Source organism: Dasypus novemcinctus, chromosome 30, assembly GCF_030445035.2.
Source record: "Dasypus novemcinctus isolate mDasNov1 chromosome 30, mDasNov1.1.hap2, whole genome shotgun sequence".
Taxonomy (NCBI): domain Eukaryota; kingdom Metazoa; phylum Chordata; class Mammalia; order Cingulata; family Dasypodidae; genus Dasypus; species Dasypus novemcinctus.
In genome coordinates, this window is record NC_080702.1 from 28681799 (window position 1) to 28753887 (window position 72089).

Consider the following 72089-nt stretch of genomic DNA (forward strand, 5'->3'; position numbering starts at 1 on the left):
ATCACATGAAATGTTACATTAAAAAATATAAGAGGTTCCCAATATACCTCACTCCCCATACCTTGTATTATTTTTTAATATGTTTCAAGAAAATTGATAAGTAAAAGAAAGTGAAAGAATGGAAGAAATCATACCATGCAAGTAATAATGAAAATAGAGCTGGGGTAGCTATAGTAATAACAGATAAAATAGACTTTATGTCAAAACTGTTACAAAGCAAAGATGGTCATTATATATTTAAAGGAGTCAGTTCAACAAGAAGATGTAACAATTATATTATATATGCATCTAAAAACATAGCTCCAAAATATATGAAGCAAATACTGACAGATTCGAAGGAAGAAATAGATGGCTCTATATTAATAGCAGGAGACTTTTAATACACTATTTTCAATAATGAATAGAATATCTAGACAGAAGAAATACAAGATGCCTTGAAAGATACTCTAAACCAACTAGATTTAATAGACATATATAGAACACTTTACCCAATAAAAACAGAATACACTTTCTTCTCAACTTTGATCATTCTCCAGGGTAGATCATATCTTTAGGTCACAGAAACATTGAAATCCTACAATATATCTACTCTAACCACAATGTAATGAATCTAGAAATCAATAACAGGAAGAGAAATGGGAAAATGGGAAAATTCACAAGTATGTGGAAATTTAAAATGTGCTCAAACAACCAATATATTAAAAAGGGTCTCATGGGAAGCAGACTCGGCCCAATGGATAGGGCGTCTGCCTACCACATGGGAGGTCTGCGGTTCAAATCCCGGGCCTCCTTGACCCGTGTGGAGCTGGCCCGTGTGCAGTGCTGATGTGTGCAAGGAGTCCCGTGCCACGCAGGGGTGTCCCCCGCGTGGGGGAGCCCCACGTGCAAGGAGTGCGCTCTGTAAGAAGAGCTGCCTAGCACATAAAAGAAAGTGCAGCCTGCCAAACAATGGCGCCACACACACGGAGGGCTGACCTCAACAAGATGATACACACACAAAAAACACAGATTCCTGGTGCCACTGATAAGGATAGAAGCAGTCACAGAAGAACACACAGCGAATGGACACAGATAGCAGACAACTAGGGTGGGGGGAGAGAAATAAATTTTTAAAAAATAAATCTTTTTTTAAAAAAAGGGACTCATAAGAGAAATTAGGAAATATTTTAAAACAAATGAAAATGAAAATACAACATACCAAAACTTACGGGATTCAGCAAAGGTAGTGCTCAGAGGGAAATTTATAACTCTAATTGCTTACATTAAAAAGGAAAAAAGATTTCAAACCAGAGACCAAATATCAGGACTGGAAAGAAAAAAAAAACTACAAAAGCAGAACAAACAATCCAAAGTGAGTAGAAGGAAGAAAATAACAAAGATTAGAGTGAAGAAAAATGAAATAGAGAATAATAAAATTATAAAAAGACAACAGAGTACTATGTCATTTTGCCTGGTAATAACATCCCCTTTTGAGTGACCACCCCAACTAGCCCTGGGCATAATCTCAACCAGCAAGGCATACAAACTCCATTACTTAAAAAAAAAAAACAGTAGAGCAAATTTTTTAAAATTTGGTTCTTTGAAAAAAATAAAATAAAATTGACAAAGTTTTAGCTAGACTGACAAAGGAAAAAGAGAAAGGGCACAAACAACTAATATCAAAAATGAAAAGGGGGACATTATTACTGAGTCATTAAAATAAAAAGGACTACAAGATAATACTACAAACAACTCGTGCCAACAAATTAGAAACTGTATTAGTCAGCCAAAGAGGTGCTGATGCAAAGTACCAGCTGTATTTTCATTATTACTTGCATGGTATGATTTTTCCCATTCTTTCACTTTCTTTTATTTGTCAATTTTATTGAAACATATTGAAAAATAATACAGGGTGTGGAGAGTGGGGTATATGGAAACCTCTTATATTTTTTAATGTAACATGTAAAGGGTATTTATTTGGGATAAAAGCTTACAGTAACTAGGCCCTAAAGAGTCCAACTCAAGCTTACCTCCTCACCCAAGTCTGTTGCCACATGCTGAAGCAAGATGGTGGGCGATATTTGAGAAGGTTCAGCTTTCTTTTCTCCTCTAAGGCTCCATGCACCCAGCTTCTTCCGATCTCAGCTGTAGGCTGGCATAGGGCTCATCTGCTCTGTTCTCTTCAGCTGCAAATTATCAGGTGAATGGCTCATTTCTCTTCCTGGGGATGCAGAATCAAAGCTCTCTCCCCTTCCATGTCTATGGAGGTGTCTTCCTCTGTGTATTTCTTCTCCTGTGTTCTCCTTGAGTGAGTGTCCATTTATACAGTCCACCAAAGGGGTGGGGACTCAACCCTGAGTTGCCCTAATGATATCAAATCAAAGCCCTAATCTTGATTTAATCAAGCAAGTGTAAAACCTTTGCATTTAATACAATCAAAGGGTATCACACCCAGAGGAACAGACCAATTTACAAACATAATATCTCATTTTGGAATAAATATCAAAATACCACAATTAACCAAAATGAAATGGGAGAAATAGAAACTAACCTATACTGACAAATAGAAAATCTCAACAAACCAATAACTGAAAGAGATTGATTCATTAATCAAAAACCTTCCAATAAAGAAATGCTAAGATCAGATGACTTCATAAGGGACTTCTAAGAAAAATTCCAAGAAGAATTAACACCAATCCTGCTCAAAGTCTTTCAAAAAATTGAAGAGAAGAGAACATTCCCTAATTCATTCTACGAGGCCAATATCACCCTCACACCAAAGCTAGATAAAGATACCATAAGCAAAGAAAATTACAGACCAATTCTTTTATGAATATGGATGTAAAATTCCTCAACAAAATACTAACAAACATCACATTATCAGAATAAAAGGGAAAGAAACATGACCTCTCAATTGATACAGAAAAGGCATTTGACAAAATCCAGCACCCCTTCTTGATAAAAAAAATATTCCTAGAAAACTAGAAATAGAAGGAACATGATAAAGATGGTAAAGGTCATATATGAAAAACCCACAGCTAAGATCATACTCAAAGGTGAAAGACTGAGAGCTTTTCCTCTATGATCAGGAACAAGACAAGGATGCCCACTGTCATCACTGTTATTCATCATTGAACTGGAAGTGCTAGACAGAGTACTTAGGATTAAAAGTATCCATACTGGAAAGGAAGGAGTAAAACTTACCCTATTTTCTTTTTGGAATAATGAAAAAGTTCAAAAATTGACTGAGGTGTATAATCACAATTCTAATTATACTAAAAGCCATCGATTGTACACATTGGATGGACATGGATATATTGCAGTGAAACTGCTTTTATTTTAAAAACTTATTACAAAGTCACAGAACTCAAAGCAACATGGTAATGACACAAGACAGCCATAAAGACCAAAGGAGTAGCATTGAGAGTTCAAAAAACAACCATATTTATGACCAACTGATATTTTTAATAAGGCCAATAACAAGAGTTTATTAAGAAACAAGAAAAAGGAAAAGTACACACCTGAGACATAGGTGCAGGCATGCTACAGGGTGAGATGTGCATGTAAGACCCTGGGTTGGCCTTTCCTCCTCCCCCTTCCTTATGCTTGGGAGGGACCCCAGTTTGTTGTTCTGATTTGTCACTTTTCTATCCTCACCTGTTAGCTTTCACGGGACTAATGGTGAGGTCTTTCTGTTTGGAGTTATCTGGGGCTTCTTTTGTGCCTAGGAACTTCAAACAAGACCTCATGACCAGAGTCTCAGTGGGCTTTTTGGCTGTAAACATTATGGCTTTGTTCTCAAGTAGCAGCCTACCTTCAGGGGGTTTCCAGGTGGCATCTTGTGGCTATGTTCTGGCCAGAGGGATCTCAGCTGTTACAGCCTTATTCTGCCTTTTCCCTATACTAACCTGCCTCAACTCTCCCCTCAGAGAGTTTACACCCTTATTCTTAAGGAGGAGCTGAGGGGTGATGGTCATTCTTCTGTAGCTGCTTCCTGCTGGTCAGGGGCAGGAGCCCCTGCCTGATGGGGTGTGAAACTCTCTGGCTCGTCTATTGAGGTTGAAGGAAGGTGAGTCTGGCACTGCGGTTGGAACTGGATAAAATTCCCATGTAATTAATACCTTGTTCTGGAAGGCGTTGATTTGAGGTCAGTGAAGTCTCTGGGAAAATGTGTTTCTCTCATGACCTGCTGCTTTGGGGATCCTTGATACTAAAGGTGAGAGGTTCCCAACTCCCCAGTCCTCAGAGATAAGAGGATTCTGGTGGCCACTGGACCAAAAGAGTGGACATCCAACTCCAAGGGTCAAAGATTCCACCAGGCAGCAGTTTCCTCAAAGGGCATGGGTGCTGCAATCAGCTCGCAATAGGTTGGCTTGAAGGGAAGGCAATGCAGAACTTTATGAAATAAAGGACAGAGAGAGACACAAGAGAGGAGATAAAGATGGGACCAGGGGACTCACAGCTTTTGAAACTGAGAGCCTCAACTCTAGTTTCCACATCATATTTATTAGGAACTCCAAAGCAGCTGTTCCTCATCAGCACGGCAATGTTTACAATAATTGGGGACAGGTGCAACAAATAGGGAATGGGTAAGCCAGTTTCCCACAACACATGGGGTCCTCTGGGCTCTTGCCCAGATTGGGCAAATTGGAGTCCACACCTTCTCACCATTATCCAATTTTTAACAGATGAACCCCAAATCTTATTTATGAGCTCCTAGGTATGAGCAGACTGACAAGATTAAAGTAAGCACAGGTTAGAAGAAAGAATTTACACACTTACTTAGCATGGGGAAAGACCTGACTTTAGAATCACCTTCAAGCAATTTGCCCAGTGACCATCCATGGCAGAAACCTTGACTGGAAGCCTTCAGCATCAATCCTCAAAGAAAATCCCTGGGCAGGTGATAGGCATGGAGGTGAGGGATTCAGGGAAACCCTGTGGCCAATGAGACATGAATCCTGACTGCTCTGGGGCTGCATCCCCATTAGCTACCTCTCACAAAGGATAATGTCCTATGGGCTTTTCCCCTGGAAGGACTGGAGTGTTGCAATGGGATTGGCAAGGAACTAGGAGGCCATTCTCCAGGAAGTTTTTAATCATGGGCCAGAGATCTTTAATAGTTTCCTCTGTGAGAGAATACTGCTTAATTGAGGGCTTATAAAGAGGTTACCTATCCTATAGGGGAGAGGTTTAGTAAATGCTTAGATCTTGATTCCCCACTCACTCTCTTTATTAGGCACCACTGAAGCTAGAGAGGTCTGAAGTGGCAGGTCAGGACCACGTAAGTGGCTCCCATGTTAATCAAGAAATTAATGCTCTTATCTGCCACATCAAGGATCACCCCAGGCTTCTCCCATTTGTTGGTTTGTATTGTTGACTAGGGAGCCATGCCTAGCCTCAGAACCCTTCTGTCCTCCTCTGGGGCAAGGTCCTGGTGGGTCCTGGGGGTGAGGCAGCCATGTTCCCCGTGGCCCACCTCTCCACCCTTGAAGCAGCTTCCTGTTGACATGAAGCCTATAATCAGATGCCCTGAGGTGACAAGGTGTCTTTAATGGCAGCAGCCAAAAGGTGAACCTGTTTCCAGGCCCTTTGCCTGCCTCTCCTTATTTTGGCAGCTTGGTCTTGATTGTTGAAAACTGTTGGGGAATGTTACTCATATCTTTGTCTCCTGGCTGGCTCACCAAATATGTTAGCAGAACACTCTGGGTTCTGGGTTTCTAGGTTCTTGGCTCCACCTCAAGAAAGAATTCTGAGATGTGCCAGTTTAATAAGAGTTTATTAAGAAATGAGTAAAAGGAAAAGTACACACCCAAGCCATAGATGCAGGCATGTTACAGAGTGAAACACACCATGACCAACTGATTTTTGACAAGGGGACAAAGGCCACTCAAAAGGGAAAGAACAGACTCTTCATCAAATGGTGCTGATAAAACTAGATCTCCATTGGCAAAAGATTGAATGTGGATCCCTACCTCACACCATATACAAAAATCAACTCCAAATGGATTAACTATCTAAATATAAGAACCAGAATTAATTGAACTCCTAGAAGAAAATGTAGGGAAACATTTCCAATAATTTGTGTTAGGCAACAGTTTCTTAGACTTTACACCCAAAAGACAAGCAACAAAAGAAAAAATAGATAAAATGGATCTCATCAAAATTTAAAACTTGTTCATGAAAGGATTTTATCATGAAAGTAAAAAGACAACCTACACAATAGGAGGAATTATTTGGAAACCACATATCCTGTAAGGGCTTAATATTCTGAATATATAAGGAAATTCTACAATGCAACAAAAAAGACAACTCAATGAAAAAAAAGACCTGAATAGACATTTTTCCAAAGAACTTATACAAGTGGGCAAAAGACATGTGAAAAGATGTACAAAATCATTAGCCTTTAAGGAAACATGAATCAAAACCACAATGAGATACCATTTCACACCCACCAGAATGACTACTATTGAAAAAAAAAAAAAACAGAAAATTACAAGTGTAGGTGGGACTGTAAAATGGTACAACCACTGTAGAAGACAGTTTGGCAGTTCCTCAAAAAGTATATAATTACCATACGACCTAGCAATCCCATTTCTAGGTATATACCCAAAAGAATTGAAAGCAGGAACATGAACAAATATTTGTACACCAGAGGTTCATAATGGCATTATTCACAATTGCCAAAAGATGGAGGCAATCCTAATATCCACCAACAGATGAATGGATAAACAAAATGTGGTATATACATACAATGGGATATTTTTTGCTGTGAAAGGAACAAAGGTCTCATACACGTGACAATGTGAATGAACCTTGAAGACGTCCTGTTCAATGAAATAAGCCATACACAAAACAACAAATATTGTATTATCTCACTGATAGGAAACAATTAGAATAAGAAAATTCACAGTGTCAGAAACTAGACTATATGGCGGCAGATTTGGCTCAGTGGTTAGGGCATCCATCTACCACATGGGAGGTCCGCAGTTCAAACCCCGGGCCTCCTGACCCGAGTGGAGCTGGCCCATGCGCAGTGCTGATGTGCGCAAGGAGTGCCCTGCCATGCAGGGGTGTCCCTGCGTAGGGGAGCCCCACGCACAAGGAGTGCGCCCCGTAAGGAGAGCCACCCAGCGCAAAAGGAAGTGCAGCCTGCCCAGGAATGGCGCCGCGCACACGGAGAGATGACACAACAAGATGGCACAACAAAAAGAAATACAGATTCCCATGCCACTGACAACAACAGAAGCAGACAAAGAAGACGCAACAGATAGACACAGAGAACAGTCAACCAGGGAGGGTGGGGGAAGGGGAGAGAAATAAATAAATAAATAAATCTTAAAAAAAAAAAGAGAGAGAGAAAGAAACTAGAATATAGATTTCCAGGGGCTGGAGTAGGGGTAGGGAATGGGGAGTAGGATAGTTTGAAGTTCTTTCATAAATCTCAAAAAGAGAAGGATTAGGTTTTGAAGTGATCCATTCCCATGGTATGAGATACTTTTTTTCGGAGGTACCAGGGTTTGAACTCAATACCTCATACATGGGAAGCAGGTGATCAAACCACTGAGCTACACGCACGCCCCTGTGAGACACTTTGGATTGGACTACATCAGTGAAGCATGACTCAGTCTCTGCCCTCTTCCTGGGTCTGATATAAATGGAGACCCAGAAAGAGACAGGCCCTCCGAAAAAGGAAGCATTCACATTTGATCCAGCCACGTGAGAGAAAGGAATCCAGGTTCACTGGAGCTCAAGGAGAGAAGCCCCAAGAAGCTCAAGGAGCCAAGACCCAGGGAGCTGAGTTCAAGAAGAAGGTAGAGAGAAACCAGCAGTTCCGCCATCATGCCTAGTTGCCATGTGGCAGGATGCTAGTATCACCAGTAGTTGACTTAGATTATAATCTCTGATGCTTCCTTGATCTGGACATTTCACATCAGAACTCTAAGCTTTTGCCTCAAATAAATACCCTTTATAAAAGCCAACCAATTTCTGATGCTTTACATCAGCAGCTCTTTGCAAAACCAAGAAAGGGAGTTAAACAGTGGATAGACACAGAGAGCAGACAACGGGGGAGCGGGGGGGGAGGGGAGAGAAATAAATAAAAAAATAATAATAAATCTTTTTAAAAAAGAAAGAAAGGGAGTTAATGCTTAAATTGTACAGAGTCTATTTTGGTTGGTCATAAAGTTTTGGATGATGGTGATAGCACAACATTGTGAATGTAATTAACAGCACAGAATTATCTATTTGTGGTTAAATAAGGAAATTTCAGGTTGTATATATGTTACTAGAATAAAAATTTTTTCAAAATCCATTGAACTGTACAACATAATCGGTGAACCCTAAGATAAACCATAGGCTGTAGTCAACGGTACAATTATTAAAAAGTGCTTTCATCAATCATAAGCACACTAATGCAAAGTATTAATAATAGGGTGGTATATGGGAACCCTGAATTTTATGCATGATTTTTCTGTAAACCCACAACTTCTCTAAAAGAAAAAAAAGGACAAAGTGCTGAATACATTTCTACAAGGAAGATATACAAATGGCCAATAAATATATGAAAAGATGCTAGACATCATTAGTCATCAGGGAAATGCAAATCAAAACCAAGTGAGGGCGCGGCAGACTTGGCCCAGTGCTTAGGGCATCCGTCTACCACATAGGAGGTTCGCGGTTCAAACCCCGGGCCTCCTTGACCCGTGTGGAGCTGGCCCATGCGCGGAGCTGATGCGTGCAGGGAGTGCCCTGCCACGCAGGGGTGTTCCCTATGTAGGGGAGCCCCACGCTCAGGGGGTGCGCCCCATAAGGAGAGCCGCCCAGCGCCAAAGAAAGTGCAGCCTGCCCAGGAATGGTGCCGCCCACACGGAGAGCTGACGCAGCAAGATGACGCAACAAAAAGAGACACAGATTCCCGTGCTGCTGACAACAACAGAAGTGGACAAAAGAAGACGCAGCAAATAGACACAGAGAACAGACAACCAGGGTCGGGGGGGGAAGGGGAGAGAAATAAATAAATAAATAAATAAATAAATAAATCTTTAAAAAAAAAAATGAGGGGAAGCGGATTTGGCTCAATGAATAGAGTTTCTGCCTACCACATGGGAGGTCCAGGATTCAAACCCAGGGTCTCCTGACCCATGTGGTGATCTGGCCCACTTAGTGCTGATGTGCGCAAAGGAGTGTCTTGCCATGCAGGGTTGTCCCCTGCATAGGAGAACCCCACACAAAGGAGTGCACCCAGCAAAGAGGGCCGCCCAGCGCAAAAAAAAAGTGCAGCCTGCCCAGGAGTGGTGCCACACACACAGAGAGCTGACAAAGCAAGATGATGCAACAAAAAGAGACACAGATTCCCAGTGCCGCTGACAAGAATACAAGCAGACACAGAAAAAATACACAGCAAATGGACACAGAAAGCAGACAACTGGGGGGGTGGGGGTGGGGAATAAACAAATAAATAAGTACTCTATTTTTAAAAAGTGAGATACCACTTCACACACATGAGGATGACTAGAATCAAAAAATCAGATAATAGGGAAGCAGATGTGGCTCAAGCAATTGGGCTCCCATCCACCATAAAGGAGGTCCAGGGTTCGATACCCAGGGCCTCCTGATGCAGGCAAGCTGGCCCATGTGGCAAGCTGGCCCATGCAGTGTGCTGGCCTGCACAGAGTGCTGGCCCATCTGGAGAACTGGCACAGCAAGACGACACAATAAATAAAGACACAGAGGAGAGACAATAAGTGATGCAGCAGATCAGGGAGCTGAGATGGCTCAAGAGAATGATCGCCTCTCTCCCATTCTGGAAGGTCCCAGGATCGGTTCCTGGAGCTGCCTAATGAGAAGACAAGCAGACACAGAAGAACACACAGCGAATGGACACAGAGAGCAGACAATGGCGGGGGGGGGGGGGAGGGAATAAATAAAATAAATAAATCTTTTTTTTTAAGTCGGATAATAATGTGTTGGTGAAGATATGGAGTAATTGGAACCCACGTACATTGGTGGGAATGCAAAATGGTGCAGCAGCTTTGGAAAACAGTCTGGCAGTACTTCCAACAATAAACACAGACTTACTCTGTGGCCTAACAATTCCAAGTCTAAGCATATATACCCAAGAGAAATGAAAACATACGTCCACATAAAAACTTGTACATGAATGTTGGTACATGCATGCATTCTTCATAATACCCAAAAGGTGGAAAAAAGCAAAAGTTTATCAATAAATGAATGGATAAACAAAATATGATATATCCATACACTAGAACGTTATTCAACCATAAAAAGAAATGAAATACTGATCCATGCTGCAACATGGATGTCCCCTGAAAACCTTATGCTAAGTGAAAGAACCTCGGCACAAAGATGTCGTATTTTATTATCACATTGATATTAAATTTCAGAACAGGGAAATCTATACGGGAAGAAGAAAGGTTCCTGGTTTCTTAGGGCTGGGAACAAGGGTGATGGTAAATGTGGGGGAGTAAAGAGGTGACTGCTAAAGGACACAGGGTTTTTTTTAAGGTGAGGAAATGTTCTAAAATGTGAAGGTTGCACATATCTGTGAATATACAATATAAAAACTATGCTTTAATATTGTACAATGTTAAAATTACAATGAATTGTACACTTTAAATGAATGAGTTTATGATATGTGAATTATACCCCAATAAAACTAAATAAGGAGAGAGAGAAAGAGACAAAGAGGGAAGGCAAGGCGGGGGGGGTGGGTAGGAAGGACAGAAACTAAGGAAGGCAAAGAGATAGGAGGAGGAGAAAGAAATGCATTGGGAGTTTTGCTTTGTTTTGTGTGCTTTCTTTTAAGATTTATTTATTTATTTCTCTCCCTTTGCCCGCCCCAGTTGTCTGTTCTCTGTGTCTATTTGCTGCGTCTTCTTTGTCTGCTTCTGTTGTTGTCAGCGGCACGGGAATCTGTGTTTCTTTTTGTTGCGTCATCTTGCTGTGTCAGCTCTCCGTGTGTGCGGCGCCATTCCTGGGCAGGCTGAACTTTCTTTCGCGCTGGGCGGTTCTCCTTATGGAGTGCACTCCTCGTGCGTGGGGCTCCCCTACATGGGGGACACCCCTGCGTGGCAGGGCACTCCTTGTGCGCATCAGCACTGCGCATGGGCCAGCTCCACACGGGGTCAAGGAGGCCCGGGGTTTGAACCACAGACCTCCCATGTGGTAGACGGACGCCCTAACCACTGGGCCAAGTCCACTTCCCGCATTGGGAGTTTTAACCTAATCTATTAAGAGTTTCAAATTTGTATAACCTTTTAACATTATATCTTATATCCTTGAAAATATTCAATTGTCCTTTATATTAAAAACCATAGCCTTTTATACTTCAAACTTCTCTAGGGACACACTTTAAAAACCTGATCTAAAATAATTGTGTAAAATGTACCCATGAGAACTTTAATAACCTAGCTCATATTTTTGGTTGGTCTGAGAAGAGTTCTTGCACCAGGTTCAGCCTGCAGGGTTTACTCTCTCCTGGAGACCAAGAGTTTCCTGATCTAAAGTACCAGGTGGGAAGCAATGTGGTTCAACTAGTTGGGTGCCCACCTACCACATGATTTGGTTCCCAATGCCTTCTGGAGAATGTGAGCCAACAAGGAGCAGACAGACAAGAGAGCCATCTGGGGGGGGTACAAATTTTTAAAAAATAATAATAAAGTACCAGGTGTGTGACTGTCAAAGGTCCAACATGGAAATGGCATCAAAGGAGACTTCTGAGAGGATGGCATTGAAGTAGGCTGGTGGGGCTCAACTTTCTTACCAAAACAATGGGGCAAGGGGAAAAAGCTGTCCAAGGGAACTGCTTTGGGGCTCTGCAGACTAGGAAAGTGTTGTGCATCCTCCAGGAGGGAGAAGGGTAGAGACTAAGAGGCTGAAACAGGGCAGCGGACTTGGCCCAGTGGTTAGGGCATCCGATTCAAACCCCGGGCCTCCTTGACCCGTGTGGAGCTGGCCCATGCGCGGTGCTGATGCGTGCAAGGAGTGCCCTGCCACGCAGGGGTGTCCCCCGCATAGGGGAGCCCCACGTGCAAGGAGTGCGCCCCGTAAGGAGAGCCGCCCAGTGCAAGAGAAAGCGCAGCCTGCCCAGGAATGGCACCGCACACACGGAGAGCTGACACAACAAGATGATGCAACAGAAAGAGACACAGATTCCCATGCCGCTGACAACAACAGAAGCAGACAAAGAAGACGCAGCAAATAGACACAGAGAACAGACAACCAGGGTGGGGGAGGGGAGGGGAGAGAAATAAATTAAATAAAAAAAAAAAAGAGGCTGAAACAAAAACCTTGAGTTACTCACCTTCATGGCTGGGCCAGCACCCAGACCCCATCTTCGAGGCAAATAGCTTCAGTAAAACCTGGGGCTCACTGTGGTCAACTGAGAAGGGAGTGGAAGTCATCCTCCCTGGGAAGATAAAGGATGTGGCAGAGGGCAGAGAGCATTCCGCTCCCAGCAGCCCCTTACCTGACAGCACAGGCATCGGGGAGCCCCAGGTTTTGGGGTCCCACTGTCTGGGCTGCTCCAGGTTTGGCTGACCTTGGCTGCCAGCTGCTTTCAAGCTCACACCTGCAATCTCCCCACAAAGAGGCCCAGCGGACTCTTCTCCCCCTTAGCCAGCACCCCCAAACTGATGCTCTGCCTGCCACCCTTCTCTGGGGGTCCAGGGACCATACTCATGGCCGGCCTTGGCTCTGACCCTCCCTGCACTTCCAGGACCGGGATGTGGGGGGACTCACTGGACCCTGCCCCGAGAGAAGGTCCCTGGGTGCCATCTGCAGCCGGGACTCTGCCTGCCACACAGCGCCTTGCGCCCAGGCCCTGGGGCCCCAGCTCAGTCTCTCTTTGCACTTTGGCACTGAGGAGCAGCAGAGGGCCTGGGCCAAACGGGAGAACGAGAAGGCCGAGCGGGAGAGGCCGGCGCAGGACCTGGAGCTGGCCATCGCCCTCGACAGGGCGCGCGTGCCCGCCACCTAGGCGCGGGGGGCCACGCCGAGCCCTGGGGGCGCCCACCAGGAAAGGAGACCCCAGTCTGCACACGCACAGCCCTCCTCACACAGGGATGGAGTCCAGCCACCATCGTGTGGGAGACTCACTGCCCAGAGCCCCAGGCCCCATGGGGCGCAGGAAATGCCACTTACCCACCTCATGCCACCCTCACCCCTTTGCCCACAGTGTCTCATGGAGAGAAATGGGGACGGCGTGGAAAAGCCAAGCTCGCCCCGAGGCCGCTGCGCATCGCCAGCCCCCTCGTCCAGCCACAGCGTCCCCCCACGTCAGGCGGGCGTGCTGGTGCCCCATTCCTCGTGCGGCAAGGAGATAGGTGCCAGCCTCGGACCTTTCTCCTTGCACTCCAAACCCGGCCCATGAAAACGCGCCCCTCCCCTGCCAGTGAGCCCCCACCCCGTGATGTATGTGTTCGTTGTCTAAAATGTAAGTTTGAATGATGAATATGAAATATTTTATTATGAAGCCCGAGGATCCTTGGTTACGTGTTTAACCATTGTCCAGTCGGGGAGAACCCCCTCGTGGTCTCCCTCAGGTCGAAAGGATGGGGGTAGCACATCTCGTGTGGCCAGAGCCCAGCGCCTGGCAGGCTGCCTCTCCCAGGCCTGGGTGTCTCCAGTCGTGAGTGGGGCAGTCGTGTGCCCTCCCCCAGGGGATGTCGTGGCCACCTGGATGTGTGAAGGAGTGCAGGGATCTGCCCCCATGCGAGCCTGCACTGTGTGTCCATCCACTCCCAAGAATGCCTGGGGAAGGACTGACCATCTCCTGTCTTTGGTGTGCCCCTCCACCCAAGGACTGGGGAAACCGAGTCCCGAAGTCCCAAATCAAGCCACAGCCTTCCTTGGGAGCATCAGGACTAACGGGCACTGGGTCGCTGTTGTGGAAGCGGGACCCACGCTCAGGACAGGACTGCTCTCTGGCTTCACGTGCCAGTCACGTCCTGAGAGGCAAGGATGGTTCAAAGACACATCTCAGGAGCAAGCTTTTCTCCTTTGTTTTAAAAAGTTTTGTTTTTCTTTTTTTTTTTTAAGATTTATTTTTATTTATTTCTCTCGCCTTCCCCCCTGTTGTCTGCTCTGTGTCCATTTGCTGGGTGTTCTGCTTCTGCTTGCATTGTCAGGTGGCACTGGGAAACTGCTTCTCTTTTTGTTGCATCATCTTGCTGCATCAGCTCTCTGTGTGTGCGGCGCCACTCCTGGGTAGGCTGCACATTTTTTCACACGGGCCGGCTCTCCTTGCGGGGCGCACTCCTTGCATGGGGGGGCACCCCTCTGTGGCACGGCACTCCTTGTACATGGCAGCACTGCCCATGGGCCAGCTCACCACACGGATCAGGAGGCCCTGGGTATAGGAACCCTGGACCCTCCATATGGTAGACGGACGCTCTATCAGTTGAGCCACGTCCGATTCTTTTTTTTTTAATCAAACATTTCTCCCCACCCCATCCCCCAAGAAGAAAAATCCCACAGAACTGCAGCGCAAACACCGGGGCCCTCACCAATGTTATAAAGTACAAAGCAACTCCTGAAATGTCTTGGATTTCCCCCAAGTTCAGGGGGCCGTAGAAATGCCTACTAGCGTTCATTGTCTCTACCCGTTTGGCTTTAGAGCCCTTAAGCGTTTATTTTGCATTTCATGCTGCCACGGACATCGTTGTGCAAATATCTGTTCATGTCTGGGGCAGATTGAAATTATTTTATGAATCCCAAGAAGAAACTAATCCTGTGGGTGTGAGAACCTTTTGCCTGGGCTGCATTAGGGAGGTGGGACTCAGCCCTCTTGCTGCGTCTGATAAAACCTGAGACACAGGAAAAGGGAGCCGCCATGTTTGATCCTGCCATGTGACAGAAAGGACTTAAGTTTCACCCACAGCTGAGATGCAAGGAGAGAAGCCCCCAAGAGGCTCAAAGAGCTGAGGGCCAGAGAAAGATGAGCCACATCCCTGATAGCTTGCAGCTGAACTCAGGTAGAAAGCAGAGCAGCCGAGACTGATATATAGGAGGCCCAGAAAGAGAAATCCCATGGCCTGGTTGCACTCAACTGAGCTGGGGGAGGAGGAGGAAAAAGGCAAAGATCTTAGCAAAGATCTGCAACCATCTTGCTTCAACATGTGGCAGCTGGGAAGCGGACTTGGCCCAATGGATAGGGCATCCGCCTACCACATGGGAGATATGCAGTTCAAACCCTGGGCCTCCTTGAACCATCTGGAGCTGGGCGCTGATGTGTGCAGAGAGTGCCCTGCCACGCGGGGGTGTCCCCCACATAGGGGAGCCCCATGTGCAAGGAGTGTGCCCCGTAAGGAGAGCCGCCCAGCGCGAAAGAAAGTGCAGCCTGCCCAGGAGTGGCGCCGCACACACGGAGAGCTGACACAACAAGATGATGCAACAAAAACAAACACAGATTCCCGGTGCTGCTGATAAGGATAGAAGCAGTCACAGAAGAACACACAGTGAATGGACACAGAGAGTAGACAACTGCGGGGGGGGGGAAGGAGGGGAGAGAAATAAATAAATCTTGAAAATAAAAAAAAAAACATGCGGCGGCTGACTTTGGTGAGAAAGTATCCCTGCTGATGCCTTCATTTGGACATTTCATGGCCTTGGCACTGTCTCAGTTTTTACCCACAAATAATCCCCTTTATTAAAACCAAACCGGGAAACGGACTTTGGCCCAGTGGTTAGGGCGTCCGTCTACCACATGGGAGGTCCGCGGTTCAAACCCCGGGCCTCCCTGACCCGTGCGGAGCTGGCCATGCGCAGTGCTGATGCGCGCAAGGAGTGCCGTGCCACGCAGGGGTGTCCCCCGCGTGGGGGAGCCCCACGCGCAAGGAGTGCGCCGGTGAGGAAAGCCGCCCAGCGTGAAAGAAAGTGCAGCCTGCCCAGGAATGGCGCCGCCCACACTTCCCGTGCCGCTGACGACAACAGAAGCGGACAAAGAAACAAGACGCAGCAAATAGACACAGAAAACAGACAACCGGGGGAGGGGAGGGGAATTAAATAAATAAAAATAAATCTTTAAAAAAAAAAAAAAAAAAAAAAAACCAAACCATTTCTGGTACTTTGCATTAGCAGCCCTTTGCAAAATAAAACAGCATCCTTGCTTTCCATTCCTCTGAATATTTCCCTAGTAGTGGGTTTGCCAGATCATATGACAGTTCTATGTTTAGTTTCCTGAAAAACAGCCAAACTGTCTTCCAGAGAGGCTGCACCAATTTACACTCCCACCAACAGTAGAGGAGTGTTCCTATTTCTCCACACTCTCTCCAGCACTATAGTTTTTTTAAACAATGGTCATTGTGTATGGTGTGAGAGGATATTTCATTGAAGTTTTGATCTGCCTTTCCCTAATAGTTAATTATGTTGCGCATCTTTTCACGTGTCTTTTGCCCATTTGTATTTCCACTTTGGGAAAATGTCTATTCAAGTTTTTTTAGCCCATTTTTTTAATTAATATTTTTTGTCTTTATTTTTTAATATTACATTCAAAAAATATGAGGTCCCCATATACCCCCCATCCCCCTCATTCCCCTCTCCTCCCATAACAACAATCTCCTCCATCATCATGAGACATTCACTGCATTTGGTGAATACATCTCTGAGCACCGCTGCACCTCATGGTCAATGGTCCACATCATAGCCCACACTCTCCCACAGTCCACCCAGTGGGCCATGGGAGGACATACAATGATCGGTAACTGTCCCTGCAGCACCACCCAGGACAACTCCAAGTCCCGAAAACGCCCCCACATCTCATCTCTTCCTCCCACTTCCTACCCCCAGCAGCCACCATGGCCACTTTCTCCACACCAATGCCACAATTTCTTCGATTACTAATCACAATAGTTCATGAATAGACAACTCAGGAAATGTCATCAGAGTACTTCAGGCAGGGTGCATCTCTCTTACAAAATAGGGGAGAAGGTGTAGAAGTCATCTAAGGGAGCCCCTTTGAGGACCTGCAGACCAGGAGAGTGCTGCACACGTTGTCTAGGAGGGACTGGGCACTGACAGACCAAGAGGCCAAAGGTAAAACCGTGACTTGATGCCCCAGAGAAAGCTGCCCATCCACCACCCCTGAGCTGAACAGGTAAAACCTGCAGTTGAGTGGCCAATGGAGAGGAGAAAGGACATATTCCTCCATGGGAAGAGGGACAGGGAAGCAGAGGGTTGAGTGTGGATTTTCTTTGGCAAATGTGACACCATAGCTCACTGATTCAGAAGAACTAGTTACTGGATATTGGATTCATCTCTGTGGAAGGGTTTGCTGAGGAGTATCACCTGGCTAGATGGAAAATGAAGGAAGACAAGGCTTGTCTTTCCCGTTTCCTTCCCAGGTATGGTAGATCTGGAATATGCCCCATTAGCAGCTCCCTGACACTGTTTTGATTACTTAAATAGGACAATCTTAAAGTTTGAGAAAAATTTAAACTAAAAATCAAAGAAGAGCTGTGAAATAAAACCACTAGGCCAGAGAGAGAAATTCATCAACAGAGCAAAATTGCCAACATATCCTGATGCCTAGATATCAACACAAGATAACAAGCCATACTAAGAAACAGGAAGATATGGTTCAGCCAAAGGAACAAACCAAAACTCCAGACAAAACATAGAATTTAAGATGACTAATCAAAGATGTTCAAACAAAACGTCTTAATCAATTCCAGGAGAAGAAGGAATAGGAAGAATAAATATTATTAAGATATCCTACCAAAACTGATCTACACATTCAATGCAATCCCAACAAAAATCAACACAGCATTCTTTAATGAACTAGATAAACTAGCTATGATATTTATTTGGAAAGGAAAGAGGCCCAAAATAGCCAAAGACATATTGAAAAAGAAAAATGAAATTGGAGGGAAACGGACGTGGCCCAGTGGTTAGGGCATCCGTCTACCACATGGGAGGTCCGCAGTTCAAACCCCGGGCCTCCTTGACCCGTGTGGGGCTGGCCCATGCGCAATGCTGATGCGCGCAAGGAGTGCCCTGCCACGCAGGGGTGTCCCCCGTGTAGGGGAGCCCCACGCGCAAGGAGTGCGCCCCGTAAGGAGAGCCGCCCAGCGCGAAAGAAAGTGCAGCTTGCCCAGGAATGGCGCCGCCCACACTTCCCGTGCCACTGACGACAACAGAAGTGGACAAAGAAACAAGACACAGAAAATAGACACAGAGAACAGACAACTGGGGGAGGGGGGGGGGGCATTAAATAAACAAATAAATCTTAAAAAAAAGAAAAGAAAAATGAAATTGGAGGAATCACACTACCTGACTCAAAGCATACTACAAAGCTACAGTAGTGAAAACAGCTTGGTATTGGCACAAGGATAGACACACTGACCAATGGAACCAAATTGAGAGTTCTGATATAGATCCTCATATATATAGTCATATAATATTCGATAAAGCCACCAAACCCTCTCAACTCGGAGAGAATGGCCTCTTCAACAAATGGTGCCTGGAGACCTGGATATCCATATATAAAAGAATGAAAGAGTATTACCAACTCACACCTTATACAAAAATCAACTCAAGATGGATCAAAGACCTAAATATAAGAGCCAAGACCATAAAGACTTTGGAAAGCAATGTAGGGAACCATCTATAGGACCTTGTAATAGGAAATGGCTTCATGAACTTCACACCAAAAACACGAGCAGCAAAAGAACAAATAGAAAAATGGAACTTCCTCAAAATTAAAGCCTTCTGCACCTCAAAGGAGTTTGTCAAGAAAGTGAAAAGAGAGCCTACCCAATGGGAGAAAATATTTGGTAATCATATATCTGATAGGAAACTTATATCCTGCATATATAAAGAATACCTATATCTTGAAAATAAAAAGACAAACAATCCATTTTAAAAATGGGAAAAAGAGAGCGGCGTGTCCTTGGATTTAGAGCGCGGGACGTCTGGCTTTGGAGTAGACTCCTGTGTAGTGCGCGACGAGAGAGCGAATTCAAAATGGGTGATGTTGAGAAGGGCAAGAAGATTTTTGTTCAGAAATGTGCCCAGTGCCACACCGTGGAAAAGGGAGGCAAGCACAAGACTGGGCCAAATCTGCATGGTCTCTTTGGGCGGAAGACAGGTCAGGCCCCTGGATTCTCTTACACAGATGCCAACAAGAACAAAGGCATCACCTGGGGAGAGGAGACACTGATGGAGTATTTAGAAAATCCCAAGAAGTACATCCCTGGAACAAAAATGATCTTTGCTGGCATTAAGAAGAAGGCAGAAAGGGCAGACTTGATAGCTTATCTCAAAAAAGCTACTAATGAGTAATAGTTGGGTACTGCGTTATTTATTGCAAAACAAAAATGTCTTATGACTTTTGTACATGTAACATATTTAAATTGATCTCATACACCAGAATTCAGATCATGAATGGCCGATAGGATATTTTTGTTGGACAGTCTGAGTTAAATAATATTGGCTTATAGTTAAATGTGTATGATCAAGCTTTTTGAATTTGGATAGTAATTCTGGTCCAGCAAGTGCTATCACTGTTTCCCCCTTCTAAAGTTATAATTGGACTCAAAGCTAGGTTGCATTTGTAGTGTTCAACTTTTCACAAAGATAAGTGAATGCCAACTCACAACTTAAAATAGGAGATTGGTTTTATATTTAGATTTATATAATGGTTTTATGAATATATTTAAATACTAAGGGAAATCCCTTCACTGTCTCATAGAGCAAGACTCACCTGTGTTTCAGTTGGTGTTCATCAGCCTGTTTAAAGGCAGGTGCTGAAAATAAGGTAGCTATGTCCACTTTTATCTTTTTGGTCTTTACTGTGTCAATCTAATTAAAATTCCCTGTATCTGAAAAAAAAAAAAAATGGGAAAAAGATTTAAACAGACACTTCTCCAAAGAAGAAATACAAGTGGCTAAAAAGCACATGAAAAAATGCTCCAAATCTCTAGCTTTTAGAGAAATGCAAAGCAAAACTACAATGAGATACCATCTTACTCCCGTAAGATTGGCAGCTATGAAAAAAATAGAAGACTACAAATGCTGCAGAGGATGTGGAGGAATGGTAACACTCATCCACTGCTGGTGGGAATGCAGAAGGATCCAGCAATTCTAGAGGACAGATTGGCGGTTTCTCACAAAACTAGCTATAGATTTGCCATATGACCCAGCAATTCCACTGCTGGGTATATACCCAGCAGAACTGAAAACAAGGAAACAAACCAATATATGCATACCAATGTTCGTAGCAGTATTGTTCACTATTGCCAAAAGTTGGAATCAACCCAAATGCTCATCAACAGATGAATCGATAAATAAAATGTGGTATATACATACAATGAAATACTACTCAGCTATAAGAATGAATATACTACAAACACACATGATAACATGGATGAATCTTGAGAACCTCATGTTGAGTGAAGCAACCCAGGCACTGAAGAACAAATACTACATGACCTCAATGATATGAAATAAGTAAACCAAGCTGCCTCAGAGAGCTAGAGAGTGGATGATAAACTTACAGGAAATTGAAGGGTAGTGGAAGGTTGCGAGCTGACACCTACCTGGGTGAAATCTATGATAAGCTGGAGGTAAGTATTTGTACAGGGAAGGGATAAAATGGGGGCATAGGGATACCTCTGGGTGGGGCTTACAGGCTTGCGAGGGGCTAGGGATGGGAGGATGGGTAATATGGCCCAAGAAATTTGGGGGAGTGTGGGGGAACCTATGAACATAGAAGATTGTCAGGTATGTGTTTGAGAGTATAATGTTGAGAAAACTTTTTCAAAAATATAATAAGGAAGGTTACCAGTTTAAGATGCTTAAAGGGGAGAATCTGACACAGGATAGGCTTCTAGGGAGTGTGTGAGTGCTTATTTTGTGATAGTGGGTTATATCATTGGATGGGGACCCATACAATGACAGTGAAGGTATCCCCACATCCTGGGGAGGACTGATGTTCTCAAATGGAGGGAATTGTGTCTCTCAAGAGAAATGGTGGCTCCCAATGCATTAGGGCAGTCGAGCATGTCAAGCCCTCAACATTGTTGCAAGTATCTCTGAATATGGCCCTTCAAGCAATGAAGATTGATTGTCACTGTGGGCCCTGAGGGGAGGGGAAAGAAGTATTGAATAGATGGAATCAATGTAACTGTGGGGCAATGGAAGTATACCACAAGATTATGCAAGGATGGATATAGGACATGTTAAATTACACCAAAAATGTATAGGGGCCTATAGCCTAAAATGTAAATCATAATGTAAAACATAAGATAGCTAAAAATTTAGAAAATTGTATAGTCTAAAATGTAAACCATAATGTAAATCCAAGTGTAATCTTGTTTGAAAGATCTTGTCTCAATATCTGTATATATCAGTTGCAGTAAAGATTATTGTTAGGGAAGGGACAAAGTATTTTATGTTGGATATGTGGGAGTACCATATATTGTATACATGAATCACTGTGATCTAAAACTTTTGTGAAGACAAGCTAATAATTAGAAAAAAGAAAAGAAAAAGAGAGAATGTAGACACTGAGGAAGACATGGAAGAAGTTGCCTTGCCAATGTGCACACAGGGCAACACTTATTGCAGTGATGGAAGGCAAAATATCAAAAACAAAGCTTTTTAATTTTTTAATTTTTTGATACCCCAATTTATTTTTACTTTAATTTTTCTAAATTAGTATGTATTCTATACCTAACCTTTAAACCCATCACTATATTCCATTTTACTATTAATGGAAACTGGCAATATATTAGGCTTCATTTTCAAAGAAGTTTTGGATCACAGAGAGGTTCAACAATGGCAGGGGAGGAATACTGGTGTGGGATGTTATTGATGTGGGCACATGGTTTGGAGGGAGTTCTTCAGGTCATATATACAGGGTACATAAAAATGTTTGGATATTTTCATAGTGGTTACAGTTAAAAATGACAACTGAGGGAGTGCTGAGTTCCTAGCCAGGGGAGCTCTATTGCATTCCTTAATGGAACAGCAACAATCCCCCAAGTGCAATGGCAAAGACCAAAAAAGGATGGTCCAACAATGAGCCCTTGATACTAATGACTATGCTCGTGAGCCTGTGCACCTGAAAGAAGAACAAGGCCTAGACCTGCAGGGAGCCTAAGAGTTACCTCCTGAGAGCCTCCATGTTGCTCAAATGTGGCCAGTCTTGAAGCCAAATTCAGCATGTAAATACATTGCCTTCCCCCCAGCATAGGGCATGACTCCTGGTGATGAGCCTCCCTGGCACCAAGGGATTACTACCAAGTACAAGTTGATGATGTAACTAGAAAATGACCTTGAATAAAAGAGTCAACTCAGACCAGCAGAATATCTCAGCCTACGTGTAATATCAAGAGTTAAAAATGGGGAAACTGGACTTGGCCCAGTGGTTAGGGTGTCCATCTACCACATGGGAGGCCCACGGTTCAAACCCCGGGCCTCCTTGACCCGTGTGGAGCTGGCCCATGCGCAGTGCTGATGCACGCAAGGAGTGCCCTGCCACACAGGGGTGTCCCCCATGTAGGGGAGCCCCACGCACAAGGAGTGCGCCCCATAAGGAGAGCCGCCCAGCACGAAAGAAAGTGCAGCCTGCCCACGAATGGCGCCGCCCACACTTCCCGCGCCGCTGACGACAACAGAAGCGGACAAAGAAACAAAACGCAGCAAATAGACACAGAGAACAGACAACCGGGGGAGGGGGGAAATTAAATAAATAAATAAATCTTTAAAAATAAAAAGAGTTAAAAATGCTTTTTGGCCTTGAATAAAAGGGGGAAATGGAAAAGGACAAATGAGTTTATATGGTTGTGAGTCTTCAAAAAAGAGCTGAGAGGTCATCAGAGGGGTGGCCCTTACGTACACCTCAGCAGAGTCCCAGAGACAGCTAAAGTAGATACAACCTCAGGTATTGGTTCTTCTGAGGGATACAGAGACCCACAAGTTCTATGGTTATGAGAGGTGGAATTCAGTGCCTTGTCAGTTGGCCCTACTTTGAAGTTTGTGTTCCTGAGTGTGATGGAGTTGAACTCAGATGTGATTTTTGTTCACAAGCCTCTCCTGTTACTTTTACTGGACCTGTGGTTGGTGCAGGGGTTTAGTGTATACTCAGGGGACCTGAATCTCTGGACTGTCCATGTCCATGATAGCCAGGCCCTGGGCCTCAACAGACTTGCAACCCTCTGGTTTATTGGACTTACCCCAGCCAGCTAACAGGGAGATGAAGAAGGTCAACCACCACACCAGGGAGCCAAGAGTGCCTACAACTGCAAGCAGGAGAATTGCATCCAGCATCCATGTGGAATCTAAGCCCCCTCTCGATATAGATGCGGAGTGGACATAACCATTCCAGGGTCCACAGGATAGAGGAATAGAGTATGGATTAGAGTGCATTTACTGATATTCTATTCATGAACTATTGTGATTAGTAATCGAAGAAAATGTATCATTGATGTGGAGAAAGTGGCCATGGTGGCTGCTGAGGGTAGGGGGTGGGAAGAAGAGATGTGATGTGGGGGCACTTTCAGGACTTGGAGTTGTCCTGGGTGGTACTGAAGAGACAGTCACTGGACAATGTATGTCCTCCCATGGCCCACTGGGTGGACTGGGGGAGAGTGTAAACTACAATGTGGACCATTGACCATGTGGTGCAGCAGTGCTCAGAGATGTATTCTCCAAGTGCAATGAATGTCACATGATGATGTAGGAGGTTGTTGTTATGGGATGAGTGGGGTGAGGGTAGTGGGGGTATATGGAGATCTCATATTTTTTTAATGTAACATTTTTTAAAAAGACCAAAAAAAACTGAGATAGTATGGTACCAAGAGTCCAGATCTACAAAAGATATTAAAGGGTGTGTTACAGTTTGAAAGGAAAAGACAAGAGCAAGAGCCCAAGAGAAGAGTGTAGAAATGAAGAATGTAAGTAAGAGAAACTAAAAGGGTTAAAAGACACACAGTAGTAAGATATTACAATAGAAAGCCAAGGGATAAAGTAAATGAAGTAACACCTTTACAGTAGTGACACTGAATGTTAATGGATTTAACACCCCAATTAAAAGATACAGACTGATAGAATGAATAAAAGAAACACAAGTCATCTATTTGTTCTCTACAAGAGACTCTCCTTAGGCACAAGGACACAATCAGTCTGAAAGTGAAAAAAATAAAGGAAAAAATATTCCACAAAAATAATAATCAAAAAAGAGTTGGAGTAGTGGTAGTAATATTAAGTAGATTTTAAATGCAAATCTGTTATGAAATGTAGAAGGTTACTATATATTAATAAAAGGGACAACTCACCAAGAAGAAATAGCAATAATAAATATGTATGCACCTAACTTTGATGCCCCAAAATACATGAGAAACCACTGGCAAAATGGATGGGAGAAACAGACGTCTCTACAATAATAGTAGGAGACATCAATACACCACACTAAGCATTAGATAGAATATCTGGACAGAGGAGAATTAAGGAAACTGAAAACTTGATTAATATGATAAATGAAATAGACCTAATAGATGTTTATAGCAGATTACACCTCAAAACAACAGGCTCACATTCTTCTCAAGTGCTCATGGATCTTTCTCCAAGATAGACCATATGCTGGGATATAAGTCAGATCTCAATTTTAAAAATCGAAATTAGGGAAGAGGATTTGGCCCAACGGATAGGGTGTCTGCCTATCACATGCAAGGTTCAAGGTTCAAACCCAGGGCCTCCTGACCCATGTGATGAGCTGGCCCATGTGCAGCGCTGATGTGAGCAAGGAGGGCTGTGCCATGCGGGGGAGTCCCCTGTGGAGGGGAGCCCCACACTCAAGGAGTATGCCCCATAAGGAGAACCGCAATAAAAGTGCAGCCTGCCCAGGAGTGGCGCTGCACACATGGAGAGCTGATGCAGCAAGATAACGCAACAAAAAGAGACACAGATTCCGGGTGCTACTGACAAGAATACAGGCGGACACAGAAGAACACACAGCAAATGGACACAGAGCAAACAACTGGGGGGCGGGGAAGGGGAGAGAAATTAATTAAATAAATAAATAAGTAATTTTTAATTGAAATTATACAAAACAGTTTGATCATAATGGAATAAAGTTGGAAATTAATAAAAGGTAGAAAAAGGGAAATTCACAAATATACTGAGATTAAACAATACACTCTTAAATAATCAGTGGGTCAAAGAAGAAATTGCAAGAGAAATCATAAAATATCTCAAGAAATATAAAAAGAGAGCACAACAAATCCTAACTTATGGGATAAGCAAAGATAGGGCTGCAAGGGAAATTAATAGCCCTTGGTGCTTATATTTTTTTTAAAAAGGAGAAAGAGCTAAAATGAAAGACCTAACTGTATTCCTACAGGAACTAGAAAAAGAACTGTAAACCAATCCCAAAGCAAGTAGAAGGAAAGAGGGAAGCAGATGTGGCTCAAGCAATTGGGCTCCCATCTACCATATGGGAGGCTCTGGGTTTGATTCCCTGGGCCTCCTGGTGAAGGCAAAAGCTGGCCCGCACCAGAGGGTTGGCAGCTTGTGCATGGAGAGCTGGTGGCCCACATTGCAGAGAGCTGGCATGGCAAGATGATCCAGCAAAGGGAGACACAGAGGGGAGACAGTGAGAGATGCAGCAGACCAGGGAGATGAGGTGGCTCTCCAACACCATAGGTCCCAGGATTGGTAAAAGACAAGCAGACCCAGAAAGAACACACAGCAAATGGACACAGAGAGCAGACAGTGAGCACAAACAACAAAGGGGGTGGGGGGAGAAAGTAAAGAAGGAAAGAAATAATAAAGATTAGGACAGAAATGTAATAGAATTTAAAAATAGAGAAAATCAACAGAACTAAAAGCTGGTTGTTTGAGAAGATCAACAAAATTGATAAACCCTTAGCTAGAATAACAAGGAAAAAAATAGAGAAGATGCACATAAATAAAATCAGAAAAGAGAAAGAAGACATTACCACTGACCCAGCAGAAATAAAAGAGATCATAAGAGGACACTATGAACAACTGTATGCCAGCAAACTAGAAAACATTGATGAAATGGACAAATTCCTGGAAACACATGAAAAAAATCACACTGATCCTAGAATAAATAGAAGACCTCAACAAACCAACCCAAGTAAAGAAATTGAAACACTCATCAAAAACCTTCCAAGGGAGTGGCTGTAGCTCAGTGGTTGAGCACCTGCTTTCCATGTACAAAGTCCTGGGCTCAATCCTCAGTACCTCCTTAGAAAAAAGAAGAAGAAGAAGAAGAAGAAAAAAAAAAACCTTCCCAAAATGAAAAATCCAGGACCAGATAACTTCACAAGGTGGCTGCTACTAATCATTCAAAGATGAGCTAACATCAACTTGCTCAAACTCTTCCAAAAAATTGAACAGAAAGGAATGCTACCTAACTCATTCTATGAAGAAAACATCACCCTAATACCAAAACTAAGTAAATATGAGAAAAGTAAATTACAGACCAATTTCTCTGATGAATATAGACACAGAAATCCTCAACAAATTCCTTATCACCAAACCCAAAAACAAGTTTTAAAAATTATACATCATGACCAAATGTATAAACTATTTGGTATGCAAGGGTGGTTTCAACATAAGAAAATCAATTATTGTAATACACTACAATCATAAATTGAAGAAAAATCATATAATCATCTGGATTGATGCAGAAAAGTCATTTGACAAAATACAGCAGCCTTTCTTGATAAAAACATGTCAAAAGGTAGGAGTGGAAGGAAGATTTATCAATATAATAAAAGGCTTATTATGAAAAACCTACAGTTAACATTGTACTCAATTGTGAAAGACTGACACTTTCCCACTGAGATTCAGGAACAAGACAAGGATATCCACTCTCTCCACAGTTATTCAATATTGCGCTAGAAGTTCTAGCCAGAGCACTTAGGAAAGAAAAAGAAATAAAGGGCACCCAAATAGGAAAGAAAGATGCTATTCGCTGATGATATCCCATACTTAGAAAATCCCAAAAAATCCACAACAAAACTATAACTTATAGAGGAGTTCAGCCAAGTGGCAGGATAAAAGATTAATAGGCAAAAATCAATAGCATTTCTATACAGTACTAATGAGCAATCTAAGGAGGAAGTTAGAAAAAAATTACACTTAAAATAGCAACTAAAAGAAATAAATATTTAGGAATACACTTAACCAAGGACATAAAGGGCCCATATTCAGGAAACTGTATAACTATAAAGCATTGCTAAAAGGAACCAAAGATGATCTAAATAAATTGAGGGATAGTCCATGTTAATAGGTGGAAAACTAAATATCATTAAGATGTCAATTCTACCCAAACTAATCTACAGACTTAATGCAATCCTGACAAAAATTTCAATATCCTTCTTTGTAGAATTAGAAAAGCCAATTATCAAATTTATTTGGAAGGACAGTGTCCTTGAATATTAAAAAAAAAAAAAAAAAAAATCTTTAGAAAGAAGAACGAAGTTGGAAGACTCTCAATTCCTGACTTTAAATTATATTATCTAGCTACAATGGTAAAAATAAATAAATAAATAAATAAACAAACAAACAAGCCTGGTACTGGCATAAAGATAGTTTGACCAATGGACTCAAATCAAGAGCAACAAAAGAAAAAATAGATAAATGGGATTGCCTTAAAATTAAACAATTTTGTGTTTCAAACCAACTCTCATTGGGGAGCAGATGTAGCTCATGGTTGTGTGCCTGCTTCCCATGTACAAGGTCCTGGGTTCCATCCCCAGTACCTCCTGAAAGAAAAAGAAAAAATAGCTACAAGTGCTGGAGAGGATGCAGAGAAATAAAAACATTACTTCCTTGTTGGTGGGAATGTAAAATGGTACAGCCTTTGTGGATAGTTTGGTGGTTCCTCGGAAAGCTAACTATAGAACTACCATATGATCCAGCAATCCTGCTACTAGGAATACATTCAGAAGAACTGAAAGTTAGGATGCAAACAGACATTTGCACACTGTGGGGACATTATTCACAATTTCTAAAAGGTGGAAGCTACCCATGTGTCTATCAACTAATGAATGGCTAAACAAAATGTGGTGTATACACACAGTAGAATACTATTTAGCTCTAAGAAATAAAGTCCAGATGCCTGTGACAACATGGATGAAACTTGAGGAGATTATGTTGAGGGAAATAGGCCAGACACAAAAGGACAAATATTGTATGGTCTTAACTAATATGGACTAAATATGGTGAGTAAACTCCTGGAGTTAAACAATAGAGCATAGGTTACTATAATAGGAGATAGAATGTGGGTTGAGAAGGAGCTGATGCTAAACGCATGTAGAATATTTAATAAGGTGGAATGTGAATGTGTGGAAATGGATAGGCTTGATGGTAACATTCTAGTGAGTTATCACTAACTGCCAATTTATAAATGTGAATGTGGAAGAAAAGGGTAGTCTAGGGAGGTTAATGTTAACTGAAAAACAGCTAGAGGAAAATCTAGGGACAGCGTAACAGTGATTTTGGTGGTGGATAAATAGTGGCTAACAGGACAAATACAAGAATGTTCCTCTATTACACGGTGTTAAGAATATGAAGATACATGGGGAAAATACAACTAATGTAATGTATGAACTATAGTTAACAGTACTATGGTGGCAAAAAAGGTGTATCAATGCTGAGGGTCAATAATGAGGGGTTATAAAGAGATAGGGAATTTTTTTCCTTTTGGAGTAATGAAAACGTTCCGAAATAGACTGCGCTGATGGCAGCACAACTCCGTGATGAAACTGAGAGCCCCCAGGTATCCACTTTGGACGCATTGTACAAGGGAGGGGGCCATTTAACGCAGTGAATTCCGTGGTGAATGACGGACTGTGCTTAACAGGAAAAAGATGAGAACGTTCTCTGGACAAACGTATCGCTCCATCTGGAAACTGAGCCTGGAATTCCCGGCTCAGCCATGACGCACTACGCCGAAAAGAACGCCGGGGAGTACAGACCCCGCCACCGGAAACCTGGAACCGGATCCGCTAAAATGCAAATAACCCGGGGCCGGAAGCCCCGCCTACTCAGTTACGTGCCCTCCCTGTCACTCAGGCCTGAGGAGCTGTCCAATCAGCGGCTCCGCAAGACTTGAGGACGTCACTAGCCGCCGCGCGTCGGTCGCTGCAGGGTCTCCTCGGACCCTTAGGGCCGCAGGGGCCGCTGGGCTCTGTCGCCTGCTCGGTTTCGGGCTCTGTCGCCTGCGCGGGCCGCGGGGCCGTCGGGGGGGACGCCCCGGGGGCCTCCGGAAGCGGAAATGGTGAGTGCGCGGAGCCGGGGGTCCCGGGCCTCGGGGGAGGAGGGCGCGGGTGGGAACCGGGCGGGATTGGCTGGGGGCGCGGGTCGGGGTCTGGGGACTCCAGCCCCCTCGGCCCGCGGGGTGGTGCCGGGGCGGCAGCCGAACCCCGGGAGTCCTGCCCGGCCCCTGGGCGCCGCCACCTCGCCCCCCGGCCCCGAGCCCTTCCTGGGCGGCTCTGCGCCCTCCGCTCAGTGTCCCGGGGAACCGGGTTGAGGCCGGGGCTCCTCAGGGGCGGGTCCCCCCACGGCCTGCGGGGTCCGCTGCTGGGAGGTGCCCCCAGGGCCTTCCCACCACCGCCACCACCCAGCCGTTCCGCACAGAGCCCGGCAGGGGCGTGGGGTGGGGTCCCCAGCCACCCTTTTCCGCTGGCCCAGGTCTTCCTGATGGGTAGGAAATAGGTTCTCAAGTCCACGGCCTTGTCCCCCTGGTCTGGCTCTTCCCAGGGCTGATATTATATCCCTAAAATTTCCAGGTGCCTTCCCGCGTTCCCAAACGCCAGCTTCTCCAGGTGACATCATCTTTATCGTTTCCGTCCCCCATGTATTTCCAACAGTTGCAATATATTCCTTTTTTAAAAAATAGAGCCATGCCTGAATCCTTTTAAGATTTATTTTTTTGTTCGTAAATATTTTACATGAGATAAAGTAGAGAATAACAACTTGAGGCCTTGCTGTATAAACTCCTTGGGTCTCCCCTCCCAGTTATCTTCCCTGAGTGTAGTTATCCCATGGGACCTGTTTGGATGGAGGTTCCTCTTTGGAAACTTCACTGGGTCGTCATTTCTTTCAAAGTTTCCAGTTCAGCACTGTCCTTCCCTGTGCTGGTGGCCTTGCAAAGATTTATTCACTGAAGCCACGGTTTTTCAGTAATTATAAAATAGATTTGCTTAATAGACTTTGAAAAGTAAGATATAATATCTCCAAAGTATCAAGAAAGAAGAATTGGAAAAAAGGGGGGGAAAAAAGACATTCCAGTATTTTGTCCCATTTGTTAAATTTTTTTCTTAACTTTTTTTTCTTCCCCAGCACTTATGTAAAGTCCTCAGATCTGTTCTTATCTTTTTGGTTGATAACAAATGGAATTCAAGGGATTCACCTTGAGAAGCGTGCCTGGGAAAAGAATCTCAGAGAAGGAAAAACTCTGTTCCGTTATGCGTGCGGGCAGAAAAATGAACACAATTCACCCCCAAAAAATTTTTTTGGTAGATAAATTAGTGAAGTACAAATGTTCACCAAAACATCAATTCCTCTCCTTTGCAGGATGGAGAATTTCTATCGGTGGATAATTCTGTTCTATTTCTGTTATCCAAACTTTGTAAATTGTTACATTCTATGAGATTACTAGACTTGCAACACCTTGAAGTTTTGACTGTACTTAGTTGCCTAAGAAACTCTTTATTGCCATGAAATAATAAACCTGTCATCCTTGTTTTCAAAAAGAATAGTTATTTGTGGGTTTTCTTGTTGCGCTAAATAAAAAGGGGGGGGTGGCTTACAGTTTTCTTCACTCTCTTTATACAAAACAGTGGGTGAGTGATTTTGCTGGATTCTTCAGACACAGAATTTGTCTCATTTAGAATATTAATGACAGTCCAAAAGAAGTGAAAGGAGGAAAGGCTCTGTGGCCAGTGACTCCAAGCCTGCTCTCCCACCTCGTCCCAAGAGAAGCCTGGGCGCTGGAAATCACATGCAGATGGAGTTGGGGGTGGGTGATGCCCTTTCTTTTTTTTTTTTTTTTTTTTTTTACTCTATCAATGAGGTTGGTCTTTTCAGTCCCAGGAACTGAACCCAGGACCTAGTATATGGGAGGCAGGCCCTCAACCACCGAGCTGCATCCACTCCCCAGGTGATGCCCTTTCTGAGGTTGGCGTTGTGGTTTCCTTGGGGGTTGTTTCTAGACAGTTTAATTTTGCATCCACACTGTTGGTACATTTGGAATGTAATTTGTGCATGTTGAGGAAGTCTTTGGCGGTCCGACTCAGAGTAAGACTTGTTTGTGTGTGTCTCCTCGTTTATGAAATTGGAAGTTCGTTTAGGTCAGAGTCTTAAATTGAATCCAGCTGGGCTTTTCCTCACCGTGGGACTTGAAAGCCTGGAGAAGGGAGCATTTTCACACTGCGGGGGAGTGGAGGGCACGGAGCTCCCGGAGTGAATTCCTGGGCCTCCCAGGTCCCCTCCTTTCCATTCCCAGAAACTGACCCACCCTAGAGTCAGGGGGGACATCTGGGCCCCAGGTTTGGGAATGTGTTAAACCTTCTGGTTGTGGGTTTTCCTGGTGAACTGTGGGTGACACAAGCCGCCTCGCCGAGCTAGTTCATATGTTGTTGACTTTCCTTTTGCTCTCTCTCTGATATTGATGCCATATTATTCTGATTTACCTAATCATTTGGTAGTTTTATACCCTTATTTGAGCGTGTAAGATTTTTATTTTCTTGGATCAAAATCTATATAGATTGCGAGGTTTGAGGTAAGGCAAGCAAATTCTGGAACCAAGCAGAGTAATTGTTCCTTTTCGGCAAGAGAACCTTGAGATATGAGACAGTTATATTTAAATTCTCGAGTACATTTTTCATTTTTTAGATCAGTTTTTGTATGTGGGGGCCCCTAGACAATTTTTGTGTTTAAACAAATCTACTAATCCTAAGGCAATTTATTTAGTGCCTATTTTAACTGATAAGAGGAAAACTACTAAATTTATGTAATCCTTGAAAATTCTAATCCATTTAACAGTAAGTCCAAAGCCCTAGTGCATTAAGTAGGCTACTTTATTCCTGATAATACTGCAAACTATGATGAACTGTCATTTGAGTTACAAAGTTTCATTTTCACGGTTTCATGAACATTAGTGTTTAAAGGATTAAATCTTTAGGAAAACATTCTAAATTAAAGTTTAATTAATTTAAAAATAAAAATAAACTATTAAAAAGTAAAATATTGTTTATGTAAATTTTTTAAAGCGTTTATCCGAAGTTTTAAAAAATACGCAAGACTAAAAAGTCTTACTGCCAGTTGACTCGCTGCCACCATATCCTGTTCCATTCCACTGCTCTTGTTCCAATCACCCCTGAATAACCAGTTTTAAGAATTTCTTGTGTATCCTATCAGTGTCTCCTTATGTTAAAACATCTCTGAATGCATAGTTTTCCTTCCCATCTTTGTTATAGAAAAGGAAAGCTAGTGTACACATTGCAATGCACTTGACTTATTTGTTTTGATGAATCCTGCAGATCCATTTATATCAATACCTGTACCATTGATTTTTATAAAAGTGCCTATTATGAATTTATGTAACCAATTCTTTTTAAATAGACAGTTGGCCTGTTTTCAATCTTTTTCTCCCAAAACTGTGGATTTAAACTGAGATTTTCACATTAGAAGTCAAAGCAAATGTCTACAATTCTTGTTCTTTTCCAAACTTAATCAGTGCTTGAAATGTATTCACAAAAGAATGTATAAAATGTTTTATGATAAGTTTTAATAGTAATAACAATGTAAACATCTTTGGGATCACATCAAGATTTATAAATGGACCTTGGGCAATTCTTAGAATCTCCCTGAGCTCGTCTCCATCTTACCCCCTCTGTTCTGACTTTTTGGTGGTTCTTCATACCTTTACCATCTGTTTTCCACTAAGCAGTAGTCTCTTTAGTTTTGCCTTTGTCGAACTTTCAATAAATGAATATTAAAGTTTTTTTAATTCTCTTGTGAAAAATACCATGACTGTCGTTCTTGTTTTGGTCTCCATGTGTAAATTCATAGTAAATAAATTTTCTGCACATTGGTGGAAAATTTCTGAGCTGTTTGTAGATTATGACCAAGTTGAAATGTACAGAAAATGACAATGAAGTATATAGATTAGAGTATATCCCAGAATCCACACGTAACTATTTCTTTGTTCCCTAATGATCATCAATTCTTGGTGTTTACTATTTGCTGATTACCAATGAGATTGGTCTTTTTCCAAATGTGATCTTTTATTTTTTGTGAAGTATATATTATTTCCCCATTTTTAATCATTTGTTAATTTTTACTCTGCCCACTAATCTTTTGGTATTTGTATGTAATGCAGATGTTTTTCTCCCATTTAGTGGTTTATCTTTTTACTCACTTAATTTTTTTTTTTTAAGATTTATTTTTTTATTTATTTAATCCCCCTCCCCTCCCCCGGTTGTCTGTTTTCTGTGTCTTTTTTTGCTGTGTCTTGTTTCTTTGTCCACTTCTGTTGTCATCAGCGGCACAGGAAGTGTGGGCGGCGCCATTCCTCGGCAGGCTGCTTCCTCCTTCGCGCTGGGCGGCTCTCCTTACGGGTGCACTCCTTGCGCGTGGGGCTCCCCTACGCGGGGGACACCCCTGTGTAGCACGGCACTCCTTGCGCGCATCAGCACTGCGCACGGGCCAGCTCCACACGGGTCAAGGAGGCCCCGGGGTTTGAACCGCGGACCTCCCATGTGGTAGACGGACGCCCTGACCACTGGGCCAAAGTCCGTTTCCCTCACTTAATTTTAATCTACTTGATATGTCAATCTCTTCCTTTATGGTTTACTTTTTTTCTTATAAGAGAAAATTCTCCCTACTTTTATGTCATAAAAACATTTCCCATTAACTTCTGAAAGCATTTGTTTTGTCTTTCACATTTAAAGCAACAATAAATTGTTTGTTATTGTTCATTGAATAGACAGGAACACAGTGCATCTTTACTGTTTGGGTAACAATATATCCCACCTCGTATATTAAAGTCAAAGTCATTTCTGCCACTGCACTGCAGTGCTTGCTGTGCTGTTATTAATCAAATTTCCATCTACAAAGGAGCTCATTCAAGATTCTTCTACTTTCCATTAGGTCTATTTGCTCGTCACTCTGCCACTACTATACTGTCAGAAATACTTTAGTTTTATCATATTTAATATGTTTTAGGCAAGCCCTCACCTTGTAGAACAAATATGTAAACATGTAAATATAGTAATATATAGTTATATAAGTTATCCAAATATGTATAAATATATTTTGTTTGTAAAGAAGCTTAGATTACATAAATTTACACACAAAATATAGGGGATTCCCAAAAATCTCACCCCTCCCCCTCCCACACTTTCCCACATTATACTTTACATGGGATAAACTATAGTCCTTGGTTAGTACAATGCTTCAATATGCGTTCGTCATTTGTTACAAATGTACCACACTAATGAAAGATGTTGTTCATGTATATATATTTTTAACAAATTCAGGTATCAAATTTCCTGTGTTATGTGAAATAATTGTTTTACTCTTCGCCTGTCTCTTCCCTGCAAGAAATCACAATCACATGAACACAAATACACTCATATGTACCTTCTTATTCCCTCAATAGGTCAAATATTCCCATGGGACTTGTATTTTTTTTCTTTTTTTATTAGAGAAGTTGCATAATTACAAAATTGTCATGCGGAAAATACAAAGTTCCCATATACCCACCCCCGTTTTTTAACATTTTATATTAGTATGGTAACTTTGTTACAATGGATAAGCAAATGTTATTATAATTATACTATTAACTATAGCCCATAGTTTACATTAGGATTCACTGTTTGTGTTCAACAGTCCTTTGTTTTTAATTTTTGTTCTCCCAACATATATACCACCTAAAGTTTCCCCCTTTTAATCTATTCAAATATACAAAATGAGTGGTGTTAATTACTTTCACAATGTTGTGCTTCTGTCACCACCATCCATTACCAGAATTTATCCATCACCCCAAACAGAAACTCCGTACCAATTAACTCCCCACTCCCTACCAACACCCCGGCCCCTGTATTCTAGTTTTTCACTCTGAATTTGCTTGTTCTGTTTCATACCCACGAGATCATAAACTATGTGTCCTTTTTGTGTCTGGCTTATTTCGCTCAACATGGTGTCTTCAGTGCTCGTCCATGTTATCACATGGAGGAGGACTTCATTCCTTTTTATAGCAAATTAGTTTTCCACAGACCTCTTGAGTTCTCAGGTTTGGCAAAGTAAAAGCTCCTAGAAGAAGTGAAAGCTCCTAGGCCCTCAATATGTGTGCGTTCACTAAAACCTTGACCCTTTGCTTCATATAGTAATGAATAATGTGCTGGTTAATAAGAAGATAGGAAAGCGTTTTTACACTTGTATGGGCTGTTTTAGGACCCGGTGACCTTTGAGGATGTGGCTGTGGACTTCACTCCGGAAGAGTGGGCTCTGCTGGATTCTTCTCAGAGGCACCTCTACAGAGAGGTGATGCTGGAGACCTTCAGGAACCTGGCCTCAGTAGGTAAGGATGACATCATTCCTTCACTAAGTCATTCGGAGAACAGGTGTTTCTTTAATAGCACTGTTAAAAGCTTTGAAATGTAGAAAGGGAATACACTGCTAAATAAGCATGGTCACAGCCCTCACAGACCTAGCATCTAATCATTTTTCCATGACAGTGAAACTCTTATCTATTAAATGGGGCTTGCTTTTTGTCTTGGTTAACATACTTGAAACTCTTTTAGTGTCAACAGTATAGGTAAAGACTTCATGAGTCATCTTGAGGCATTTAGGAGCTTCCTGTTTGACCCTTGCGATTGTTCTTCTGGTTTTATTAAATTGTTTAACGTTTTTACCTCCAGTGTCAGTTTACTGAAAAAGTTTTTTTAACAGCTAAACCCTTTCTTATCTTTCTTTGCTTGAGGTGCCTTCTTTTTTTTTTCCAACTCTTTTTTTTTTTTTAGTTAAAATTAGTAGATCACAACGAACGCTACATTAAAAAACATGAGGTTCCCATATAACCCGCTCCCCACCCTCCAACCCCATCATTTTTGTAAATTGTATTTTTTTTTAAAAAACGTGTACATCTCAAAAAATGTTACATTAAAAAATATAACAGGTCCCCATATACTCCCCACCCCGCTCCTCCCACACCAACAACCTCCCCCATCATTGTGGCACACTCATCGTACTCAGTGAACATATTTTAGAGCACTGCTGCACCACATGGATAATAGTTTACCCTGTAGTTCACACTCTCCCCCAGTACATTCAGGGGGTTATGGCAGGATATATGAAGTCCAGCATCTGACCCTGCAATATCATTTAGGACAACTCCAAGTCCCAAAAATGCCCCCACATCACATCTCTTCTTCCCTCTCCCTGCCCTCAGCAACTACCATGGCCACTTTCCTCACCTCAGTGCTGCTATTCTGTTACTAGTCACAATAATTTTATACTAGAATATCAGTCCACTCTAATCCATATTTTATCCCTCCATTCTGTGACCCCTGGGGTGGTGATGTTCACTCTATGTCTAGATCAAGAAGGGGCTTAGATTCCACACAGATGATGGGTAAATTTCTTCTGCTTACAGTTGTAGGCACTCTTTTTTTTTTCTCTCTCTCTCTCTCTATTTTTTTTTAAATGTTAAATTCAAAATATATAAGAGGTCCCCATATACCTCCCACCCCCTCACCCCACTCCTCCCACATCAACAACCTCTTTCATTATCGTGGGACATTCATGGCATTTGGTGAATAAATTTTGGAGCACTGCTGCAGCACATGGATAATGGTTTACATTGTAGTTTACACTCTCCCCCAGTCCACCCAGTGAGCCATGGCAGGACAGACAGTGTCCAGCATCTGTCCCTGCAGTACCACCCAGGACAACTCCAAGTCCTGAAAAGGCCCCCACATCATATCTCTTCTTCCCTCTCCCTACCCTCAGCAGCTACCGTGGCCACATTTTCCACATCAGTGCTACAATTTCTTCCATTACTAATCACAATAGTTCCATAGTAGAATATCAGTAAGTCCACTCTAATCCATACTCTCTTCCTCCATCCTATGGACCCTGGGATGGTTATGTCCACTCCACCTCTATATCAAGAGGGGGCTTAGATTCCACATGGATGATGGATGCAGTTCTCCTGCTTTCAGTTGTAGGCACTCTTGGTTCCCTGGTGTGGTAGTTGACCTTCTTCACCTCCCTGTTAGCTGGCTGGGGTAAGTCCAATAAACCAGAGAGTTAGAATTTGCAAGTCTGCTGAGGCTCAGGGCTTGGCTGTCACATGGACAGTCCAGAGATTCAGGTCTCCTGAGTATACGCCAACCCCAGTGCCAAACACAAGTCCGGTAAAAGTAACAGAAGAGGCATGTGTAGAAAGGTTACATCTGAGTCCAACTCCATCACACTCAGGAACACAAACTGCAAAGTAGGGCCAATTGACATGGCCCTGAATTCCAGAGCCACCTGCCATGACCATAGAACTGTGGGTCTCTGTAGCCCCCAGAAGAACCAGTACCTGGGGTTGTATCTACTTTGGCTGTCTCTGGGACCCTGCTGAGGCATGCATAAGCACAACCCCTCTGATGACCTCCTGACTCTTTTTTTGGAGACTCAGAGCCATATAAACTCATTTGTCCTTTCCATTTCCCCTTTTATTCAAGGTCAAAAAGCAGTTTTAACATGTGATATTACATGTAGTCTGAGATATTCTGCTGGTCTGAGTCGACCCTTTTATTCAAGGTCTTTTTCTAGTTACGTCATCAACTGGTGCTTGGTAGTAATCCCTCAGTGACAGGGAGGCTCACTCAAGGAGCCATGTCCCACACTGGGGGGAAGGTAATGCATTTACGTGCTGAGGTTGGCTTAGAGAGTGGCCACATTTGAGCAACCTGGAGGCTCTCAGGAGGTAACTCTTAGGCACCCTGCAACTCTAGGCCAAGTTCATATTTCATGTGCACAGGCTAATGAGCATAGTCATCAGTATCAAGGGCTCGTTGTTGGATCATCCTTCTATATTGGTCTTTGCCATTGCACTTGGGGGATTGTTGCTGTTCCATTAGGGAATGTGATAGAGCTCCCCTGGCTAGGAACTCAGCACTCCTTCAGTTGTCGTTTTTAACTGTAACTACTATGAAAATATCCAAACATTTTTATGTACCCTGTATCCATGCCCTGGAGAACTCCTTCCCAACCATGTGCCCCCCATCAATAACACCCCACACCAGTGTTCCTCCCCTGCCATAGTTGAACCTCTCTGTGGTCCAAAACTTATTCAGCAATGAAGCCTAATATAATGCCAAATATAATCAATAGGAAATTGAAATATAGTGATGGGTTTAAAGTTTAGAAATAGAATACATACTAATTTAGAAATGCTAAAATAAAGTAAAAATATGTTGATATATTTAAAAAATGAAAAATATTATACAGCTTTGCTTGTAACATTTTGCCTTTCATCACTGTAATAGGTGTTGCCCTGTATGTACAATGGCAAGGCAAATTCTTTCATTTCTTCCTCAGTGTCTACATCATTCCTTTTTTTTTTTTCCTAATTTTTATCTTCAAAGAGTTTTAGATCACAGTAATTCAAACATACAATATAGGGGACTCCCATATATCCAACATCAAACCCTTTTTCCCTTTCCCCAGCAATGGTCTTTTTACATGCTCATGTTATATTTGCTACAGCTGATGTACAGATTTTGAAACATAGCTATCAAACATGGTTTGATTTTGGTTTACATTGTGGTTTATATTTTAGATTGTACACATTTTTAAATTTTCAGTTTCCTTATGTTTTACATTATGGTTTACATTTTAGCTTATAGACTTGTGTACAGTTTTGGTGTAAGTTAACATGTCCTATATCCATCATTACATGACCTTGTGGAGCACTTCCATTGCCCCCCAGTTGCCCTGCTTCCATCTGTTCTATACCTCTCTCCCCCTTCCCTCAGGGCTCACAGTGACAATAAATCTTCACTACTTAAGGGACCAGATTTTCAGATACTTGCAACAATGCTGAGGGCTTGACATGCTAGACTGCCCTAACCGAGTGGGAACCCTGATTCTCTCTCGAGAGACAGTTCCCTCTGTTTGAGAACATCAGGTCTCTCCAGGATGTGGGTATACCTTCACTCTCATTGTATAGGTCTCCACCTAATGATATAACACACTGTGACAAAATGAGCACCCACACTCCCTAGAAGCCTGCCCCTGTACCAGGTGCCCCCCACTTTAAGCACCTTAAACACGTAATCCTTCCTTACTATATTTTCTAAAGAGTTTTCTCAACATTATAGTTTCAGCCATATACCTGACAGTCTACCATATTCAACTGTTCTCCCCAGCCCTCCCCTCAATTCCTTGGGCCATCTGACCCATCCTCCCAACCCTAGCCCCTTGCAAGCCGGCAAAGCCCCACCCAAAGGTATCCCTATGCCCCCATCTTATCCCCTCCCTGTACAAATACTTACCTCCAGCTTATCATAGACTTCACCCATGTAGGCATCAGCTCACAGCCTTCCTCTCCCCCCAGATTCCTTTAAGCCTATCTTCCAGTCTCTAGCTCTCTGAGACAGCTTGGTTTGCTTGTTTCATATCAGAGAGGTCATGTAGTGTTTGTCTTTCAATGCCTGGCTTCCTTCACTCAACATAAGGTCCTCAAGATTCATCCATGTTATCACATGTGTTTGTACTGTATTCCTTCTTATAGCTGAGTAGTATTCCATTGTATGTATATACCACATTTTATTTATCCATTCATCTGTTGTTGGGCATTTGGGTTGATTCCAACTTTTGGCAATAGTGAACAATGCTGCTATGAACGTTGGTGTGCATATATTGGTTTGTGACCCTATGTTCAGTTCTTCTGGGTATATACCCAGCAGTGGAATTGCTGGGTCATATGGAAAATATATAGCTAACTTTTTAAGAAACCGCCAAACTGTCATCCAGAATGGCTGGATCCTTCTGCATTCCCACCAGCAGTGGATGAGTGTTCCCATTCCTCCACATCCTCTCCAGCACTTGTAGTCTTCTGTTTTTTTGATAGCTGCCAGTCTTAGGAGTAGTAAGATGGTATCTCATTGTAGTTTTGACTTTCATTTCCCTAATAGCTAGTGATTTTGAGCATTTTTTCATGTGCTTTTTAGCCATTTGTATTTCTTCTTTGGAAAAGCATCTGTTCAAATCTTTTTCCCATTTTTTAAATGGGTTGTTTTGCTTTTTATTTTTGAGATATAGGAGTTCTTTTTATATGCAGGATATAAGTCTCCTATTAGATACATGGTTACCAAATATTTTCTCCCATTGGGTAGGCTCTCTTTCCACTTTCTTGACAAACTCCTTTGAGGTGCAAAAGGCTTTAATTTTGAGGAAGTCCCATTTATCTATTTGTTCTTTTGCTGTTCGTGCTTTGGGTGTGAGTTCATAAAGCCATTTCCTATTACAAAGTCCTATAGATGCTTCCCTACATTGCTTTCCAAGGTCTTTCTGGTCTTGGCTCTTACATTTAGGTCCTTGATCCATCTTGATTTGATTTTCGTATAAGGCGTGGGATGGTAATCCTCTTTCCTTCTTTTGCATATGGATATCCAATTCTCTAGCAGGTGCCTTCTTCTTTATAAGAAGTATTTGTTATTTTCGTTTCAGATGATGAGACTCAATTGCAAGCCAATAGGTCATTTTCTCAGGAGGATATATTTGTGAAAAACATATGCAAAGAAGAGAAAATAACAAGGTTCACAAAAGATGATTCCAGGGTCTACATTTTAGGAAAAAATATGGAAATCCATAGAATTGAAGATCAACACAGACACCAGGGGGGAAATCTGAGGTGAGTACCACTGACAAGAGAAAGGAATATCCCAAGACAGAATCATAGTATGTCATGAAATTAAAACAAAACCAAAAAAAGCAACAAGAAAAGAAAGCACAGGGGAGCAGATGTGGCTTAAGCAGTTGAGCATCTGCCTCCCACATGGGAGGTCCTGGGTTCAACTCCAGTGCCTTCTGGAGAAAAAGAAAAAGCAACAACCAAAACAAATGAGAAAACCAATTCAGGGAAGCTGATGTGGCTCAGTGATTGAGCACTGGCTTCCCACATGAGGTCCTGGGTTCAATCTTTGGTACTTCATTAAAAACACACACACAAAAAAAGCTTTAACTCTGTTCATTCTCAGAGAATTTTCACCAAAAATATTTTCTTAAATGTGACATAAGTGCTCAGTGTTTGAAACCTAATTCAGTTGGCGATATCAAGAAACTCCATATGTAAGAAACATTGTTTCAGTAATACCTGTGGTTGAGCCCCCTTCCAGAGCATTCACTTACTCCACTTTCAAAACCAAGATAGGGCACAATATCTTTGCTTTTATTGAAAATGGTAAATATGTAATTCTAATACATACAGTAAGTTTTCGGGTTTGTTTTTTTTTTAAGTTTTATTTTTTTATTTATTTCTCTCCCCTTCCCCACCCCACCCCCAATTGTCTGCTTTCTGTGTCCTTTTGCTATGTGTTCTTCTGCGTCCGCTTGTCAGCAGCACTGGAATTCTGTGTCTCTCTTTTATTGCATCACCTTGCTGCATCAGCTCTCCCTGTATGTGGTGCCACTCCTGGGCAGGCTGTACTTTATTTGCACGGAGCGGCTCTCCTTACAGGGTGTTCTCCTTGGGCATGGGGCTCCCTGCGTGTCACAGCACTCCTTGCGAACATCAGCACTGCATGTGGGCCAGTGAGCCAGGATGCCCTGGGTTTGAACTCTGGACCTCCCATGTGGTAGGCGGACGCTCTATCAGTTGAGCCAAATCCGCTTCCCATATAAGTAAGTATTAAATCACTAATAAACATTAATAATATGCTTCTCATTTTTAACAGAAATCATATGGTAGAGGGACTCTGCGAAAGTAATGAAGATATTCATTATGAAGAACGCTTCAACCAGATCCCAAATCTCAATATGTCCAAAAGTCCTCCTGGAATACAACCATATGGATGTAGCGAATATGGAAAAGTCTTCATGGATCATTCATCCCTTCTGGGACCTATCAGAACTCACACTGAACACAATCCATATGACTATCAGGAAAGTGGAAGCAAACCCTATGAATATAAAAAATATGGGGAAATCTTCACTTATCCCCAATTTTTTCAAAGATCTGAAAGAAATCACACCGAAGAGAAAACTTATGAATGTAAGGAATGTGGTAAATACTTCATTTGGCCCTCAAGATATCAGCGGCACATGATAAGACACACCGGAGAGAAACCCTATAAGTGTAAACAGTGTGGTAAAGCCTTCAGCTGTCCCACTTCTGTTCCAAGACATGAAAAGACACACACTGGAGAGAAACCTTACGAATGTAAACAGTGTGGGAAAGCCTTCAGTTATCCTCAGTCTTTTCGATTCCATGAAAGAACTCACACTGGAAAGAAACCCTATGAATGCAAGTATTGTGGGAAAGCCTTCAGTTGGCTTCAGTCCTTTCAAGGGCATGTGAGAATGCACACTGGAGAAAAATACGAGTGTAAACAATGTGGAAAAGTGCTTAATTGTCCCATTTCCTTTCGAAGACATGAAAGCACTCACACTGCAGAGAAACTCTATAAATGTGAAAAATGTGGGAAAGCATTCTGTTCTTCCAAATCCTTCGAATGTCATGTGAGAACTCACACTGGAGAGAAACCCTATGAATGTAAACATTGTGGAAAAGCCTTTGTTTGGCGGTCATCCTTACAAAAACATGTGAGAATGCACACTGGGTAGAAATCCTGTATGTATGAAAAATGTGGGACAGCTTTGAGTTAAATCCTTTCAAAGTCATGTGAGAATTCACAACTGGAAAGAAACCCTATAGATTTAACTTATGTGAGAAAGCCTAATGCAAATTAATTGACGTATATAGTCCGGAACATAACAGCACAATGAGCGAAGTCATATATAACAGTTATAAATTTGACGCTGTCTTTATCAGTATCTCATTGTTTAAGTGAACTTCGAGACTGTCCTGTTCTTTCTCAAATAAATATTGAGGTAATAATTCAGAAAGTACTCTCTCAACAATGGTGCTTAAGTTTTAGTATTCTTTAATAAGGGGCCTTTGAAAAATGACACTTTGGTAATGGGATTTTCTTACAGACCTTGTGTGGCAGGTAATAAATGTCAATTTTCCCTTATATACAACATATATTCCTTCTTTCTTACTGAGAAAGCTTTATTTTTTGGCCAGAAAAGTCTTTTTGCTTCTTAGTAAATATTGTCAGAAACTTTAAGTATGCGAAGTTCCATCTTTGCCATTGCTCTTTGTCCTTGCACCTCATTTTGGAAAAGAGACTTTGAGTTAAGAAGTGAGCCGTGTGATATGACTCTAACATCTAGCATTGGAGATGGCTCTGCTGGATTATATTACGTCAGCGTATGAAATGTTGGAAACTACATTCCTCAGACTGCATTCCTTTTATGATTCCATGGTAGAATTCACCAGTAGTGTAACCTGCAGGAGATTCGTGAGGTACAAGTGAAGAAGCATTTTTTGAAGTTTTTGGAGCTACCACACAAGAAACAAACATATAGGTGCTTGGCAGACACCAGCTGCCAGCTCATTTTCCTCCTCCTTTGCCTTGCCAATCAAGAGCATCCTCAAAACTAATACCAGCTGGTTGACTGCTGTCTTCTCAGAGGGGTAGTCTTCTGCTGACCTCTCCACAAACTCTGCCGCAAACATCTGCCAGCAGTTCGGTGTTGCTGATGCTCGGACCCCCGTTCTCTAGACTGTATTTATATAACGTGGGGTCTTTGTAATACCCACCTCGTTCTATTAAAACTGCAAGCGGCTACGACAGCTGCAGCGCTGCAGCCAGTAACCCTCAGAGGAGGTCATATCTCCTCCAGCGGAGTGACTGCTCCCCTCAGTCCTAGGTGAGAATAAGCACTTTCCTCCTATCAGGCATACTGTGGGCATGTTTAATCACAGCTCAATGTCTGCTGTCAGTATTTCCTCACTGATTACGTTTAATTATGGATGTTTAAAAACTGCATTTTCTTGTCAAAAGTATCTGTACGTGTTTCTTAGAAATAGCCTCTTAACTGTGTTATCAAATAAGTTGTATACCACCAAATATCATCGTCTTTATTTTTCATTTACTTGGAGATCATGTTAAAATATCCCATTGCAATTACAGATTGTTGGATCAACTTGGTATTTTTGCCAGTTTAATCATTATACGTTGTGAGTGACTAATGCCAGGCGCCTACAAGTTCAGGCCTTTTTCTTTTGGGCAAGTAGTATTGTGTATTCTTACATAGTTAGATATGTATTTTTTTATTCTTATGGAGCTTTGTCATGAAAATAATTTTTTATTCATTCACAAGAGCAGAGTCATAAATCATGGTTTTCTCTGTGCCCTCTTGCCAAAGACCATCAGGAACACACCAGGAGTCACAGAGAGGGGGTGGGTATTGAATTGTAGCAATAAGAATCACTGCAGAGTGCCTCCTGGTACTGGCTCCACCAGAGACCTGCTTTTGGTCCAGGTAAACTGAGTCTCTGTACCCAGCTCCGCTCTGTTTCTAGCTGCAGGACAGTGCATTGCCTGTGATTGCAATACCCCAATGACTCTTAAGAAAAGTTTTTTCCATTTGTTCACCATTTTTCTTGTTAGGAGAGTGATGTCTTTTCAGGTCTTTACATATCAGAGTGGAAACTGGAACGTTGGTTACTATGTATTGGGCAGTTTTAAATGTTCTTTATCTAAAGTAACTCAACATAAAAACTCAAGTTAATCCTTAGCAAACTCCGTAACACTCTTGTCTCACTCGAGAGGTAACAGAGGACTATATATTAGGGGAATTGCCACAGATCACAAAGATAAGGGCACAGAAGAAAAGTAAGTGAAATAGAAAATGCATAGAGTGTGGTATATGTATTTTCTCTGGAGGTTGGGGGACTCAGCAAGTGAGAAGATTATTATTTCACTTTAACTTCTGCCATACACTATGTCCTAATTAAGCTTTGTTTCAGGAACTGCTAGGAGTATTGGCAAATAGTGGGAGGCGATACACACACAGTCCTCCATCTGTGGCTTTAACAGAGTAATGCTTCCCTATAACAAGGTGTACTCCTGGTTTATCTTCATTTTCCCCAAGATGAAAAGCTCAAGGGTATATGATATGTGTTTATGAGTTTGGACATGAATATGTGAAACTCGAGGCTTGTGCTTGCTTTGGGCCTCAGGGTGTGGGTTTTGTCTTTATAGTCTATGAAAGATCAAAAATTGCACCCTATGTTGTACATTGTCATCTTGCTATTTCTACAGATTGACTGACAGTTTGTACCACAGAAAACCATAGATTTGCCCCTAATACGAGAAGAGTCACAGTCAACGGCACAATAGTCCTGTAGTGTACTTTCTCCTGTGAAGAGAGTGATAGCAAGTAAACCCACTGTGGTCTCCAGTTAGAAGTAAAGAGTGTTGTGAATGGTGAGAGGGAATTATCCAAGGAATAGTTGAAATGAGCTGCGGGCGTTGGGTATCAATTTGATTAACATCCCTGTTTAGTAGAAAAGAATCTGTACTTGACATTCTCACACAATAATGTTAATGCCTTTTTATAAGGCTCAGGAAGGAAGTCTGTTTTCTCTTTCATAGGTCTGACATCTTTGTGCTTAGACTTCCAACAAATGTTAGGGAACAGAAAATAAAATAGATTTCTGTTTATTCAAAGAACAAATGAGGTCCGATCTTTGTTTTTCAGTATTAATATATAATTATATATCGCAGCAGAGATTGCGTTTGACAATCACCTCCCTCATTGATTTCTTCCTCCCTGTAGTCCCATTGTACAAATGAAGAAAATAACCACAGAGAGCACAGGTTCCAGCCGTAGCTCATACAACTTAGGCTTACAGTAGAATCTTGCCATTTTGAAGGCCAGTATGTGTCATGATCTGTAATGGGCACTGTGAAAATTCTAAAACCTCAAAAACGTTGCAAGGTACGTTGTAATTACACAGGTTCACAAAAATGTTATAAAACTTTACAAGTAGGATTCAGAAGCCCACAGTTGATTTTTCTTGACCCATCAGGGCTCTCTTGGAACTAATTCCATTTATATGTCATTCTGTTAGAGGCAAAAACATGGCTCTAAAGCAGCAGTGGCTGCCAAAGTTAAGAGTGGGGTAAGGGTTTAACTTCAAATGGCAATGCAAGAGTGTTTTTTGTGGGGGTAATAGGCTTTTCTGTGTCTTGATTATGGTATGCAATTCTGATTTTGTGAGAATTCCTAGAACTGTACGCTATGATGAATGAAGGTTCCTATTTGTAAATAAAAAATAAAAGGTAGTAGAAAACAAAAGAATCCCTGTTAAGGACTAAGAAGAAGCTAAAACTCACCTGAAAGTTGGTTTTTCTTGACCCATCAGGCTTTCTTGGAACAAATTCTTAAAATAGGAAACACCCTCCAGGGGCACACCTACCCTCACCTCGGTCACATAACCTGAGAAAGTATAGGGGGCACCTGGAATGTGTCCCTGTATCTACTCCAGGTTACTGAGGTCAAAGATCTTAGAATGCTGTGGTTCTCAAACAAAAAAGTTCATCCCCCAGAAGTCCAAAGGGAAACCATCTAGGGGAATCCTAATCCTCGTGTTTCTGAATCCTCTTTGTCCAGGACCTGTCGTGGCTCTACAATTCCCATTCCAAACCCAACAGCCTTCTTGCTGCAAAACTGCATTAGGGAACTTCATATGAACTGCTTCTAGGGCTATTTCTCTGGTAATTCCACATGAGAGAGTTGAGAAACGGGGGCGCCGTGAGCCATACTCAACCACGGCAAGGAGCGATCCCCCCCGCCCCCCATGAACATCGACTCAGCATCCGATTGCCAGGTATCTGCCATCGGTCACAATCTCGAGCCGTCTATGACATTACAGTGAGAACATCCCACCCACTGGGGTGCAGCTCGCGCCCTCACGCTTGGGTCCCACCATCGCCCGCCTCTGCTGCTCCCCAACACGGAGGCCTGAGGGTGCGATCCGCACAGGTGCCGTCCACTCCCGGGGCCAAACTATCACCAGCAACCCCAGCTTCCCGCCAGCTCCTGGCAGGGCCTATGGAGCTCTCCCCGCTGCACTCTTTTCTTTTTTTAAGATTGGCTGATTGATTTCTCCCCCCTCCCTCCTTTGTCTGCTCTCTGCTCCATTCGCTGTGTGTCCTTCTGTATTCTCATTAGGCGGCTCCAGGAATCAATCCTGGAAATTTCCAGAGTGGGAGAGGTGATCATAGTCTTGTGCCACCTCAGCTCAATGATCTGCGTCTCTTATTCTCTCTCCTCTGGGTCTCTTTTTGTTGTGTCCTCTTCCTGCTGTACTAGCTATCCACGTGGGCCAGCACTCCTGTGTGGGACAGCTCACCATACGGGCCAGACATGGAACCCTGGACCTCCCCTATGGTAGACGGGACTCCAATTGCTTGAGCCACATCCGCTTGCCTATTCTAGTCAACCTGTGTGTGTGGAGTGGTATCTCACTTGGTTTTGATTTGCATTTCCCTGATGACTAATGATGTCTACCATCTTTTCATATATTATTGGCCATTTGTATATCTTCCTTGCAGGAATGCGTATTCAGCACTTTGCCCTTTTTTTTTCTTTTAGAGAAGTGGGTTTACAAATAAATCATGCATGAAATGCAGGGTTCCCATATACCACCCTATTATTAATACTTTGCATTGGTGTGCTTATGATTGATGAAAGCACTTTTTTTTTACAGATTTATTTATTTCTCTCCCCTTTCCCCCCCCCACCCCGGTCGTCTGTTCTCTGTGTCTTATTTGCTGCGTCTTCTTTGTCCGCTTCTGTTGTTGTCAGCGGCATGGGAATCTGTTTCTTTTTGTTGCGTCATCTTGTGTCAGCTCTCTGTGTGTGCGGTGCCATTCCTGGGCAAGCTGCACTTTCTTTCGCACTGGGTGGCTCTCCTTACAGGGCGCACTCCTTGCGTGTGGGGCTCCCCTACGCGGGGGACACCCCTGCGTGGCAGGGCACTCCTTGCGTGCATCAGCACTGCGCATGGGCAGCTCCACACGGGTCAAGGAGGCCCGGGGTTTGAACCGTGGACCTCCCATGTGGTAGACGGACGCCCTAACCACTGGGCCAAGTCCGCCACTGAAAGCACATTTTAATAATTGTACTATTGACTAACAGCCCATGGTTTATCTTAGGGTTCACTGTGTTGTACAGTTCCACGGATTTTGAAAAATTTTTTATTCTAGTAACATATGTACAACCTAAAATTTCCTCATTTAATCACATTCAAATAACCCTGGACCTCCTATATGGTAGACGGGAGCCCAATGGGTTGAGCCACATCCGCTTCCCTATATTCTACTCTTCATTTCCTCTAGATACGAAACAGCCCCCTCAGGTCCTTAAGAAACACAGTTTACAGTAAGCACAGCCTAGAGCTGTTTTACCGCCCCTCAAGTTGCTCCCAGCATGCAATGCCCTCACGTTCTCTAAAGAAGCTGCGCCTCGGTGCGAGAGTGCGCAGGCGCAGGCGTGCCGGCGGCAGCGGCTTCTTCCTCTGGCCTGGCTGTTGATGTGACGCGTCGGCCCTTGGTTCTCCCTTGGGTTTTTGGCAGGATCGGGCACCTCACTGTCATTTCGGCGGTTTTGCTTCTTACTTTGATGCTCGACTGGGAGCTCAGGGAGGGCAAGAAAGGGGCCCGTCTGCTCGGCCGGCCGCCTTACCTCGGGCGTGATCCCCTCCTGTGTCCAGGGTCCACGCTCAGTTACATCAAAGGCTTTCGCCGTCCGCAACTTCTTGAGTGCATCCGCCACCTGGGCACGGTGGAGACCTCGGAAGTTCTAACCTTCTGCCTAGCTGGGATTAGGGGTCAACCGGAAGCTGCATGGTGGAGCTAGGCCTCCTGGGAGAAAGTGGGAACAGCTTCCGCTGAAGGAGGAAGTCTCCGCTGGGCACGCCTGCTACATCATATGTGTAATTGGAGTCCCAAAAGGAGAGGAGATAGAGAATAGGGAAGAAACTATATTTAAAGGGATACTAGATAAGAGTTTTCCTTATGTAACTCTAAAATGGATTTTTTTAAAAAGAAAGAAAAATCTACACCTAGAATTCTTACCAATCAACTTTTACTAGGTTATTCTGTTGTTGCAAACAGCTGGAAAATCCTAGTTGCGTACCCCTCAAAGTTAATTTCATGTTAATGTTACTATTGTTTTCAGATTGCCTTCTGGCTTGTATGGTTTCTGTTAAAGAGTTAGTGGTCAGTCTGATTGTTGGCACTTTGAGGATATTTTCCATTTTCTGGCTTCATTTAAGGTTTTACCCTTTTGGGTAGTTTTCTTTATTTCAGTATGGCGTGTGTGGCGTATTGTATTATGGCCTCGTGTTCAATGCATCTGGCTTTGCCTGAAGTTGCATTGGCCAAGGAAATGAAAAAAATGACACATGGCACTTCCAGAACCATTGTATGTTTCTGCCATTGCTCATTTCCCTCTGCCAGTTGACCAGTGTGTCCCAGACAGTGGTGCTCCTTCAGCCTGTGTCCTGGAATGAAGAGAATGGAATAGAGCTACAGCCAATCTGAAGACTACATGAAACATCAACAAGAAATAAAGATGAATGAAAATACTATCTGGAAAGTGGACTTGGCCCAATGGATAGGGCATCCGCCTACCACATGGGAGGTCCACGGTTCAAACCCCAGGCCTCCTTGACCCATGTGGAGCTGGCCCATGCACAGTGCTGATGCGCGCAAGGAGTGCCAAGCCACGGAGAGGGGTCCCCCGCATAGGAGAGCCCCATGCACAAGGAGTGCGCCCCGTAAGGAGAGCCACCCAGTGCGAAAGAAAGTGCAGCCTGCCCAAGAATGGTGCCGCACACACAGAGAGCTGACACAATGAGATGATGCAACGAGAAGAAACACAGATTCCCAGTGCCACTGATAAGGATAGAAGTGGTCACAGAAGAACACACAGCAAATGGACACAGAGAGCAGACAACTGGGGGGGGGGAGTGGAGAGAAAAAATAAAAAATCTTTTTTAAAGAAAGATACTATCTGACCCTTTTGCATTAAGAGAAATTGTCACCAACAGGTTCTCATGAAAGAAAGAAGGAAAATGATGCAAGATAGAAGCAGAGAGATACAGGACAAAGAAAAAGTAGTTGACTAAACAGATCTGTGTAAAGCAGTAATATTTTTCAAGGATATAGCTCAATGACCATGGAAGAGTGTTTGAAAGGAAGAATCCTTTCTGAAATTGGAATGTGAGAAAAGGATGAAGGTGGAAAGCAAGTTTAAAAAGAAAAACTGAACTAAAATCAAACGTGGAATATGCAAAGACATATTATAAAAGTGTTTCATGAAGTAAGGAGTATGATTAGCTCACATCTGCACATGCAAATTAAAATACCCTGTCAAGGTGTTTGGACATAACATTTTCATTTCTCGTGGGTAGATACCTAGGAGTGGAACTGCTGGGTCTTATGGAAAGTGTATATTGTAGGGTGGCACCGTGTGGGAACGCGGCGACAGCAAGGGTCGGCTCGTCTCCAGGTGCCGGGGCGAGTCGGACCCGGTGGCGGGAACGGGTGTTAAGGCCCTCCGCTTGGGGTTCGGGCGTACTGCCCGCCCCTCTGCCCAGCTGCACCCGCTTTCCCCTCGGTGGCCTAACTCCGCCTCTCCCCCGAGGGCCACCGCCGCGCCATGACAGCCCCGCCTCGCTGCCGCCGAGAACCCTGGCTACCCCGTCTTCTCCCCGCAACCAGTGATGCACCCCTGCACGAACCTATCAGCTGTCTGCTGCCCCCCGGCCACGCCCCATGCCCCTCCCCCATCTTCGCCCTATATTAACCGCTGTACTTCCTGAATAAATCAGACTTGCGCACAGATCCTGGTCTCCTCGGTAGTCTTCTTCCTACCGTGCGTCCTCCACACCTTGCCGGCCCCGGAGCGCCTTCTCGGAAGGCCCCTCCGTGTGTTGCAGCCCTCCGCCCGAGCCCACACCGCCCCTGCAGCGGCCCTCCAGGCGAGCCCACACTGCGACAGTATATTTAATTTTTAAAGAAATCACCAGCCTGTTTTTCATACTGGCTGTACTATTTGCATTCCCACCAGCATTATGTGAGTGTTCTAGTTGCTTCATATCATCTGCAGCATGTGGTATGGCAGGTTTTTTGGCTATTCTAGTATAGTGGTAGTTTATGGTGGTTTTAATTTGTATTTTCCATAATGACCAATGGTGTCATATACCTGCTGATCATTCATATACTTTCTTTTGGGAAATATCTGTTCCAATCTTTTGCCCATTTTTAAAATTGTATTTTTGTCTATTGAGTTTTAAGAATTCTTTATGTATCTTGATTTAAGTCCTTTGTCATAAATATGCTTTGCAGATATTTTCAAAAAATACCCTGTCAGTATAATTCACCACATGGGGGGGCAGCTGTGGCTTAATCAGTTGGGCTCCCGTCTACCAAATGGGGGGCCCAGGGTTCGTGTCCCGGGGCCTCCTTGTGAAGGCAGGCTTGCCCGCACGCTGCGGAGAGCCGCCCAGCCCACAAGCACCATGGAAAGCCGACTCAGCAAGGTGACACAGCAAAAAAAAGGGAGACAAGCAGAAAACACAGAAGAGTGCACAGCAAATGGACACAGAGAGCAGAGAGCAAGCAAGCTGCAAGGGGGGAGGAGAAATAAATAAATACAGACACAGAAGAACATAGAGCAAACAAAAAAATGGACAGAGAGCACACAGCATGCAAAAAGCCACAAGGGGGGGATAATAAATAAATAGATAGATAAATAATTTTTTTTAAGTGTACATGTCCTGGGTCCGTGAAGTTATGACTGGTGCCTGAAGGGCAATCTCATAGAAGTTTGCCCTTAACCTCTGGCCTAATTGAGGTAGAGTCAAAATTAAGATACTGCAGTATTTGCAGTTGGTGTCTGAAGTTCTTGAAGCCATGCCAGTGTTAATAGCCTGTTATTCATTTGAGAGCCTTGATAAACATCAGAATGCTTCTTGACTCCAAAACTTGCTTTATTATTTATTCATTGCACGGTGCTCCTGTCAGACTTGGGGGCAAAGGATACAGCCTAGTAGCCCCACGCTAGAGGTCAAAATGGAGAAAATTTCCACAGCCACCGTGACCTTCCCTTTGGTACCATGATAGGAAGGTGAGCCAGACACTACAGTACAACAGCATGCTGAAGGTCAGGAATGTGACCTCTCAAGTTCTGTGACACTGTTTCCCAGACAAATGTCATCATAGGCAATATAAGGAAAAATCCTGCCCAGGAAAGCTAAGGTAAAACTCCTCAGTGCCGAGGACCCCAGGTGTTCTAGAACATAGTAGAAGGTGGAGATAAAGAGCCTTTATTTCTGCGGGATGGAGCTGGACTCAGATGTGATCTCTTTTCACAAGCCTTTCATGCTACTTTACTGGAATTGTAGTTGGTGCTGGGGTTTAAGATATATCTAGGGGATTTGAATCTCTGGACTGACAATATGATAGCCAGGCCCTGAGCTTCAACAGACATCAGCTCCTACACTCTGGTTTATTGGACTTACCCCATTCAGCTAACGTGGAGTTGAAGAATGTCAACCACCACACCATGGAGCCTAGAGTGCCTACAACTGAAAGCAGGAGGATTGCATCCAGTATCCATGTGGAATCTAAGCCCCCTCTTGATATAGATGTGGAATGGAACAACCAAGCCAAGGTCCACAGGAAGGAGGAATACAGTAAGGATTGGAGTGGACTTACTGATATTCTATTCATGAACTATTGTGGTTAATAATCGAGAAAATGTGGCATTGGTGTGGAAAAAGTGGCCATGGTGGCTGCTGAGTGCGGGGAATGTGAGGAAGAGATGAGATGTGGAGGCATTTTCGGGACTTGGAGTTGTCATGAGTGGTGTTGCAGGGACAATTGCTGGACATTGTATGTCCTCCCTTGGCCCACTGGATGGAACATGGGAGAGTGTGGGCTATGGTGTGGACCATTGACCATGAGGTGCAGTGATGCTCAGAGATGTACTCACCAGATGCAATGGATGTGTCATGATGATGGGGGAGAGTGTTACTGTGGGGGGAGTGGTGGGGTGGGGGCGGTGGGGGTGAATGGGGACCTCATATTTTTTAATGTAATATTTTTTTTAAAATGAATAAATAAAATAAAATTTTAAAAAAAGAGAGCCTTTATTGCACACAGCAATGAGTTGTTGAGGCTGAATGTCTATATCAATGAAGGGAGCAGAGGATCCAAGCCAGATGCCACCGATAATGCTTAGGTCAGGGAACAGATGCGAATGACTGTTCATGTCCCCCTGATTTTTTTTTTAAGATTTATTTATTTATTTATTTCTCTCCCCTTCCTCCTCCCCCGCCCCCCCCACCCCGGTTGTCTGTTCTCTGTGTCTATTTGCTGCATCTTCTTTGTCCGCTTCTGTTGTTGTCAGCAGCACGGGAATGTTTCTTTTTGTTGCATCATCTTGTTGTGTCATTTCTCCATGTGGGCGGCACCATTCTTAGGCAGGCTGCACTTTCTTTGGCGCTGGGAGGCTCTCCTTACGGGGTGCACTCCTTGTGTGTGGGGCTCCCCTATGCGGGGGACACCCCTGCATGGCACGGCACTCCTTGCACGCATCAGCACTGCACATGGGCCAGCTCCACACGGGTCAAGGAGGCCTGGGGTTTGAACCGCGGACCTCCCATGTGGTAGACGGATGCCCTAACCACTGGGCCAAGTCTGCTTCCCAGGTACCCCTGATATTAACCGCTGCTTCATTCTTTCACCTGGTATAGTGGTCTTGAATGCCAGAACCTTGGTGAGGATTTTCACCAAAACTATAGATACAGTCACAGTCGATACAACTTACAATGTTATTTGTTGCAGAATGCAAGCAGTTCTGTAGCGACGACCAGAGAAGAACAGGGAGCAGAGGAAGCAAGGGATGATGGAGATGAGCATGCCATTAAGAGTCCAGTTACTGACCTTGGGATAGGTGTATCTCCATGCTTCCCCAAGACCCCGAAGCCCACTACTATGAGTGCAGAGAGGGAAAGAGCTGTGCAAGCCAGAGCTAGCCCCAATGTATCTTTTTTTCTCTCCCCTCCCCCCCTACCCCAGTTGTCTATTCTCTGTGTCTATTTGCTGCATCTTCTTTGTCCGCTTTTGTTGTTGTCAATGGCCTGGGAATCTGTGTCTCTTTTTGTTGCATCATCTTGTTGTGTCAGCTCTCCGTGTGTGTGGCACCACTCCTGGGCAGGCTGCACTTTCTTTCATGCTGGGCGGCTCTCCTTACGGGGCGCACTCCTTGCGCATGAGGCTCCCCTACGCGGGGGACACCCCTGCATGGCACGGCACTCCTTGCGCGCATCAGCACTGCGCATGGGCCAGCTCCACACGGGTCAGGGAGGCCCAGGGTTTGAACCGTGGACTCCCATGTGGTAGGCGGATGCCCTAACCACTGGACAATGTCCACTTCCCACCCACAATGTAGCTCTACAGTCCAGGAAAGTCACAAGCTTCAAGAGGCAGGAGTCTAGCTGACTATATGGGTACTGATGGATTATACTTCACCCACGAATCTACATCTGATGAAAAAATCAGATTTACAGTATCTCAGGTTCACTGACACTGAGTCCCAAGACACAGGTGGTGATCTTAGGCATTTTAAGGTTTATTGTCCTCCCCTCAGATGTGGAGAATGGGGAAACTAAGGAATAATTTCATGTGGACACCATCTTATGGTTGTAAGGACAAAATTAAATTTCTCATTCTTTTCATCTTCCATGTGAAGAGAATTTTTTCTTCACAAAAAAACCATTACAGATATTTAGACATTGAAACAGAACATCTCCAGGCCATCTATGGCATAGACAGTTTCTCCCCACATCTGAGATGCATATTTTGTTAGTGTCCTAGGCTGCTGAAGCAAATACCATGAAGCAGTGTGGCTTAAACAATGGGAATCTATTAGCTTACAGTTTTGAGGCTAAAATAAATTCCACATCAAGGCACCCTGAACATTGTTGCTTTCTCCTGAAAGACTGGTGTTCTGGGCAACCTGCCAGCAATCCTTGGCTCCTCTGTCACATGGCAATGTCTCTAAGTCTCTCCCTTTTCTTCTGAGTTTCATTGATTTCAGCTTTTTACTTCCTGTGGCTGTCTCTCTCTCATGTCTGAATTCATTCCACTTATATAGGACCCATGTAATAGGATCAAAACCCATTGTGTGGGAAGTGGATGTGGCTCAACTGGTAGAGTGTCCATCTACCTTATGGAGGGTCCAGGGTTCAATCCCAGGGCCTCCTGGCCCATGTGGTGAGTTGGCCCACGCACAGTGCTGCTGTGCGCAAGGAGTATCATGCCACACAGGGGTGTCCCCCACATAAGGGTGCCCCACACGCAAGGAGTGTGCCCCGCAAGGAGAGCTGCTCCACGTGAAAAAAGCACAGTCCTCTCAGGAGTGGCACTGCACACATGGAGAGCTGATGCAGCCAGATGACATAACAAAAAAGAGACACAGTTTCCCAGTGCCACCAGATAATGGAAGCGGACACAGAAGAACACACAGCGAATGGACACAGAGAGCAGACAATGGGGGGTAAGGGGAGAGAAATAAATAAAATATTTTTTTAAAAAACCATTGTGATTGGTCTGTGCCATACACACCTTGACTGAAGTAACCTCATCAAAATTTCAAATTCAAAATGGGTTCGCATTCACAGAAATGGATTAAATTTAAGAACATACTTTTCTGGGATACATACAGCTTCAAACCACCACACTCCACCCTCTGGACCCCAAAAAGATATGCTCTTTCTATATGCAAAATGCATCCCATCACAAAAAGGCTTAAGTCATTTCAGAAACAATGCTAAGTACAAAGTCTTTTCAAAATCAGTTATGGGAAGCGGATGTGGCTCAACTGATAGAGTGTCCACCTACCACATGGAGGGTCCAGGGTTCAATCCCAGGGCCTCCTGACCTGTGTGGTGAGCTGGTCCATGCACAGTGCTGCCGTGCGAAAAAAAGTGCCCTGCCATGCAGGGGCGCCCCCATGTAGAGGTGCCCCACATGGAGAGCTGCCCTGTGTGAAAAAAAACGCAGCCCACCTAGGAGTGGCACCACATACATGGAGAGATGATGTAGCAAGATGATGCAACAAAAAGAAATACAGATTCCCAGTGCTGCCTGATAATGCAAGTGGCTGCATAACACAAAGCAAATGGACACAGAGAGCAGACAATGGAGAGGAAGGGGAAAGAAAGAAATAAAATAAACCCCAAAAAAAAATCAGTTATGGTTGTGATTTGTCCAGAACAATTTCCCTCTGTCTGTTGACCTCTGAAACCTAGAGAACAAGTCATCTGCTTCCAGTATACAATGGAGGGACAGGCATAGGATAAACATTCCCATTCCATTCAGGAGAAATTGGAAGGAAAGTAGGAGTCATGGGACCCAAACAATTCCAAAACCAGAAGGGCATACTCCATTAGATTTCATGGTCTGAGGGTCATCTCGAACTATGTTTTATCCTCTGGGCCTGATGAAGCAGCAACCCTGCCCTTTCAAAGTGCTCATGCTGCAGCCAAGCTCTCGCCAACAATGGGGTAAATGCTCCACCCTTTCCAAGCTCTCCTTGAATGTTGGGGTGCAGCCTCCACCCTCTCTGAGCACTGGGGTGTCAGAATTCTTCCTTTTTTTCTTTTTCTTTATTTTTAGAGATATTTTAGATTACAGAAAAGTTACATCAGAAATATAGGGGGGGGGAAACAGATGTAGCTCTAGCAGTTGGGCTCCCATCTACCATATGGGAGGCCCCAGGTTCAATTCCCAGGGCCTCCTGGTAAAGACAAGATGGCCCACACCACAGAGAGATGGCGCAGCAAGATGACACAACAAAGGGAGATGCAAGGAACAGACAGTGAGAGATGCAGCAGACCAAGGAGATGAGGTGGCTCAAGCAATTGAGTACCTCTCTCCTACACCCAAAGTCCCAGGATCATTTCCCAGTGCCTTCTAAAGAGAAAGACAAGAAGGAAAAAAATACAAGCAGACATGGAGGAACACACAGTGAATGAACACAAGACAGCAGACAGAGCATTGAAAAACAATTGGGGGGGGGGACTATAGGGGATGGGGGAAGCAGATTTGGTTCAAGCAATTGAGCTCCCACCTACCACATGGGAGGTCCTGGGTTTGGTTCTCAGTGCCTTCTGGAGAAGATGAACAAGACAGCGAGCTGGTGCAATGGGCAGGCATGGCAAGCTGACACAAGATGATGCAGCTAGATGGCACACCAAAGAGACACAGCGAGGAAACAATGAGAGATACAACGAGTGGGGAGAAGAGGTGGCTCAAGTGATTGGGTGCCTTCCTCCCACGTGGGAGGTCCCAGGTTTGGTTCCCAGTGCCTCCTTAAAAAAATAAAATAAAACAAACAACAAACAAATGGAAAAACCAATGCAGGGGAGCCAATGTGGCTCAGTAGTTAAGCATCAGCTTCCTACATACGAGGTCCCATGTTCAATCCCTGCCCCAGTACCTCATTTATATACACCCCACCCCATGCCCTCCCCTCTCACATTTTCCCCTATTAATAACATCTTTCATTCGTGTGATGTATTTGTTACAATTGATGACCAAGGTCCATAGTTTACATTATGGTTTATGCTTTGCACCATACAATTTTATAGGTTTTGCAAAATGTTTAATGGCCTATATCCATCACTGCAATGTCATGCCGAACAATTACAGAGTCCAAAAAATGCCCCATGTTCCACCTATTCTGGGGTGACAGCATTCTTCCTAAACAATGGGCAGAGCACCCACCCTTTCCAAGTACCAGGGCAGACTCAATCTTTCCACACACATGGGTGGGTCCATTCTCTTGGCCCAAGAAGGTATCTCTGGTCTAGGCCTCAGCTTCTATGATTTTGTCCTTGCAGTGATTTTTTCCCTTCAGTTTTTTCCTTCTCACTTTTAGTACAGGCTGGACTAAATTCAAATTACACACAAAAAATTTTTTTTTGGTTTTGTATATAGTTCACAGGGGCCCAAGCCATCAGAGAAAAGAACTTCCCAAAAATCCTTCCTGAATAATTACATTTCTAATCCTGACTTCCAGGGAAATTGCTAACTATTTCCATGTTTAATTAAACCTTCACATGAGGCACTTTTCTCTGAGGACTCACTTTGCAGAAACTCAGAATTTTCCAAACCATCCACTTCTGATTTCTTTGTGCTCAGGAGTTCAATTCTTAGCTTATCCCTTTCCTCTCACATTTTCCTACAAGCTGTAAGGAGAAATCAGGCTGCATTTTCCACATTTAGTTTGGAAATCTTCTCAGCTAAATAGCCAAGTTTGTTGCTTTCGATTCCTACCTTCCAGCCAATATCAGAATTCAACTTCACTAAGCACGCTGCAATTTTAAAGCGAAGTTCACCTTTCCTCCAGTTTCCAATAACACACTCATCATTTTCTGTCTTAGGCATTCATATTTCTACCAGCTGTCTCTTCAAAACAATCTAAACCTTTTCTATCAAGTGGCTCACAATTCTTCCTGCTTCTATCCATTACCCAATTCCAAAGCTGTTTCCACATTTTTTGGTGTTTGCAATGGCAGCACCCCACTCTCCTGGTAGCAAAATCTGTTTTAGTTTCCTAGGCTGCTTAAGCAAATACCAGGAAACGGGTTGGCTTAAGCAATGGGATTTATTAGCTGATGTCCAAACCAAGGCATCGTCAAGGTGATGCTTTCACTCTCAAGACTCCAGTGTTCTGGGCTGGCTACCAGCAGTCCTTGACTTTCTGTCACATGGCAAGGCACACGGTGACATCTCCGAGTCTCTCCCTTCTGTTCTGGGTTTCATTGACTTCAGCTTCTTACTTCCTGTGGCTTTCACTCTAGTAATAGGATTAAGACCCATCCTGGGAAACAGATTTGGCTCAATGGATAGGGCATCTGCCTACCACATGGGAGGTCCAGGGTTCAAACCCCGGGCCTCCTGACCCATGTGGAGCTGGCCCATGTGCAGTGTTGATGTTCGCAAGGAGTGCCGTGCCATGCAGGGGTGTCCCCCGCATAGGGGAGCCCCATGTGCAAGGAGTGCGCCCTGTAAGGAGAACCGCCCAGCACAAAAAAGCGCAGCCTGCCCAGGGGTGGCGCCGCACACTCGGAGAGCTGATAGCAAGATGACACAACAAAAAGAAAACAGATTCCTGGTGCCACTGACGAGAATCCAAGTGGACAAAGAAGAACACACAGTGAATGGACACAGAGAGCAGACAACAGGGTGGGGGGAGAGAAATAACTCTTAAAAAAAAAAAAAAAAGACCAATTGATGGATGTAGGATGACCAAATACCTGAAAGTAACTTGTTTCTCTCCCTGTTGCTAAGATATAAAGAAAAGAATTGTATGTAAATCAGAAAGTAATGAAATACAACCCTCTCTTTGGGCCAAGTTCTGCTTTTGGTGGTGAAGAATATCCTGTTGAAGCAATGAAGTATGAAAACCAGCTTCAACCAGTTGGCTGGACCTGCACAGAGGTAGCCCCTTGCTGTCCTCACTTCAACTTGCTTAATTAACATAGTAAAATTCCCACCGAGGGGTGGACCCCTTTCTTGATCATGCAATGTATGTGCAAGCGTGATTTCCTGAATGTACTAATCACACAATTATATAATCAGCTATGTGGGTTCATCCATATGCATAAAAACTAATGCATAATCAAAGCAAATGCTAAGTAGTAACTTGGGTATTTAAATAAGAGTGAAACTGCAGCAGGGGAGTCAGTCTGAGTGACTTTGGACCGACCTTGGCTCCTTACCTCTGCAGACGTAATAAATATGAGTTTGCCTAACTCTCGTTTTGAAGTTTTCTTCATGCCATCTCTGGTTACCCATAAAGGCCCTGCTTTGAGTCTTAACACCATCCTGATTGGACTGAGCCATACACACCTTAACTGAAGTAACTTCATCAAACTTGCTTACTCACAATAAGTTCATCCACACAGGAATGGATTAAATTTAGAAACATGTATTTCTGGGATACATACAGCTTCAAACCACCACAGATATTTGTTTTTGAGAAAGCCCTTCTACCCGGATATTACATGTTTTTAGGTTATGATTGTTGGTTTTGTTCAGGGGATAATGTTTTAACGGTTATATAGGAAAACATCAATTTCTAGAGTTACATACTAATGGGTTAACTGAAAAGTCAGCAAATACATAATTTATTTCAAAATGCATAAAGGACAAAAATTCAAGAAGCAAATATGACAAACCCTTAAGTATTGTTCAGTCTTTTTTTTTTTAAGATTTGTTTATTTATTTCTCTCCTCTCCCCCCACCCCGGTTGTCTGTTCTCTGTGTCTATTTGCTGCATCTTCTTTGTCCGCTTCTGTTGTTGTCAGCGGCACAGGAATCTGTGTTTCTTTTTGTCGCGTCATCTTGTTGTGTCAGCTCTCCGTGTGTGCAGCACCATTCCTGGGCAGGCTGCACTTCCTTTTGCACTAGGCGCCTCTCCTTACGGGGCACACTCCTTGCACGTGGGGCTCCCCTACACGGGGGACAACCCTTGGTGGCAGGGCACTCCTTGCGTGCATCAGCACTGCACATGGGCCAGCTCCACACGGGTCAAGGAGGCCCGGGGTTTGAACCGCGGACCTCCCATGTGGTAGACGGATGCCCTAACCACTGGGCCAAGTCCACCACCCCAGTGTTTTTTTGGGGGGGTGGGTATTGGGGATTGAAGCCTGCACTTCAGACATGGGAAACAGATGTTCAACCACTTGAGCTACAGCCACTCCCCTATTGTTCAGTCTTGATCAGCTGTATATTACTATTCTTTTTTATTTTTTACTAAAGTTAATAGATCATAAGGAACATTACATTGGAAAACATAAAAAAACAAAAAACAAAAGAGGTTCCCATATCACCCACTCCCCACCCCCACCTCATCATTTTTGTAAATTATATTTTTTGAAGAAATATACATCACAAAAGAATTACATTAGGGAAACGGACTTTGGCCCAGTGGTTAGGGCGTCCGTCTACCACATGGGAGGTCCGCGGTTCAAACCCAGGGCCTCCTTGACCCGTGTGGAGCTGGTCATGAGCAGCGCTGATGCGCACAAGGAGTGCCGTGCCACGCAAGGGTGTCCCCCGCGTGGGGGAGCCCCACGCGCAAGGAGTGCGCCCGTGAGGAGAGCCGCCCAGCGTGAAAAGAAAGTGCAGCCTGCCCAGGAATGGCGCCGCCCACACTTCCCATGCCGCTGACGACAACAGAAGCGGACAAAGAAATAAGACGCAGCAAAAAGACACAGAAAACAGACAACCGGGGGAGGGGAGGGGAATTAAATAAATAAAAATAAATCTTTAAAAAAAAAAATTACATTAAAAAATATAGCAGGTTCCCATATACACCCCCACCCCCCCACCCCCGTTACTATTCATCATACTTTTCCCTCCCCTGTAACTTTGGAATTTTTCATAATAGAAAGATCAAAAATGGTAAATAAAACCATAAGCCTCACCTATACAAGTCTCCTAAATTTCACATGCAATGAACTATAATTTTATTAGAAAAGTTTTTATTCTCTCCAAAGTCCCAAATTTAAGTTTTATTTAAATTAGAACACCAAATCCCTTTAAAATTGACCAGTTGAAAACACTGACCAATTGTTTCAATTAGTGCTATTAGTCAGAATCTACCTGCTGTGCGTATGGCAAGGAGCTGACTAAAATGACAGCTTCACACCGAACTGAGAGGGCTACATAAGACCATGAACAATTCAGACAAGTCCAGCTTGGTGAGTAAATGAGCATTTCTTAGGGGGCTTATGTGGTGTCCTCGCCCTTGCATTCAATGGAGAGACAACAGTTCCAAGCTTGATGGTCGGCACCTACCAATAAGTTGCTGGATCTTTTATCTTGATTGCTACATTCAAATGGGGCATAAGCATAACTCTGAAAGAATGCTGCACTTTGCTCAAGATTAAAGGTACATATGGGGAAGCAGAGTTGGCCCAATGGATAGGGCACCTGCCTACCACATGGGAAGTCCAGGGTTCAAACCCCGGGCCTCCTGATCCATGTGAAGAGTTGGCCCATGCGCAGTGCCAATGAACCCAAGGAGTGCCATGCCATGCAGGGGTGTCCCTCGCGTAGGGAAACCCCATGTGCAAGGAGTGTGCCCCATCAAGAGCTGCCCAGCACAAAAAAAAAAGTACAGCCTGCCCAAGAATGGTACCGCACACATGGAGAACTGACGCAGCAAGATGATGCAACAAAACACAACACAGATTCCAGGTGTCCCTGACAAGAATACAAGCAAACACAGAAGAACACACAGCAAATGGACACAGGGAGTAGACAACTGGGGTGGGGAGGACAGGGAAGGGGAGAGAAATAAACTTTTTAAATATATTTTTAAAAAATAAATAAATGAAACAAAGGTACATATGTTTCAAGGTATGCAGGGCGGTCTGTCACTTCTCCAGAATGCTTTGATTACAATCAAAAAAGCAGATGTTTGTATTCTTTACACAAGGAAAGGTCAGATAGTTACAGGGTTTTTTTTATTTTTATTTTTTAGATTTTTTTTTTTTATTTCTCCCCCAACACCCTTATCTGCTCTCATGTCCATTTGCTGTGTGTTCTTCTGTGTGCACTTGCATTCTTGTCAGATGGCATAGGAATCTGTGTCTCTTTTTTGTTGTGTCATCTTGCTGCATCTGCTCTCCATGTGTGCAGTGTCACTCCTGGGCAGGCTGCGCTTTTTCGTGCAGGGTGGCTCTCTTTATGGGACGCTCTCCTTATGGGGTGCTCTCCTTGCACAAGGGGTTCTCCAACATGCGGACACCCCTGCATGGTATGGCACTCCTTGTGTGCATCAGCACTGCACTTGGGCCAGCTCACCACACAAGTCAGGAGGCCCTGGGTTTGAACCCTAGACCTCCCATATGGTAGGTGGATGCTCTATCAGTTGAGCCACATCTGCTTCTCTTTTATTTTTTTAATTGTAATTTTTTGAAGATACATAGATCACAAAAAATGTTACCAAAAAAATGTTACATTAAAGAGGTTCCCATATACCCCACACCCCCACCCCCACTCCCCCCACATCAACAACCTCTTTCATCATTGTGGCACATTCATGGCATTTGGTGAATACATCTTGGAGCACTGCTGCACTGCATGGATAATAGTTTCCATTACAGTTTACACTCTCCCCCAGTCCATTCAGTGGGTTATGGCAGGATATATAATGTCCAGTGTCTGTCCCTGCAATATCACTCAGGACAACTCCCAAGTCCTGAAAATTCCCCCACATCACATCTCTTCTTCCCTCTCCCCGCCCTCAGCAATTACCATGGCCACTTTCTCCACTTCACTGCTACAATTTCTTCCATTACTAGTTACAATAGTTCTATAGTAGAATACCAGTAAATCCACTCTAATCCATATTTTATTCCTCCATCCTGTGGACCCTGATAGTTACAGTTTTACTGCAAGTTCGTTGGATCACCCAAGACATCTAACAAGGAGATGATGATGGACAACACCTATCCCAAGGAACAGAGAGTCTGCAGCTGCAAGTCAAATAGTCCCATCCATCTGCCCATGGGATCTAAGCCCCCTCTCAATTAGAAGCAGAGTGGACATCACCATTCCAGCATTCTCAGGATTGGGGGGTAAATGATGGACCAGAGTAGACTTACTGTTATTCTACTATAGACTTATTGTTATTCTAGCAATGGAAGAACTTTCATCATTGATGTGGAAGCAGTGGCCACTACAGGTTCTGAGGGAAGGGAGAGGGAAAAACAGGTGTAATATGGGGGCATTTTCAGGATATTGGAATTGTCCTGTATGACATTGCAGTGATGGGTATGGGCCATTATATACTTTGTCATAACTTACAAAATTGTGCGGGACAGAGTGTAAACTATAATAATCCACACTTAGTGGCAATGCTCCAATATGTGTTCACCAACTTAACAGATGTACCACACTAATGAAGGATGTTGTTGATGTGGGCAAGTGTGGAAGGGTAGGGAGTGGGGCATATGGAAATCCCCTATATTTTTTATGTAACATTTATGTAATCTAAAGCATTTTTTTTATTTCAAAAGTATTAATAAAAAAATATATACTGATTCCCAGGCAATTGTTTTCTGAGGTATGTCTTATGACTAACTGAATCTAGCTTGCAGCTTAATTTAAGGAAAGAGCAGTAAGAGTTGGAGGATGCTAAGTTACCTATGTCACAATCCATCCCGTTCCACAACTCTTCCAATCTTTCCACCACTTCTTCTGCATAGACCTCCGAGCATGGAGACAATGGGGTAAATCTTAGAGTCTGCATTATTGGGACAGGAGGTGCAATACAAACAACAACAGGATAAATGCATAACGAACGGAAGCAGGATAATTCCAAGTATCCATAGTGTAGCAGTTTGATATGATTGATGAATTCCAAAAAGAAATACTGGGTTATGTTTGTAAACTGATCTTCTCCTCTGGGCATATTAGATTATATTGGATTCAGAGGCTTACCTGATTGCCAATAGGGCATTGAGTCCCCATCCCTTGGTGAGTGGGGACTCATCTATAAGAGGCATGGCAAAGGACAGAGTTGAGGGTTTTTGATGTTAGAGTTTTGATGTTGGAGTTTGATGCTGAAGACTTATGCTGGAGCCTCAGGAAAAGAGGAACCCTAAGCCTGGAAAGAAGCAAGCCCTGAGAAGAGAGGAGGAACCCAGGAAGCCTGAACCCTCACAGACATCTGCAGCCATCTTGCTCCAAATAGACTTGGGGAGGGAAATAACTTATGCTTTATGGCCTGGTATCTGTGAGCTCCTACCCCACATAAATGCCCTTTATAAACACCAACCAATTTCTGGTATTTTGCATCAGCACCCCTTTGGCTGACTAATACACATAGGTTCTAGGAGTTGCCACCTAGAAAGCGGCTCTTGTTTGCAGCCTTTAGCCAATGACTAATTCATCAAAGACAAGGGAAGGATATTCCAAGGGAAACTGGAGCTACCCTCACTCAACAGTCTCACTGATTGTGGGTTATTGCCACGGTGGCGGCACAGTCAAAGAAGATGTTAGACAAAGTTGTGTGAATCATGAAGAGATGCCTAAGGACACAAACACAAATGTTTAGTAGATACCAAAGGGAGAGGTCTTCTCCGGTCAGTAAAATAACAGTAGAACTGTCTCCCATAGCTCCTAGGACCTTTGCTGAGAGCGAGCGAGATCCAGGCTTACCATACCACACTGTTGACCCTCCACTGGAGCAGGCCATAACGCCAATTGTGTTTTTCAAGCTCTACCCACATCACACTGGCAATTATTGCCCCTATTGGTGTGCCTGTTGTGCAATTGACATATTGCAGTACCATTGGTCCTCTTGAGAATGGGAAGGATGGCTCCGGGGTTCCACTGGCCTGTTGCACAGCACCCTCTAGCACGATGAAACAGAGCCAGTCTGGAGGGAATGTCCACTGGAGGGCTAAAGAGTCACAGCCATCACCAGCTGGGAAAGTCACAGGAGTCTTCAACAGCAGTGTGTTTCCATCCACTTCTAGGGCATGGCCAGGTGAGGTAGCAGATACCTTTATTGTTTAGGGCTTTGCCAATAACTCATAAGGAGAGACACCGTATGCAGTAGTTGGGGACTGCTTTTTTTTTTTAAGATTTATTTTTTAATTATTTCTCTCCCCTCCCCCCCAGTCGTCTGCTCTCTGCGTCCATTTGCTGTGTGTTCTTCTGTGTCTGCTTGCATTCTTGTCAGTGGCACCGGGAATCTGTGTCTCTTTTTGTTGTGTCATCTTCCTGCATCAGCTCTCTATATGTGCGGCGCCACTCCTGGGCAGGTTGCAATTTTTTTGCACTTGGCAGTTCTCCTTCCAGGGTGCACTCCTTGTGCATGGGGCTCCCCTATATGGGGAACACCCCTGTATGGCACAGCATTCCTTGTGCATGGCAGCACTGAGTGTGGGGCACCTCACCACACGGGTCAGGAGGCCCTAGGTTTGAACCCTGGACCTCCCATGTGGTAGGCGAACTCTCTATCTGTTGAGCCAAATCCACTTCCCAGGGCCTGCTTTAAATGCACAAGAGAGTCAGTTAATACTGACATCCAACCCCACAATGTGTGGCTTATAGTGCGTTGCCTGATACGTTGCTTTAGCAAGCCCATTTTCCTATTAGCCCTGCCCCATGGGGTTATAGGGTAGATGAAACTGCCAATCAATTATTTGTTCCTTAGCACATTGTTGTACCTAATGCCCAGTAAAATACATTCCTCAGTATTCCGTACACACTGCAAAGCCATTTCATTCCTTTGAGGGTATTTTGTTGTGTAGGCAGTTTTACCAGAAAGGCTTGTAGAAGGATTGTGTTGGTATACACACAGGTTAACATGTTGCTTTACCAGCACCAATTGGCAAGGGAACTATATAATCTATTTGCCATTCCTGTAAGTGTATGTCAGCTCTGAATACATGCCCACTGCTGCAAGTCACCGTTCATGGCCAAAGTCAACAACAGGTCTCACAATCTCATATGATATGAGCAAAGTCAGAATATTCGACAAGAATATCTTGTGCCTTAGCCATGTGCCACCTCATAGCCACTCTTTTGGTGTGGCCCTAGGACTGCTTCTTCAGCGAGTGTACAGCAGATCAGACAAATGCTAGAGCTAAAGCATCTGCCTCTGAGTTCTCAGGAGGGGAGGTTTTTGTTTGTTTTTGTCTTTTTTTTTAATGCTACATTCAAAAAATATGAGGTCCCCATATACCCCCCACCCCCCTCACCCCACTCCTCCCATATCAACAACTCTTTCATCATCATGGGACATTCATTGCATTTGGTGAATACATTTTGGAGCACTGCTGCATGGATAATGGTTTACATCCCCCAGTCCACCCAATGGGCCATGGCAGGATATACAATGTCCAGCAACAATCAGAGGGGAGGTTTTTTGATGTACAGGGACATGATAAGCTCTTGGGGATACCTCCAAGGTTTGGAGGCAATTGTAAATCTCTTGCTATAGTAAGCACCCTGTGGCAGTTTTGAGATTATTTAGGAATTCAAAAAAGAGAGAGATTATGTTTGTAAACTGGTCTGTTCCTAGGTGTGATACCCTTTGATTGTATTAGATTCAGCTGAGATGTATTTGATTAAATCATGTGAAGATTAGGGCTTAGATTCAACCACGTCAGTAGGATGTAACTCAGGTTAAGTTTCCACCCCTTGGTGGGCTGATATAAATGGGCACTCATGCAAGAAGACACAGAAGATACACAGAAGAAGGCACAGGAAGAAAGAGAGCTCCATAGAGATGGAAGAAGAGAGAAATTTGATCCTGAGGTCCTGGGATGAGAGATGAGCCGTTTGCCTGATAGTTTGCAGCTGAAGAGAACAGAGCAGCTGAGTTGAGGAAGAAGCCCAGAAAGAAATAAACCCTATACCAGCCTACAGCTGAGATCAGAAGAAGCTGGGCCCACGGAGACTTAAGAGGAAGAAGAGGGAAGCAGACGTGGCTCAAATGATAGACTGTCTGCCTACCATATGGGAGGATCCAGAGTTTGATCCCCCGGGCCTCCTGACCTGAGTGGTGAGCTGGCCCATGTACAGAGCTTCCTGCAACTCAGGGGCGCCCCCATGTAGGGGAGCCCCATGCACAAGGAGTGCACCCTGCAAGAAGAGCCGCCCCACGTGAAAAAAGCGCAGCCCGCCCAGGCATGGCACTGCACACACGGAGAGCTGACTCAGCAAGATGACACAACGAAAAAAGAGACACAGTTTCCCAGTGCCACTGAGGGTGCAAGCAGACACAGAAGAACACACAGTGAGTGGACACAGAGAGCAGACAATGGGGGGGGGATGAATAAAATAAATCTTTTTTTAAAAAGTAGAAGAAAGGAGAGACCAGGTCCGCCATCTTACTTCAACACATTGCAACAGACTTGGGTGAGAAAGTACCTCTTATGGAACCTTGAGTTGGACTCTTTAGAGCCTCATAACTGTCTGCTTTACCCCAAATAAATACCTTTCATAAAAGCCAACAGATTTCTGGTACTTTGCATCCACACCTCTTTGGCTGACTAATATACACCCCATTGTGACATCTCATCACTTGCCAGTCATTTTTATGTCATTGATTTATCCATAAGGTCAGGCCCCAATATATGACCCAACTCTCAGTGCAGAATGTTTCTCTAGTAATTACCATCCATGTGACCCTTAATTCAGCCCATTGACTACTCTGTCCTAAACTGGAATCCAGCCAGATGCTATCAGATTGCATCTCTATGGCCATAGCCACCCAATTTTGAATATTTCCTTTGTTGGACCCAAGAATGTATCAAATTTTAAGGAATTGGAGCATTTCCCTCATGTACTGTGGATAGGATGGAGTCAGGGGTCTCTATCTGTGGGGAACAATCTGGTTTCTCAAATAATACAGGACCAAGGACTTGTTGTAAGGCCTGACTAAGGGAACTAGTGGTATTCCTCCACTCTGCTGCAGATAAGCATGCCATTTCTGTAAAGTGTGCAACTGGGCCACTCCTGACTGGGGCTTAGTTAGTAGCCCTTCTATCCAAACTTTATATGGTAGGCTATTTTTACAGTTACAGTCTGAGCCCCTGTGATAAACTCAGCTCATTGGAGGGCTTCATATACAGCCAGAAGTTGTTCCACAACAGTGTATTTAACCTCTGCTCCCTTCCACGTCTGTGAGTAAAATCCTATGGGCAGCAAGATGGCGGCAGAGTAAGGAGCTCCCAGAGTCAGCTCGTGCTACAGGGAAGTTAGCAAACACCCAGAGCTCTCTAAAGGACCTGTTTGGGGACTCCAGGAGGCCAGAAGAGCATCCCACAACATCCTTGAAAGAATGGGAGGAGGAGACTGCACATATGTACAGAAGGTTTGTGAGTAGAGCACTCCACGCCACAGAGGCTGGTGCCCATCCTCCACTGGTGGCATAAGCCACCTCAGGACCTATTCTGTGGTTGGCATTGGAAGCTGCATTTCCCCAAAGCAGGGGAGGAAGACATTTGGGCACCAACTTCAGCTATTGATTAGTAAATTTGGCAGGCTAAAGTATAATCCTAAGACCAACTAAACTTTTTACTTGTTCAAGTCAGAAAAAGGCCAATAGCTTCCATTTTAACTCCACCCCTGGCATGAGGGAAAGCAGGGTGGACTGAAAATCACAGTGCTGGTAAGGACTGACTTCTTTGCATCCAGATCAGATTGCAACTCTAGCATAAGCCCCAGCCCCACCTCCAGCAGGGAGGAAGCCAGGGGGGACCTGCATCAGACTCTCCAGGAAATTACAGGCCATACAACAGACGCCAGTGACCATCCTACTTTGGCAGTGCGAGCCACCTCAGGAGCTGTTCTGTGGCTAGAGTTGGTAGCTCCATTTCCCAAAACAGGACAGGAAGAGATGATTGGCCACCAATTTCAGCTACTGATTAGTAAATTCAACTGGCTAAAGTATAACCCTAAGAACAGCTGAAGTTTGAACCTGTCCAAGTCAAAAAGGGGCCAGTAGCCACGATTTTGACTCAGTCCTCAGCATGATGGGAAGACAGGCTGACTGAAAATCACAGTCACAGTAGGGACTGGCTTCTTTCCACCCAGATTGGACTGTAGCCCTAGCCTAGGCTTCAGCCCCACCTCTGGCAGGGAGGAAGCTGGAGGAACCTACACCTGCCTCTCTGGGTAACTGCAGGTACATTCAGCTGGCACAGACTGAATAGTCAGAAGTCTACCAGCGTATCTGCAATCATTTTGGACCAGCACAGCATAGATTGCTGCCCACACCTGCAGCTCCATCCATGCCCCAGGCAGGGGAGAAAGGAGTATGAAGCTTCCTCAGTCTCTCTGGGCAACTACAGTCTAGACCTTCATGACTTTATTACACATGACTGTGGCTCTGTCCCTACCCCTGGCAAAGGAGAAAGTTGAGAGAAGTTTTATCAGTACCTGGGGCAATGAGAGCAGTTTGAACTGCCACAGCTTACAGTACCATCTACACCCTTGGCTCCTACTGCACAACCAGCAAGGGAGAAAGGGCAAGAAAGCCCCAAACTAATGAAAGAAATTGCACCCAGAATACTCTAGTAAGCCAGATGCCAAGATGCCAACAAAAAAATTACAATCCACACCAGGAAACAGGAAGATATGGCCCAGTTAAAGGAACAAGATATGCCTTCAGATAACAGAAAGAAGTGGAGATAACTCATCATAGATATTCAAGCAAATCTCCTTAATAAATTCAAAGAGATGGCTAAAAAGATTAAGGATATTAAGATTTTGGATGAGCACAAAGAAGAATTTAAAGCATACATAGAAAAATTTACAGGCCTGAAAGGTACAATAAATGAAATTTTTTAAAAACTGGAATCATATAATAGAAGATTTGAAGAGGCAGAAGAAAGGATTGGTGAGCTTGAAGAAATGGTCTCTCAAAGTGAACATACAAAAGAACAGATGAAGAAAAGAATGGAAAAAATTGAACAAGTTCTCAGAGAACTAAATGACAGCAAGAGACTTGCAAACATATGTGTCTTGGGTGTCCAGAAGGAGAAAAGAAAGGAAAAGGAGCAGAAGGGATATTGGAAGAAATAATGGTAGAAAATCTCCCAACCCTATTGAAGGACATAAATATTCATGTCCAAGAAGCACAATGTACTCCTATCCAAATAAATCCAAATAGACAAACTCCAGGACACATCCTAATCAAAATGTCAAAGACAGAGAATTCTGAGAGCAGCAAGAGCAAAGCAATGCGTAACATATAAGGATACCCAATAAGATTAAGTACCGATTTCTCATCAGAAAACATGGAAGCAAGAAGACAGTTATATAATTAAGATACTGAAAGAGAAAAACTTCCAGCTAAGAATTTTATATCTGGCAAGATTGTCTTTCAAAAGTGAGGGCAAATTTAGAATATTAACAGATAAGCAGAAACTGACACAGTTTGTAACCAAGAGACTGCTTTTCAGGAAACACTAAAGGGTATGCTACAACCTGAGAAGAAAAGACAGGAGAGAGAGGCCTGGAAGAGAATCTAGAAATGAAGATTTTTATCAATAAAAATAACAAAGTGTCAAAAGAGTGATGAAAATAAAATATGACAGATAAAACCCAAATAGTCAGGAATAAGCTTAACCAACAATGTAAAGCACTTGTATTCAAAAAACTACAACTCATTGTTGAAAGAAATCAAAAAAGACCTAAATAATTGGAAGAATATCCCATGCTCATGGCTTGGAAGATTAAATATCATTAAGATGTCAATTCTACTCAAATTGATATATAAATTTAATTCAATTTTTTAAATAAATGGAAAACACAATTATCAAATTTATGTGGAAGGATAAGGGGTCCTGAATAACTGGAAAAATTTTAAAAAGGAAAAGCAAAGTTGGAGGACTCTCATTTCTGGACTTTAAGTCATGTTACCTAGCTACAGTGGTAAAAGAAAAAAAAACAGCATGGTACTGGCATAAAGACAGACACATAGACCAATGGAACCTAACTGATGGTTCAAAATCAGACCCTTGTGTCTATGGTCAAGAGATTTTTTACTAGCCTGTCAAACCCACCCAGCTCGAGCAGAATGGTCCATTCAATAAACAGTGCTGAGAGAACTGGATATCCATAGCCAAAAGAAGGAAAGAGGACCCCTACCTCACACCTTATACAAAAATTAACTCAAAATGGATCAAAAACATAAATATAAAAGCAGGAACCATAAAGTTTCTAGAAGAAAATGTAGGAAAATATTCTCAAGACCTGGTGGTATGTAGTGGATTCTTAAAGGAGAAAAGAGGAAGACTGAGATGGACTACTGATGTTTAATGTATGTAGACATTTTAATTAGCTTTACTGTAAATGTCTGTAAATGTACAGAGTTGATGGTAACACATTATAGTGGGTAACAGCTGGTTTATAAAT

General features: G+C 43.5%; 2 protein-coding genes across 2 annotated transcripts; both read left to right on the plus strand.

The window, feature by feature from the left end:
• Positions 1 to 18963: 18963 nt before the first annotated feature.
• Positions 18964 to 19281, plus strand: LOC101413908 (cytochrome c). Its single transcript, XM_058290310.1, has one exon. The coding sequence runs from the start codon at positions 18964 to 18966 to the stop codon at positions 19279 to 19281; it is 318 nt and encodes a 105-aa protein (XP_058146293.1).
• A 9791-nt stretch (positions 19282 to 29072) lies between these two features.
• Positions 29073 to 46410, plus strand: LOC101425886 (zinc finger protein 555-like). Its single transcript, XM_058290545.1, has 4 exons — positions 29073 to 29254; positions 35437 to 35563; positions 40708 to 40891; positions 41934 to 46410. Exons 1-4 carry the CDS (start codon positions 29252 to 29254, stop codon positions 42820 to 42822), a joined length of 1203 nt encoding a protein of 400 aa, XP_058146528.1. The 5' UTR covers positions 29073 to 29251; the 3' UTR covers positions 42823 to 46410.
• The last annotated feature ends 25679 nt before the right edge of the window (positions 46411 to 72089 follow it).

Bases quoted from the DNA above. Each gene is read 5' to 3' on its own strand.
- LOC101413908 (XM_058290310.1), top strand. From the start codon at position 18,964: ATGGGTGATGTTGAGAAGGGCAAGAAGATTTTTGTTCAGAAATGTGCC.
- LOC101425886 (XM_058290545.1), top strand. The intron at 35,564-40,707 runs GTAAGGATGACA...TTTTCGTTTCAG, and splicing joins CAGGAACCTGGCCTCAGTAG to ATGATGAGACTCAATTGCAA. The intron at 40,892-41,933 runs GTGAGTACCACT...CATTTTTAACAG, and splicing joins CACCAGGGGGGAAATCTGAG to AAATCATATGGTAGAGGGAC.